Genomic DNA, 71,771 nt, shown 5'->3' with positions numbered 1-71,771 from the left:
GAGATTTCTCCAACTTCTTTATGTGGGCATTTAGTGCTATGAATTTCCCTCTTAGCACTGCTTTCATAGTGTCCCATAAGTTTGGGTATGTGGTGTCTTCATTCTCATTTATCTCTAGGAAGTCTTTAATTTCTTTCATTATTTCTTCCTTAACCCATTGGTGATTCAGTTGAGCATTATTCAATTTCCACGAGATTGTAGGTTTTTTTAGTTTTTTTGTTGAAATCTAACTTGGGTTTTTTTTTTTTTTGGTTTTTTGAGACAGGGTTTCTCTGTGTAGCTTTGTGCCTTTCCTGGAACTCACTTGTTAGCCCAGGTTGGCCTCGAACTCACAGAGTTCACCTGGCTCTGCCTCCCGAGTGCTAGGATTAAAGGCGTGCACCATCACTGCTCAGCTGAAATCTAACTTTAAGCCATTGTGGTCTGAAAGAACACAGGAGGTTATTCCAATTGTTTTGTATCTGTTGAGATTTGCTTTGTGGCCAAGTATGTGGTCAATTTTCGAGAAAGTTCCATGGGGTGCTGAGAAGATATATTCTTTTTTGTTAGGATGGAATGTTCTGTAGATATCTATTAGGTCCATTTGGGTCATGACATCAGTTAATTCCTTTATTTCTCTGTTAAGTTTTGATTTGGGAGATCTGTCCAGTGGTGAAAGTGGGGTGTTGAGATCTCCCACTATTAATGTGTGGGGTTTTAGATGTGGTTTAAGCTTTAGTAATGTTTCTTTTACATATGTGGGTGCCCTTGTGTTTGGGGCATAAATGTTCAGAATTGAAACTTCATCTTGGTGGATCTTTCCTGTGGTGAGTATGTAATGCCCTTCTTGATCTCTTTTGATTGATTTTAGTTTGATGTCTATTTTGCTGGATATCAGAATGGCTACACCCGCTTGATTCTTAAGACCGTTTGATTGGAAAGTCTTTTCCCAGGCTTTTACTCTTAGGTAGTGTCTGTCTTTGAATTTGAGATGTGTTTCTTGTATGCAGCAGAAAGATGGGTCCATTCTGTAAGCCTACATCTTTTTATAGGTGAATTAATTCCATTGATATTAAGGGATATTAATGACCAGTGATTGTTCATCCCTGTTATTTTTGGTAGTAGTGTGTGTGTACTTCTCTTCTTTGGGGTTTACTGCTGTGGCTTTATCTATTGCCTGTGTTTTTGAGGGTGTATCTGACTTCCTTAGGTTGGAATTTTCCTTCTACTGCTTTCTGTAGGGCTGGGTTTGTGGATAAGTATTGTTTAAAGCCTCAGATTTCATCGTGCATGGTTCCTGTGGCCCCCTGAGGTGACATGGGCCACAGACAGCAGCAGAGACCCCAGCTGCAGTAGGAACACAGACCTAGAAATAATCTTTGACTGCAGCTTATTCAAGAATTTTTAATGTTCAATTAGCGTGTAAGGATGTCCAACTTGCTGATTATTAGGTAAATTAAATATGTTTTCATTTTTATTCTTATTTATTTTGTTTTTAATGAAAAAGACACAAAAAGGAAAGTACATGACTGTTCCCAGGTTTCAGCAGCAGTAGAATGGAAAAAAAAGAAATAAAAAAGTAAGGACATGACTGCTCCTAGGTATGGTAGGGGAGGAAGTTTATTGTAGGTAAATTATAGCAGAGACATGGGCAGGGACATCTCAGAGAGTCCAGAGTGGACATGAGCCTGAGCCATGTGAGGAGAGGGAGGGAGGGGTGAGGAGAGAGAAGCTTCCTGGGCCAAGAGAAGGGCCAAGAGAATAGACAAAATAAAGACCAGATGAACAAATGAGTTTTTATAAAGGGAAGGGCAGCTGGGATCAGAGCAGCCCAGGCTCTGGGCCAGAGAAGGTTAGGGTAGGAGAGCGGTATGCCAGTCAGAGGGCCCAGTCAGAGAGACTGAGAGATGCAGGGAGAACCTGGAAGCCATTCTCCACTTTCACATGTTGCTACCTCATCCTTTTGTCCCCTGTTTGAGACCTAACAATCTATATTATGTATATGTGTACATAATATCCATATATATATATATATATATATATATATATATATATATATATATGGTGTGCACATGTGGATGGCAGAGGATAGCTTATATCATTGGTTCTTTCCTTCCACTGTGTGAATATTGGCAGTCATATGGGCCATCAGTCTTGGTGGCAAGGGACGTCTTCTACTGTGTGTCTCTCCATCCCAGGAAATGAGATATAAAACCACACCAGGCACAAAGTAAAGGTGCTTATTTTTTAATGTGACAATGCTGGCTGTACAGTCCTGAATTCCTACCATGAGGTAGGCTGAGTCAAAGACCTCTGTGCAAGTCCCACTGGCCTTGGCAGAAGGATTGAATACTGTATAAACAACTAGAAATCACAGTACAAAGGGGCTCATGAAGACAAGGCTGAACATGACTTTGGATTTCTGATCTACCTTCCTCCATTTCCCAAGGACTGTGATTTCAGATGTGCACCACTATAACCAGCTTGTTTTTACACATATTTTTAAATGCAAACAAAATACATTTACATTTATTGTGTTTGAATGTGTGCATGCAGAAAAATCAGTTCCATTAGGGACATTTTAAGTAACAATTGTCTATATTCTTATTAGTTTTCTTATTTTATGCATCTTAATTAACATATAATTGTATCACTTTCCCCCTTCCCTCCTCCCTAAATTTCTCCCCAGTCCCCTCCTTCCAACTCCTCCCATGTCTTCCCCACTACTCTCACATTAATTGCCTCTTTTCAATTATTCTTCTACATATGGACATATATGTATAAATAAATGTGTGAATACGGCCTGCTGAGTCTGCTTCTGTGCAACTGGGAGCTGTTGTTGGATATTACTGTTAATTGCTTCCCTCCCTTGGCAGCTTGCATAGCAATTTCTTGTAGCATGGAAAACAGAAACACAGGAAGGTAGCTTTCAGGCTACATCCCTCTGCTGTACAGTGTCTTAGCCAACAGAGGCTCACATCTATCTGCTGAGAGGCATCCTAGGGCAGCAGCAATTGTCTGCATTTTGGGAGTTACTTGGACTTCTTGGACGACTGGGCCTGTACAGGAATCATTGTTAATTCCTAGATAATTTTGGACAATGTATTTTGATCATGTTCACTCCCCTCCATCATCTACCAACACTTCTGAGAACCGCTCACAGCTCTCTACCCACCCTACTTGTAGAAGAATTTCAAAATGGTCTTATTAAATAAAAACATGGAGCCAAATGTAGGGGTGAAAGCCTTAGAGAGTTCAGGGAAATAGGGAAAGTCTCCAGGTAACCTTGCCTCAACTTCCAAATGCAAGCTACTTCCTGTCTTACCCATGCCTTTATTGCCTTGCTGTTTTGCCCTCTCATTGGCTATCTTAGCCCAGCTAACCCACTTCCTTGTCACTGTCTGTTTCTACAGATCTCCATGCTTTATGTTTGTTTCTGGGATTGCTCCTGAAGAATGACACCAAAAGCTACCCTTATTCTCCACATCGATTAAGCATACCCATAAATGAAATCACACCAACAACCTACACCCACACACATGAACATGCACCTACATATAAAAATGACATTTCACATCCAATAGTGTATTCATTTTTCCAAGTTCAGTTTACCTTAGATGCCTGCCAACTTTCCATCATTTTCTTTGTAGTATATTGGTATCAGCTTCTCTAATGTACAATTTGCCTGAGTGATTTTCTGCCTTCTTTGGCAAGAATGAAAATTCATGGAGAGTTCAGAGACTGAACAGAGGAGACAAGCCTCCTCAGCAAAGGCCTCCCAGGATTTTCTGAGTATCCTTTCTTCCACACTTCCCCAATCTCCATGATGGACACTCTCCTGGAAGAAGATTTGCTGCTGGGCCCTCTTCTTGCCCTGAAGCTTCCATGGAGATTTACAAGATCAGATTTATTTCTATTCATCAACAGCAAAGAAGCAGGGACAGACAGATGACAAGGAAACTTTGGGAACAATAGGATACAGGAGGAAAAGAGAACAAGATTCCCTAAAATCATATCCTAGGCCACCTCAAAACCTGCAAAAGTCACAGTGAGGGGCAGAGGACACTGGCAATTCAGGTGACCCGGGCAGTGTGATATGCTGCCCAGAAAGCCCAATGCCACGTGACACACACAAGGCAAAAGGAAGCTTAGGCGATGACCATGACCCCTAACTGAGGCTGTAGTGAGGACCTGTAAATCAGTACTCCCAGTCCCCTCTATCACCTCCAGGCTCTTTCTTCTTATAAAATAGGGGTTCACTTACTGGGGTACAGCACTAGTGCACAAAGCTCCTGATGTAGATGTAACCAACTGTCTTATTAAATAAGAAACACAGAACCAATATAAAAGAAAAGCCAAGAGGTCAGAGCTCAGAGCTAAAACCTTACCCTTCCTCCTGCAGTAGTCCTACCTCTCCAAAAGAGAGCTACTTCCTGTGTGTTTGCTTTGATATAGTCTTTCTGATCTGCCTTCTCATTGGTTGTAAACCCAAACACGTGACTGCCTCGTCACTGTCTGAATGTACAGCCCCCCAGGTCTTAAAGACATATGTCTCCAATGCTGGCTGTATCCCTGAACATACAGAGATCTATGGGATTAAAGGCATGTGCCACCACCACCACGCTCTTTCTATGGCTCTAATAGCTCAGACCCCCGGGCAACTTTATTTATTAACATACAATTAAAATCACATTTCAGTACAAATAAAATACCACCATATCCTGTCCCACCTATGATGACAGGGTAGGCCCATCATATTTGCTGCAGTTCTGGTTCAGCTATCTCAAGCCCTCTGCCTTGTCTTCTATTTCTGTCTGAAGCCCTGGAACTTGGGGGAACCTTTTCTAAAAGTGAGATGAGAAAGGACGTGAACACTTAAGACCATTCCCATCTTCTTCCTGGCCCTCAGTGCCCTTTTACTTCTGCCCAGAGGAGATGTTAAAGGACACTGAGAGAAGAGGTACAGGTGGGAAAGGATGAGGCCACACCCTCCCATTGGCATACCCCAGAAAGGCAGCAGGAGGACAGGAAAGCTAGGCTTCCTAGTTCGGCAACACTAGCAGCTTCTCTTCCTGCTCAGGCTTCCCATCCATAGCGTCACAGTCACAAGAAGTGGGAAAAGACACGGGACACTCAGGACCCACCCCAGCCTTAGTAGAGCATCTCCATTTAGTCCATTGGTCTGTGAGTACACTCACCCTGGCGGGCTTCTATGGGGTCTGGAGAAGAAGAGAGACACCTGTTCTCTGAAGGTGGATGCCCAGCCTGAGGAGGTCACTGTTTGCAGTGTGGCTCAGGTAATGTGCCCTATGACTGGGGAGGAAGAGCCATAACTACAACAGGGAACCTCCTGAGGCTTGCTGTGTGTGTGCTCCAAGCAGCTCTTTTTTTGATTTGTCCCGTTCAGCCTTGTTGTACCCCATCTCGTCCTCCAGAGGGAGACAAATGCTGCTGTTTTGGTCTCCTAGGCCTGCTTCTGAGGTTTCCATACAGTCAGCTGTCTGGCCCAGGTCTCTCTGCAGAATTTCTCCAGGCTTTGGCCCTTCATGGGACCCCTCGTGGAACTTCTGCATAGGTGCACTAGGGTGCATGGGCCCTAAAGAAGCAATCATCGGGAAGCAGGTAGCAGTTTAAGGTTCCCCGTTCTTCAGTGCCCACATTGGAGAGAGCTGCTGCAGGAGATGTTCTGGGGTTACCTTAGGGTGAAGAAACCAAGCAAACATGGAGGGTGGGTCTTGGAGGTGGCCAGAGGGAAGTGGTCTGGAGGAACTTCCTCAGACAGGAGAGGATCGGCTGGTTAATTGATCTCTCTAACAAGGGCCCCTGGCAGGACAGGTTGCCCCAAGAGCTGGTGGTACCTGAAAGCTCTGCTTCTAGATATTTCACTGAAGTTATTTTTCCAAGACCACATTTCATGGACTCACATACATAAATGAGAGAGATTGAATTTCCTATTTGTTTGAGTTGTGTGCTGCCTTGAGAGGTGGTTTCCAGTCTGAGTTAGGATGTGATTTTGAACTTCCAGAAAACTTTATTACTCCGCTCCTCTCAGAGGAGCTCTGAGAGGGAGGAACACTAATGACTGCTTCCTGACCCAGAACAACCTGCTCTAATGTTGGACATTATTACTCCTGCCACTTGTACAAACCTCATTTCATCACAGCATCACACAGATGGACTTTTATCATGTGAACATTAGAGGATAAAGTCAGTCGAGAGATGTTAGTGGGATAGACAGAGCCAGGCCCAGCTTACATTGTAAATGCTTATAAAATGGTAGAGAGTGAAAAGCATTCAAGAGGGAAATTAATCTTTAAATCACACAATCCGGGCCCTTTCTAAAGCTGCCTTGTGCTTCAGAGCCCATTTATACTCTTGGAGTCTGTTTCCTAAATATCAATGTAGTGAACAGGATGGGACTTCCAACATCCAATACCCAGAAGGAACCAAAATACCACTCTAGCAATTGAGCAATTGGGTGCAGGATCAAGTTGCTGTGCAGGCAACTAGTTTACACAGGCTTCTAGATTTCCAAGTCCAAAGCATTTTTGTGTTTCTATGTCTGAGGGGGCTACTGAGGTGTTCTTTCGGGAAAATGATAGAGGCTAATGGTTCTGAAGGGTCTGTTCTGTGTGACTCTGTGCCCCAGACATCACTCCACACCCTCTTTAGCCTTCTCTACCCTTGGATGGACAATACTCAGGAGGATTCCATATGCAACCTCTAGCTTCTGAAGAAGAACATTTTCCTATGACTTCCATTTAATGCTGTGGAATGTTCTGGTTTCTGTGCCTAAGAGCAAGACCTCTTTCCAAGGCTGCTGAGCCCAATACAAGAGTCTTTCCTGAGGTGGAAAAAACGGAAGCTCTGTCCAGTCTGAGAAAGTAACTTTTCTGTTCACTCCAGAACTTGCCATTTGTGACTGTCCAAAGCAGAAGAACCTATGTAAACAAAACCTTGCAGATCCAGCAGGTTTTTCCCAGGGCTTGTGGCTTGGAGTCAGACTCTAGGTATGTGTGTAATCAAGCTGTGGAAAACCTGTCTCCAAGTTCCGTCCTTTACCCGTGCATCTCCTGAAGTCCCTGCCGAAGAATAGATCACATCATCCTCAGCACAGCACCTGATACACCTGAAATGGAAAAGGACATAGGGCAGAAAAAGCTGTGTAATAATACAAGTGTTTGCAACTGTGTTTGAGGTGCTACCTGGTTGCGTGCACATATGTAGAGGAAGTGCTCGGGTCGTATTTTTCTCCTGGAACCCTCTTGAATCTCAGGTAGATATATATATCCATGGACTAATTCCAAAAGGGACAATTGTTCAAGCTCGTTGTAAATCAAAAAATGACACATTAATTTTACAATTGTAGTTCTACTAGAGATCCATTAAGGTATATTTAAATAGAGGTAAACACTACATGCATGGTGTTAAAACTGAGCCTCAGTGAATACCCAGGCTGATCTTGTATGCTAGACTATCTGCCTCAGGCTCCCAAATGCTGGCACCACAGGCCTGTGCCACCACAGATACAGGTTCCTGTTTGATGTGTATTCTCCATACATTATTTATGCTAAAAAGAATTATGTGAGGGGTTGGAGAGATGGCTCAGGGTAAAGAGTACTGGCTGTTCAAGAAGAGCTGGGTTCATCATTCACATGGTGGCTCACATGTATCTGTAACCAAACTTCCAGAAGGATACACTACCCCCTTCTGACTTCCATAGGTACCAGGCACACACATGGTATGCACATATGCATACAGGCAAAAAACTGATACACATAAAATAAAATAAATGTGAAAGTAAAATTCAAAAGAATTTCTTATTTGTAGCTAAAATTTACCTTACTATCTAGCACATCTTGCAATGACTTGATCCTTCCCACACTCCAACATTATAGAAATGGAAAAATGCATTTTTCCTGTCCACTAGAATTTTTTTCAATCACTCTGGAGTTGTACGCACACAAAATATGGCCTATCAATGTTAAAGCCAAAGAAAGGTGCTCACTAAAATCAAGGAGGAAAGAACAAATGCATCGCCATCATACTGGGAAGAAATGACCAGGGTGGAGGTGACATACGTCCCCACAGCCATCTCTGTGAAATCTGCAGCCAGAGGGGAAGCAGGATGCATGCCTGCAGAGAGAGCACTGGGTGATATAGATTTGCCCCACATCTTTGAAACTTCTGGTCGGATTTTAACTGAAGAAGATTTGATAAAGGGATACAGGAGGGAGCTCACAATTGGACAAACAAGTATTTAATCACAAGAGACATCGCTGCCATGAGATGCTGATGGTTGCTCTGGGCAGCCCTGACTTCACCAGCCAGTTACCTTATGAGATGGATTTCTTGAGGTGCCCTCAGGCTACCTGCATGTGTTGTGTGACAAGATTTTTCCAGAGGAGACAAAACACACTCATCTACTCACCCCAGATAGGGAGCCCATGATAGACCAAAGTGCAGATACCACCAAAGTCCAACTCGGCGCATGAATGGGTTTTACTGGGGTTACTTAGAGGATATGGGTGGGCGGTTACAGGACCAGAAATCACTCAGACAGGTGCATCACCAAAACTGACCCCAGCATGGGTGACAGCTCAGAAAACCTGGGAAACTGCAGTACACTGCACAACTCAACAGGTTGGAAAGTGTCCTTTCCAGGTGCCTCAGCTGGTTAAAACCTCTTCTAGGCTGCTTAGCTAGCTTCTGCTTCTTCTAGGCAGCTGTGGTCTTGTCGTAGTCTTGTCTGCTTCTTTTGACCTCTAAGAGTGTTCCTAGCAGCTCAGCTTTTCTTCCTCTGAGAGGGACTCTCAGCTTTCATTGTTGACTCTGGCAGGAAGGGACCTAGTGAACCTGGTCAGTTTCAGGGCTTTCTTAGGATTATTTGGAGTTATCTCTCTGGTTAAGGAGGTCCCAACCCTGCATGGTGCAATGTTTACATCTCGGAGGAAACTGTTACACAACAGTGGGCCATCAGCATGGGCCAGAAAGAAAGTTCAGGCCAGCAGTGCCCTGTCCACAGTGTCACTGTAAGACCTCCTGTCTTGGATCCCTGTGTTAGTGGTGTTCAATGGTCAGGGTTTAGAGATCACAACTGGGTGAACAGAGGAAAGACTTCATCTCAGCAGATCTATGAGAGTCACAGCCATGAGGTCCAGCATGTAGGGGAGGATAATGAGGCACTACCTGAAGCTGCTGTGAGTTACAGAGATCCAACTGGAAGGAACAGAACTTGCTGGAAATCTGATCTCTCTAATCCAGCCCTCCTAGTCATTGGCTGCTGTATGGATCTTGACAAAGCTGGGGAAGGAAGGCAGATGCTTTCCCCTGGGATTCAGAAAAATAGATACTCTTAGTTGACACCTTCTTTTAATGTCCGAAACATGTGCTTGTCCAATGACAATATTTCAACTTTCTCCATGGGATTAGACATTAAATGCAAACTAGGGAAACTTTGTCATACAGCACATAAATTACAGTATGTAGTGGAACTATTACTCATTACTATTATTATTATTATTATTACAATTAATATATTGGGGTGACCCTTCTCAGTGTGGAGATGAGAGGATGACTCGCAGGATCTGATTCTTTCCTTCCACCATGTAAATCCTGGGGATGAACTTCAGGTCACCTGTCTTGGTGACAAGCACTTTACCTTCTTTGATGTTTTGCTTTAGTTGTCAACTTGACACGACCTACAATCACTTGAGAAGAGAGTCCCAGTGATAAATTATCTGCTTTGGGTGACCTGTGGGAGATTGTCTCAAGTGAGTTGTTATAGGAAGATCTAGTCCACTTTTGGGGGCCACCATTCCCTAGCCAAGGGATCTTGAACTGCATACAAATAGATACATTTCCATGAGTGAAAACAAGCAAGTAAGCAGGAATGAATTCACTTCTGTCTACTGAGGACTGTGAAAGTAATGTGTGCAGCTATTTTAAGTCCCTTACTCTAATGGTCTATAACGTGGAATTGTGAGCTAAAATAACCCCTTTCTCCCATGAGCTACTGAAAGGGAAAAATCAGTAGCCCTCTTAAGAGACGCTCCCTCCCTGCCTCCTCTAAAGGTATTTGCTGGCCAGAGTTTTATAGCTGACCAGAAATTAAACTCATTGGAAAATAGGGCTAAAATAATAAATAAGAAATGTATATATCCTGGGCTCAGCAAACACAGGATATAGGGAGTACAAAATGTATGTCTCTGTAGATACCCTACATACTATTAGCCATTAGTAACCTCACGCTTATATTTCAGCCAGTAACTTCAAAGAACTACCTCACCCTGAGCCCCCTTGTGAAATCCCGAGATATGCAACCCTCTGCACATAAACTTTTCCTATATAAACCCCTTGAAGTGAGTGCTCAGGACTCTCCTCCTTCACCTACTGTGTTGAGTGTTGGACATGGCTCAAGCCTGGGCATGTTTTGCTGTTAACAAATGCCTGTGTGCTTGCATTGGATATTGGCTCTGCGGTGGTCTTGCTTGGGGTTCTTGTGACACGGGTACAACGTTACTTTTTTTCAGGGTATTTTGTCACAGCAACAGAAATGAAACACCTGCTGAACTTTCTCACCAGCCATGTTCCTATTCAGATACATACATCAAAAACGCCTTGCACCAGGCGGTGGTGGCACACGCCTTTAATCCCAGCACTCGGGAGGCAGAGACAGGCAGATCTCTGTGAGTTCGAGGCCAGCCTGGGTTACCAAGTGAGTCCCAGGAAAGGCGCAAAGCTACACAGAGAAACCCTGTCTAGAAAAAACAAAAAACAAAAAACAAAACAAAACAAACAAACAAACAAACAAAAACGCCTTGCACTAGGCATATGCTGATGGTGGCAGGAGCATGAAGGATCCTGGGACACAAAGATTCATGGCTGAAGATCTGTTGTCTGGAACTCTCAATCTCGACTTTCTTTTTGAAATCTTATTTTTAATTATGTGCACGAATCTGTGCATGTATGCATACAGGTGCATGTATAGGCCAGAGGAGGGTGTCATATCCCCTGAAGTTGGAGTTACAGGAGGATATGAGCCAACACAGGTGCTGAAAATGAACCATAAAGAGTATGACTGGGTCCATGATTGCTGTGCCAGCTCTCTATGCCCTTATTCTGGACTTTGCCCCAAGAGATGTGTGTCAGTTTCGAATGTTTTGTCATGGGGTCACGGGAATGGCAGTCGCTGGATAAGGACCATAGATCACAATGAGGTCAGCTTCCCATTTGTATATTGACTACATATACATTCCCCTCTCCTGGTATGTGGAGCTGTGGGTGCTCACTCTGGTCCCACACCAGAACCTGTTTTTAGCAATGGGCCCCTTCCTCATTGTTCATTGATCTCTATGGAGAGAAGCTTCCTCTGCATTTGTTGGGCCCTGATCCACCAGGCTCACTTTGTGTTGCCAGTCATTCTCCAATTCTCAGGACTGTACTAAGAACCTGTTTGCATTCTGTGGTAGTAGACCCCGGGGAGACTTTTTGACTGTCTCCACCTCATACACCCCACCTCTGCCTCCATAGGCATCTCTCTACTGTTCCCCTTCATTCTATGTCCTGCTCATGTCCCTAAATCCAGCATCCACCCTGGTGCTTACAACTCCAGCATCATTGCTTCCAGTCCTGCTTTGAGTAGAAGGATGTTGTCTTGGTCAGGGTTTCTGTTGCTGTGACAAACACCACGAGCAAAATGCAAACTGGGAAAGAACGGGATCATTTGGCTTACTATTCAACATTGCTGTTCATCACTGAAGGAAGTTTGGACAAGAACTCAAACTGGGCAGGATCCTGGAGACAGGAACTGATGTAGAGGCCATGGATGGGTGCTGATTACTGCCTTACTCCCCATGGCTTGCTTAGCCTGTTTTCTTTGTTTGTTTGTTTTTTGTTGTTTTTCAAGACAGGGTTTCTCTGTGTATTTTTGGTGCCTGTCCTGGATCTCGTTCTCTAGATCAGGCTGGCCTCAAACACACAGAGATCTACCAGGCTCTGCCTCCCAAGTGCTAGCCTTAAAGGAGGGCGCCACTACTGCCTGGCCTGCTTTCTTATTGAACCCAACAACACCATCTCAGGGATGGTACCACTCACCATGGGCTGGGCCCTTGCTCACTGATCACTAATTGAGAAAACGCCTTTCAGTTGGATCTCAACTGGGGCTCACTCTCTCTGGTGACTCTAGCTTGTGGCAAGTTGACACAGAAAACCAGCCAGTAAACATGTTATCTGGCCTCTAGACACCCGGCTGTGTGGATCCGTGTCTTTCATCTTTCCCCAATGCCTCTACCATCCACAAACTTCCCTAAATACAAGGATGTACCATTCTATCTGCCCCTCCACTGTCACACCAGACTTCTAGATGTGTGTTCACTGAGTACACAGCCCTGTTTACCCATCTTCTCTATTCCATATTCCAGATTCCCCCTTACCTGTACTCAGTTTCCAAAGAGGCTTTTGACACATGCTGCTGCACCCCTCTTTTTTAGAGTCTGCCACAGCTCACAAGTGGTCACAGCATCAAAATCAGCTCATGTCGTGGCCCCATTCTTACAGGACCCGAAGCTCTACGCCCATGCCATCAACCACCATACTAATGCCCTACACCACCATACTAATGCCCCTTTGATGTGTCTTCCCTGCTGGAACTCAGGCATAAGCCTCTCTATACATTTCCCACACTGCCTCTCCTTCAATTACCCTTGGGCTAACACAGACTTTTTTCCCTGCATGTCCCAAACTCTGTATCCAATGTCTCCCCCTAACCTGGGCTGGTGCATCTACTGAGAAACCTTTGCCTCTCTGGTCTGACCTGAGAGGAATGGGTCAATGTGCATCTTGTGCATAGAGATGGGAGAAGAGAGGAAACTTCCTTCTAGTCAGCATGGGATGGGTTCTTCTGATTCCTTTGAAACAGTAGGACCTGAGGCAGAAGGACTCCTAGTACCATGACTGAGCCATTGAAAGGACGAATAGTGAACAGACCTGGGGGCAGCCTGGGTCATTGCTCACAACCCTCCTCCCATGAATGCTCAGAATGTCCTCTTTGTATATTTGGTGCAGATAAGATTGGACTCCAAAGTACTGGTGGAACTCAGCTCTCTTTGTGAACAGTCTTCTCACTGGCAACTTGCCCTATTCTTGTTTTTATGTATTTGCTCATATATACAGGGTCAATGATTAAGGTGAGGATAGCACAATGTGACAACAGAGAAGACTATGTGTCTGAGTGAGGATCTCTGTGGCTCCTGAGAAACTTGTGATTTGTGGAGTAATAAAGATGACTCAGGGTTTGTCACCTCTCTTTGTCCTTCAAACATGATATTTTCTCAATAATTGACACCCACAACTTAATGCTACCCCAAAAAAGACATGAAATATATTGAATACACATCTCTTTGTTGATGAAAGAATAATGTTTCACAGCCATTATGAACACTGGTCAGTGACACCAGAATATCTTCATTGAGTGCCGGGACAAGATGATGCTTCAGGATTCCTCCAAAAGCTTTACTGCAAGGTATTCTGCCTGTCAGCAGATTCACACTTCAGCATTTGAGACTGCTGAGTTTTCCTGTACTTGGCTCTTCTTCTCTTAAACCACCTCTGCAATAACATGGTAAAAGAGATAGCTTTAGTATATTCAACAGTCAATATCACAACTGGAAAAAAACTCTGTGTAACTGTACATGGCAGTGAGGCTTTAGACTTACCAGAACAATCTCATACATATGGGTTTTTTCTTTAAAATTATTTTGTAGAATATATTTGATCGTTTCCCCTCCTGAACACGTCTCACATTCTCCATACCTCCTAACCCACCCAACTTCATTCTCTCTCTCTCTCTCTCTCTCTCTCTCTCTCTCTCTCTCTCTCTCTCTCTCTCTCTCTCTCTCTCTCCAAAAATAAGATAATGACAAAAAATCAAAACAAACTAAAAGATGACAGAAAAACCAAACAAAAGAAGCAGAAATCCTGCAGAAAACATGGAGTCAACCAGAACTATTCCTGGGTATGGGGCCTGCCCCAGAGTATGGTTGCTATACCCAGTGACACTCCATGCAGAAAACTCATGTTCCCTCTTCAATCAGGTATCAACTGCAAGGAGCTTCTTGGTGAGGGGTGGAACTTTGTGTCCACTTCCCCTTCTCAGTGCTAGAATTTTGTCTGGTTTGAACACTTGCAGGTCTTTTGTCTGAAAGTGAGAGACTTTGTGCCAGGGCAAGACAACAAAAAGCTTCTTCCATTTTGTATTCTTGCTGAGGCCATCTCAGATTTACCAGGAATTTGATCTCCTTGTTGGAAAAACCAGGAAAATTATCCAAATATATTATTCTGTGGACCAGAGGTCAATATGTCCTAGCTACATAATCTTAGGTTCTGATAAACTACCTGCTTGTACAGAACACTCTCTCCAGCTAACCATTTAATTTGGCTTCTACTAAAACTGCTTGTTTCAAAGTACTTTCTCTGCAAAGCCCCCCTGATGCTGCTGAGTGTGATGCCAGGACATTTTCTGTCTTTAAAAACACCATGCTCTGTACTCTCGAGGCTACACCTAGGTCCCTGAATAGTGTGGATGTGATCCCATCCAGCTGGAATAAATACTTTTAATTGGCTATAAATTGTTTGAGTGTCCAACTTTGGTGGGCTATGGGTAAAATTTTGAAGGTATCTCTGAGATCCCAGAGATTGGACCCAGATACTTAGGCTCTTGGGATCCCCAGGAACAGTGAAGAGTGCAGCAGCTGGAGAGGAATCTTAGGGATGTGCTCGGCCTGAGACGGTCCAGGATCCCAAGAAAATCATCACTGTGCCATTGCTGCTGAGCACTATGGAGGCACCCAGTATTGGTCACCACCCAAAAGAGAAACAAACAAAATGGTAAAACAAAAGTCATCCGGTCTGAACACCTCCAGATGTAAGTTTGGTCTGTAAGGGGTACCATCTAGTTAGGACACAAGAGGAGACGTCACACTTGACTATCGATCATGTGTCTAGGATCTGTGAGATGTCACTGGATTGTTGGTCTGCAGGTGTATGAACGTGTGGTGGCCACCCCTATTTGTCATTTGTCTTTTGTATGTGTCTCTCAGTGTGACTGTGTCTCCCTGTGTGTTTCTGTCAGTTCTGTTGACTGAAGAAACAGATCTAAAAGAAAGGGAAAATAAGTCATCTAAGACCACAGCTAGAGCTGCCCCTAGGCAGTGCACAATTTCCTGCAAGCTCATGGGCAATGCTAGGCAGCACTGTGGTGCCCCTGTTTCTGGCAGCAGTTGTGGCTGTGCCTCGTGGCAGCTGGCTCCACTACTGCAATGACTACCTGGGTGCTTCAAAGCCTCATCTGTAATCACCAGTTCCCATGTAATAACCAATGGCTTCCTCTGGTGCAAGACCCCTACCCTTGGCTTAAGACCTGTGTCTTCTCCTTGGAAACCAGAATCCTTTGGACCTAACTGAGTAACTCAGAGAAACCCCAAACTTCTGGCTGTTCCCTCAGTTGGGAGATGGGAATAATTCCCAGAGCCAGGTGCTGGTTGCTCAGAGGAAGGAGAAAATTGAAGGGACTCTAGACTGCTTGAGCATGGCAAACATGGCTCTGGCAGGCCTTATCCATCTCCCCATTCCCTATGCCTTGCTAAAAACTGTTAGCTTACATTCCTAAAGCTAGCCACAAAGGTCTATTCCCTTATTTGTCCATTTCCTTCTCCTGACGCTCACTACCAAGTTTTGCATCAAAGTATTGACGTACAGCAATCAAAATCCTCTTGTGGCTTCCCTAATTAACATGTCCAATCAAAATTAAACACCTTATCCTAATGGGAAGTTTCCCCTTTTACCTTTATAACCTGCCATTTTCCTATGGCCCATGTCTGTCTCATCTCTATCCAGAGACAATCTTTTGTCATCATCCCCCACAAATACCCCCCTCTCCCCTTTTTCCTTCCCCTTCTCCCTCATCCTCTATCTCCTGTCTTTGTCTCTTATTCCCTGCCCTTTGTGTCTCTGGGGCAAATAAATCTCCTTTGTGCTGAGAAGTTGGTCTTGGGGGTCTGGAACCAATACTGGCCCCTTCAGAAGTAATTTCCCAGTCTCCTGTGTGGGGTGTGGTGGCTCAAAGTTAATAGGTTTCAACTTAAGGAAATCACTCAGAAAGTTTACAGTCGCTGACATTGAAGCCAAAGACAAAGAGGGAAAAAAACTTTCCCATGAGGTGATGACTGCCCTTAGGGAACAGACAAGAGAGAAAATGGGAGAAACAGACCAGGAAAAGGGGTTCAGGATTTCACCAGCATCATTTGATGGGGCCCTGAGTGCAGATCCATTGGAGTTTAAGGGGGGAAAATATCCATAAATCCCCCTGCTCCGGTGGGTAGATGGCCTCCTTATAGCTCTGACCACTGATGAGGGATGTGGACAGCTAACAGAAGGCCATTTTGGAGGTCCTTCAAGCCCAGAGGTAGAGAGTCTAAGCCAAGAAGTCTCAAATACCATGTTTTGATGTGCCACCTGTGCTCAGGTAAACTCCAAAGCGATCTGGGCTTAAGGAAGTGGGCCTAGAGAACATTGGGGGTTGGACTTTACTGAAATTTAGCCTACAAATTTGGCTATGATAATTTGTAGACACCTTCCAAGGATGGATGGAAGCATACCTCCTGATTGCAGAGGACTGAGATCAGAGTCAACATCTTCCTAGCTTGTTCCCTAAACCTAAGCTCAGCAACTAAGCTAGTCTCAATCACCCTCAGGACCCACAGTCTCTGTCTCCTGAGCCCAAGCTTATGATGCAGGTGAGCGAACATACCTGCTAAGCTTTTATGTGGGTGCTGAGGATCCAACTCATGTGGGAAGTGCGTTATCCACTGAGCTCTCTCCTCAGCCCCAACCTGAATTTTGACTTCACTATTTTCCCCAGATCATGTCCTCCTTATTAGATTAACTGAAATTAATTCAGTCCGACTCTTTTTTGTTTAATTTTTGTTTGTTTGTTTTTTTCGAGCAGGGTTTCTCTGTGTAGTTTTGGTGCCAGTCCTGGATCTCGCTCTGTAGACCAGGCTGGCCTTGAACTCACAGAGATCCACCTGGCTCTGTCTCCCAAGTGCTGCAATTAACGGCCTGGGCCACCACCTCTTGGCTGTCATATGTGTTTAATTTTAACACAGATTTCCAAAGCTGTCATCCCTAGACCTCTCCAAACACTAATGAGACTATGGCTGGTGGATACAAACAATAATGAGACTTTTACTTTAAAGGACATAACCTAAACACAGCACGGGGGAACATGAAAATTCAGCCTTGCTGTTGTCAACCTCACCTTTCCACAAACTTACAAAGGTGCAGGGCCAACCACGTGGACTTTTAAAGTGTCTTCCCACGTGACTCTTTGCTAAACTAAACACAGGTGAGTTATTGAAAACCTGTGTTTCTTGAAAGAATTCCTCCCTTGTCTCAATTAACTCATGCTTTCAAGTAAATGTATATTTGTTGCAACTGAACCCCTTTTTATCCCTGCTGCTTGCTACAATTAGAGGTCCCCAAGGTCATTTAGAGCCCTACTATGATACTAGATGTAAGTGCCCTGAAAAGACCAGGGTGTCAGGACTTCAGTATTAATCACTGCAGACATACCAGTAAACATTTATGTCGTCCAACATGCATGGCATTATAATATTCAATGCTGTCTATATATCTGATGTCCACACACTGATTATAAGTAGTCTGCCTTTTCAGTTTTTTTTTTTTCAATTAAGAAATCATGTTGCCTCCAGCAATGGGAAAGGACCATAAGCTGTTGGGTGTTCATTCCCTTTTTACCTGTGGAAAACTGTAAGACTCAAAGCTTGGTTGCCATTATAAAACAGACAAGGACACCTCCCACCCATGATCACTTTTCATAATGGCTACAAGAAAATCGACCACAGCCTGAAGCAGGGTGCCCTGCACAAAGACTTTTGAAATGTACTGACCCGCACTCTAGATTCTCCCAGGAACAAGCGCTTTGCAAGGGCCCTCCTGTGGAAATAAGATGAAAAAGAGGAGCTGTTAGAGGAATACAGCATTTCAGCTTGGCAAGATGAAGAGACTTCTGGAGATGGGTCACATACCAACACAAAAATATGTAAAGTTGTTGATCTCTAAAGTATAAAGGCTTTTTATTTATCTCTACTTTACTACAATAAATAAATTAATTAATAAAATAATTAATTAACACATGGGGATATGATATACTAGTAGTGGGATTGCCTAGAAACCACCAGGTCTTGGGTTCAATTCACATTACAAAAGGTGGGGGGGAGCATAAATAAGGAGAGGAGGAAAAGAAATATAAACAAAAAGAAAACTGGATGAGGAATTTAGAGGCACCAATCAGTTTTTAGAATCAATCCATATCAACATTGCATGGAAATATTGACTCTGAACATCACAAAACATCCTTCCCATACCCATCAATGAACCAGGCAAAGACCTCCGTGCCTTGGGGCTCAAAGCAGATAGGGGCCACAGTGTGGAGAACACACCTCCAAATGAGAAGCTGAAAGATGGGAGGTGGGATTGGCTACTGAAACAAGCCACATACCTTGTAGTCTCATCAGGGTACTTAGTTTGTTCAAAAACTTCTTCCAGTTCACTCAGCTGCCTGGGTGTGAGACCCAACTGGATCCGTGGCCTTGTGCGGCGGAACTGTGGAACCCTGGCAGCAGCCAAGTTCTCCTGCTTCTCCAACTGTGGGTGTCCAGACCCTTGGTGGCTCCCATGGCTCTCATCTTTGATGTCATCACCAATATAGTGGATCACATCATCCTTATGGTCTGGGATGCCCTGGTTCTTTAGTTTTTCCGGACCATTTAGAGGACCTTCAAAGTTGCCATTTTCTGCTGCTGGACCAGCCTCTTGTTCAGCCTCAAGGATCACCTCGATCTCGTTTTCATCCAGCTTGTAGAAATTGGGGTCTACATGTTGGAATTGAAGAGCCATGGTGGACCTAAAAGGGAATAAGTAGTGTCACCTCTACAACTGTTCTGTGGATTGAATGGTATTGCAGTGCCTGGGGTTTTTGCAAATTTCATATCTGCCCTTTCTATCCCACAATCCCTACAGGAGATATGTGGTCAATGGGAGTGGCTCTTGGGAGCATTAGCAGAATGTACCCAACTTGGAATCCAACCAAGCCCATCAAAACCTCGAGAAGAAGGGACTTTAGGATTAAGCAAGCTGTTGCAAGTGCACAAGCAAGGACAAGGACAAGAATTTGCATTGAGCACATGGTCCCTGAGTGAACCTCTAGAGAACTTCTAGCCTCTATATATCCCTGTGCACATTGCAGGAACTAGGAATTAAGTGCTCATGGTTATCTCAGTTTGTGTTCGTTCCAAATTTCTGTATGAACACTGAAAACACAGCCAATCACTGTCCTCCATCAGCAGCAATGGCATGTTTATGGAGCCAGGTATGTGCAGCATTCTGGTGGACAAGACACTGCAAGAAGATTGATGTCATCAGTGAAAAAAATTCACATACTCCAGATTGTTGATGAGGAATCTCCATCAGAGTTGTATAATGTCCTGTCCAGTGCTTCTTGTGTCTGCAAATGCTGACACTGCACGGTTAACTGCCCTTTTTTAGTGTCAATAAACCACTTAAGGTTGAGCATGCGTTGGAACAATACCTGGGTTGATTAAACACCATATGTGCATTAAGGAAATGAAAATGAAAGAACGTCAGGCCCAGTTCTTTTCAAGGAGTTAATAGTCTCAAAGAAGTGTTTTCAGTGTACGGAGATGTTGGAAAATATCAAGAGGATCTCATTAAGAAATGTAATCCTTCACCCAGCAACTGATAGAAACAGATGCAAACATTAGGTGGACCTCGGGGAATCCTGTGGAAGAGGTAGAGGAAGGTTTATGGAGTCAGAGGTGCCGAGGAAACCACAAGAAACCCCACAGAATCAACTAATCTGGGCTCATAGGTACTCATAGAGACTGAATCGCCAGGCAGGGAGCTTACATGGGAATGAACTAGGTCCTCTACACATACTTTACAGATGTATAGCTTGATCTTCTTGTGGGGCTTCTACCAGTGGAAGCAGGGGCTGTCTCTGACTCTGTGACCTGCTTTTGGGACCCTTTCCTCCTACTAGATTGCCTTGTCCGGCCTTAACAGGAGAGGAGGTGCCTCGTCTCACTGCAACTTGATAAACCATGGCTGGTGGATACATAAGGGAGGCCTGCCCTTTTCTGAAGAGAAAAGAGGAGGAGTGGATGGAGGGAAGAGGGAAGGTCAGTGGGAAGGTCTGGGAGGAGAGGAGGAAGGGAGGGGAAATGTGATTGGGCTGGGAAAATAACTAATTAATTAATTAATAAAAAAGAAAAACTAGGGTTCAATATTACTTTTAAAACTTAATACTGAATTTACTAAAGTTACAGATTAAGAAACTTAAAAACATAATTCCTTTTTCAAAAGATGATTATTTGTTTGTGTGCACATGCTTGCGGGTGCCTACAAGGAGCACTGGAGGCCCTAAAGCTCAACTTACAGATAGGTGGTTGTGAGGACCTGAGGTGGATGCTGGGAACTGGACTCTGGTCCTCTGAAAGAACAACAAATGTTCTTGACCATTTAGCCATCTTCCAGTCCCTCACACAAATGCAAACTTTTTCTTCCTTCATTTCAGTTGTAGAATGCCAGAGCTTTGTGACATTAGGGCAGCCAGTAAGATTCCTAAGAAAGTTGTAGTGCAAAAAGTTTGACTTGCAAATGTGAAAATCAATGTCCTTAAATGCAAAAGTCTTGTCAAATACCCATAGAGTTGGGAGCTAAGTAGATTTGGAATCCTTTTAATTCCTGAATTTATTTGTTATGTGTGTGTGGACCAGTAAGTACCATGGAGTACAAGCCACAGCACACATTAGGATGTGAGAAGACTACTTGGGAGAATCCATTCTCTCTTTCTACATGTGCATCCCAGGGACCAGGCTCAGGTCATCAGGCTTGACAGCAAAACCCTTAACCCACTGAAACATCACCGAAGACCTGCCTACCCCACACAAAGGTTCTTTTTTATGTACAAGGGGTGTCATCCAGGCAAAGTGCCATAAAAGTATGCCTGCTCAAAATTATCAAACAAAATTTAGAATGCCTTTGGATATTCAGCTTACTGGACTTTGAGTCCTACATACACTAAAAGGGCTCATAAGCCATAACAGTATCCCCCCCCCCCCCCCCGAGAACTCCTCACCCAAGTAAATCCCATCAAATTCCTCCTAAGCATCCTATCAGGAGGAAGAGTATAATATCCCTTCTGAAGAGAATACTGACTTTTCTGAAGTTGTATTACATCCCTTTCAGTGTATTGTGTGTTTTTATAAAGAGTAGTTCTTTGGTTGTTAGCAGGTTTGTGTAGTACAGAATAAGAAGCAGAGCCTCTGAGACTGCCACCTGCTAATGCTAAAAGCTGAGGTTTTCATGGTGATGCTGAACATAAAAAACCCTGATATTTCCATCATGTGAACATCAGCAGTACAGGACACTGTCACCTTCCCTTTCCACTCACTGCTAGGAAGTCCTTTGAGTCTAACCTTCGAGCAGGAAGAGAGGAGGAAAAGAAGTAAGAATGAGGGTAAAAGGAATGGAAAAGGCAGGCTGCTGTGAAGCAAGGTAATGATCAGCAGTGTAAGGTGGCACGTAGATGCCCAGTTCCAAAGCCTGAGCTTTGTGTCTTAGGACCCTCCATGACTGTGTCTAATCCTCAGTTATATTAGCCTCCTTTAGCTGCTTCACCTATTCCTTTTGCCTCCTGGGAACATTTTTCACTCAGCTGCTATTGTGAAACACACTTTTTCTAGAGAAACAACACATATTTACTCACTACAGAAAGGGATCCCCCCACAGACAGAAGTAACAATTGTACCAGTGTCCAACTAGGTTTGCAAATGGATTTTACCAGAGTTACAGGTATATGGGATAGGGGTTGCTTACAGAAGCAGAAATGACTCAAAGTCACCTTTGTCACCAAAGCCTACCTCAGCTTGAGTGATGGCTCTCCAGATCTGGAAACCCGAAGCACACGATAAAGCCTGAGGACAGAAAAACAGATTGTGGTCTTTCCAGCTGGCTCTTAGTCTGAGTCTCTTACATATGGTAGCTCAATTGGTCATTGCTCCTTCTGAGCAGTTCTGCTGGTCTCTTCCAGGCTGCTCCACTGGTCTGAGAAAGACTCTCAGCAGTCTTAACTATTTATACAGCCTTGGGGAGGGCGGAGCCCACTGAATGAAGTCAGTTTCAGAAATTTCCTGAAGGTATTTTGAGTTGTTTACTCCTTTTTCCCTCCTGCCCGGACCTGAGGACTGAACCCAGGGCCTTGTGCTTGCTAGGCAAGCACTCTACCACTGAGCTAAATCTGTGATCCCTGTTTACTCCTTCTTAAGGAGCTTTTCTGTGGAATTGAATGTTTCAATCCAGGAGGAAATTGATATAATAGCAGTAAAAATAATCAATGATAAAAATGTGCACTTGAGCCTGTCATGCTCCTTATTATACCCTCCCAGAGAAGGCACATAATACTTGGAAATTAATATGGCATCATAACTTTCAGCTACATAGTCATATAGTATAGTAGGCCACAAAAGAAACCCTACCATCTTTGTTAAACATATATGTTTCTGACACATTTTGGCTATAACACAGTTTGTTGTTATTCCTGGGCAATAGATCAGTTTATATTTACAAAACAAGACTGTTGAGGGGGCAGAAGAATGATACAGGCATAGGGCTACACCCAGCCAGGTTCATAGCAGGATCCCAGGCCACGGAACACTCAAGCTTGTGGAGAGGACATGCAACAGAGAGCATCAGGCTACACCACAGCTCAGAACACATGTGTCACCTGATACTTGAGAGTGCATGTGCTGGTACTTTGTTGAATACAGGAAATGCTGGCCAAGAATTCAGAATTGCCCAAATGGCTGTGTTTTAGGAATGTTGCTATCAGAACTGTGGTGTAGGGTGAGTGCAATGCCACTGAGTCCATCTGACTTGGCTCAGAGGGAGCAGCCTTCTATAAGATTCTAAACCAGGGCTGGAGAGATGGCTCAGCCGTTAAAGGCTAGGCTCACAACCAAAAAAATAAGATTCTAAACCAGTGGTTTTCAACATTCCTAATGCTTCAAACCTTTACCACAGCTCCTCATGTTGAGGTGCCCCCACACACCATAAAATTCTTTCATTGCTACTTTCTAACTGTAATTTTGCTATTGTTATGAGTGGTAATGGAAATATCTGACATGCAGGATATCTGTTATGCAACCTGAAGCAGGTCACAACCCACAGCTTGAGAACCACTGTTCTAAACAAAGGTGATTGTAGATAGCACAGGGTCTGATGTGGGAAAGAAGTAGTATGGCAGGGTAGGGCAGATGGAGAAGGGAAGGGTTTACAAGGCACACATTAAGTGGTTCAAGTCCAGAGAAAAAAGGATTGAAGATGGCTAGAGAGAGGAGGACAGAAACAGAGAACAGAACCTGGTATATCCAATGAGGTGACTTCCGTATCCCAAATTCGGCAATGAATGTTCAAGTAACCTTCATCAAAATTCTGCCAGAAAGTAGGGGTTCAAGAATAGGGTTCCATTCACATGAGATCTTCTTATGATGTCATATAGCAGAAAGACCCATTTGTTACCATGTAAAACCTTCCAAGCCCACGAAATCTGGGAATAATACCCACACAAGGTAAAGCTAAAAAAAAAGTCTTTGCACCTAGGAGGAGTCTTTTGAAAGGAGCTCAGGACCCTAACCATCATTAGAGTCAGCCTCAGAGTAGACTCAAACCTCGGGAGTTAAGTCTATTCTAACCAGCTTTCATACAAACTGCCTGAAGCAATGCTTCTGCAATATGATTCATAAGTAGATGTCAAGTATATAGGTCAGGAGTGAAGGCTCAACACTGAAGTATGAATACCTGGGGTCCCAGATGAGAGGTCCAGGAGCTCAGGGATGTCAATGTTACAGCTTCACAACTACGAAAGAAAAACATTTACTGAACTCTTCAAAGGGAGACTGTTCCAGGGGAGCTTCCAGACAGGTATAGGGAAAGGAGCTAAGCTCAGATTCAGGTGTGGGCCACAGTCAAGACAACTTGTAGTCAAGTCTCTTCTTGGGCCTAAATACTGACCTACCAGGTCTGTGGCCCTGACTGTGGAGGAGAAAGATAATTTTAGTTACTTCTTCGGGGAATTTAGGGCCAAAACTGAGGTCACTGTCACTAAAATGAAGCCTGGTTGGGACTAGAGAGATGGCTTAGTGGTTAAGAGCACTTGGTGCTCTTGCAAAGGACCTGGGTTCAGATATCATTACCCATATGGTGGCTCACAACTATCCATAACCCCATTTCCAGGGTATCTGATACCCCCTTATATACATACATACAAGCAGGTAAAAGAGTCATACACATAAACTTCAATAAATAAATCTAAGAAAATAAATAAATGGCAGCCTGGGAATGTGGCAATTCCCAGCTTCAGAGCAGAGGGTAGAGTAGTGGATGGAAATCTACTCACATAAATCCTTTGTAGGAAGGTGTAATTCTGGTTGAATAAAGGTAAGACTTTGTCTAAGTCAGGTCAGGGTGCCAAGACTTTTGTTGGGTGTGGGCAAGGATGAGGATGCAGAGCAGACATCTGGAGTGCTAGGCTATGCAGGACAGCTCAACTGACTGAGCAGGAGCTTTGCTAAACGCGGGCCAAGCACACACAAAGTCCTAAGTTCAGAGACTGGGCTCAGCTCAGGAGAGACTGGATGTCAGGCTCCTCCCCTCCATGACCTCAGGGTAGATAGCAGGGGAACAAAAGCATACTACACGGTGAAAAGATAGGGAAATTCCATGAGTCTGAGGTACCAGCCCTGTCTACTTGAGACAGGAGGCATGAGGGAAAGCCGAGGGACCACGACCCTTTGTGAAGGGAGAGGAGAAGCTGAGAATGTAAAGGAGTAAGTTAAAGAAAGGTCTGCACCCCGGAAGGTGTGAAGGAACGCACGGAAAGGGGCACAAGGCAGGCAGGGAGGCAAATGACAAGACTCAGAGCATGGTGTCTGAAGCATGAAATGAGCCAAGGAGTGGAGAATGAGGCCTGAGCACAGCCCTTGCTCAGGCCATTGAGCATGGTGCTTAACTCACAATCACATAGAGACTAGGAATACTTAGAGAAATATTCTCTCAGCTCTGGAATCACAAGGTGAAAGCATGGAAGTCCCAGGGCTTCTGGACTGACCCCGAGAATCAAAGACCCTTTGTCAACACACGCAGGAGTCCCCTAAAACACTAAACTGAATTCAGAGGATTGGTGTAGACCCATGCAGGCCCTGTGTTTGCTGCTACAGTCTCTGAGAGTTCAGAGGAGCTTTGTTCAGTTGATTTGGAGGGACTTGTTCTCTTGGTGTCTTCCATCCCCTCTGGCTATTACACTCTTTCTGCCTCCTCTTCTCTGGGGTTCCCTGAGCCCTGATGGGAGGGATTTGATGGGACATCCTGTTTAGAGCTGAGTATGAGATGCACTGGATTGTTACAGGCAGCTTGATTGGGCTATTTACAGTAATTCAGAAGTCAGAGGCGTCCATGCTGACATAGGCTCTGGAAGCACTGTCCTAGTGCTGAGATTATGCTTTTCAGGGGAAGTAAACTGGAGTTACTTGTACACTGGTTTTGTGAAGTTTAAGTAAAATGATGTCAAACTCTGCAAGTAACTCAATGAACCCTGATGGTTTCCCTGTCCTGTGCCATTGGTGTTATCCCCATTTCATGGTTAAGGAAGCTGTGAACAAGGCATTTCATTCAGGGTCCCAAGATATATGGAGCTCAAGTTTTGGGATTTAGCTAAATAGAGCTGACACTGCCCATCCCATTTTCTTTTTTCTTAGCTGCTTCTTTCTTTGCCTTCTGTTCTCTTCCTCCTCTGAAGTTATAATGCAGAGATCTCCTAGAAATTGTGTGGCAGTCAGCGAGAGAAAAAACTGTCCTCTGAGGCCCAAGTACAAATGTCAAGTGCCAAGGTGGTGGTGCACACCTTTAATCCCAGCACTCGAGAGACAGAGTCAGGTGGGTCTCTGTGAGTTCGAGGCCAGCCTGGGCTACCAAGTGAGTCCCAGGAAAGGCACAAAGCTACACAGAGAAACCCTGTCTTGAAAATCCAAAAAAGAAAAAAATAAACAAACAAAAAACAAATGTCAAGTGCCTTCCATGTCTCCACATCCACCATAAAGACTCCAGCTTCCTGCATTAGCGTGCTGCAGACTCAGGGTCTCTGTCTCTTTATCTATACTGACAAACCCTTGGACACCCAAGTAGTCAACTTTTAGAAACACACAAAATACATTGTAAGGCATATGGGAATCTGTCAGGAAGAGAGTTACTGAGCCTTCCCCACTTTCGACGGTGGTTAACTCAGGCACCTATTATTTTTTCTGAAAAGGTGTCATATGCCTTATTATGTGTCTACACCCACACACATGTACAAATACAAACAAGTGAGCAATACATACACATAAAGAAAAAGAAAAATGAACCTTAAAAAAATTTGAAATGTATGTTTAATCCTGACCCTCCCCAAACTTCCAAGAGCAGGGAAATCCCTAGGGTTGTATTAAGTGTCTGGAGAGAAGAGTAGAAACAAACATTTAGGAAGACTTATGAAATTTTATATGTGATAAAACAATAGGCCAATTTACTCTTTTTCTTGAGACATTTTTTTTTTCTGGGTGATTTGTCCCTTTTCTTGAGATGTCTCATTTGTCCAGTATTCTTCAGATTCCTTAACTGTCATTCTCTTGAAAGACAAAAACAAAATCCCTTCTCTAAGCCTAACTTTGGGGAGGTCCCCTTTTGGCAAGTTACATCTGATTAAATGAAAAGCATTTGTTAGTGATATAAGTTAACTTTAATTGGATGATCATGCTGGTTGATGAACTATCACCTCTTCTAATTAAGAGGTCTCTCTTGTTTAAATCAAACCTTTATTAATTTTGATGGTATCCACTGCATACCTTCTCCTGTAGAAACAAAAGCAAAACCTCGACCTCAATGTAACACATATCCTGGTTCCCATTCTGAGGTCAGCACATCTTTAAAGTACATAGGCTGATTTAACTCAGTAGTTTTTTCTATTATCCAATGTCACTCCACAGCTATTGCTCTATTCTCATTAGCATTGAGAAAATTCAAAGTTAGTAGAGCATTATGCAGTCTATTTCTGGTTTTTTTGTTACCGCTTTCTGTTTATTTAGCATATCCTTTAGAGTTCTGTTTGATCTTTCTATGACTGCTTGGCCTGTAGGATTATGTGGTATGCCTGTAATATGCTTTATATTGTAATAAGCAAAAATCTATTTCATTGTACCAAAGACAGATGCTGGAGCATTGTTAATTTTAATTTGTGCAGGTATACCCATGATGACCATAACTTCCAGCAAATGTGTGATTACAGATTCAGCTTTTTCAGAACTCAAAGCAGTTGCCCATTGAAATTCTGAATAAGCATCAATAGTGTGGTGTATGTAGTTTAATTTTCCAAAATCTACAAAGTGAAACACATCCATCTGCCAGATTTCATTCCTCTGAGTACTCTCTGAGTTACATCCTGCTGGTAGTGGAGTCTGATTTTAAAAAGAATAAGTAGGACATTTCCTATAATTTCCTTGGCTTGTTGCCCAGTTATGGAAAAATCTTTTTTTAAACCTTTACTATTAAAATGATGTTTTTTTTATGAAATTCTGAGACCTTGAGCACATTTCCTATCAATAGGTTATCAAGCTCAACATTACCTTTTGCTAGGGGGCCTGGCAGACCCATATGGAATCAGATGTTAGTTATATGTAAGGGATGTTTCCTGTTCATGATTATATCATAAAACTGAATAAATAACAAAATTTATTCTGACTCATCAGGGGTAAATTCTGCAGTATCAATATGTAATACCACTCTTTCAGCATACTGAAAGTCAGTAACTATGTTGAGAGGTTCCAAAAAATCCATTAATACTATCAGAATAGCATACAATTCTGATTTTGAACCGAATTATAAGGACTTTGAACCACTTACTTAAATTTTCTGAATTGTGACCTGCCTTTCCTTGTTTGTTTGTATCTGTATAAAATGTATAAAACTCCAGATATGGGTATTTCCCATACAATATGAGGCAGAATCTAATCAGTTCTCTTTATAAGCTGAATTGTATCAATTTTGGGATATTTTCTGCTAATCTCTCCCCAAATTTACTGCAAGATTTTTGCCAAGGTTCACTTCCTACCCATAATTTTTCAATGTCATTCTTAGTTGAAGGTACTACAATTTCTGCTGGGTCTCTTCCTGCTAATTGACAAAGTCTCAATTTTCCTTTTAAAATCAAATCAGAGATCTTTTCCACATATGTTTTTCATTTTTTACTCTGTTTATTTGGTAGAAATATCCATCCCAATATAATAGCTTCCCTCTGCATTAAATTCCTGTAGGAGAATGCTTAGAGGGTAAAATAACCAAAATGCAATCAAGCTTTGGATCCACATGATCCACATGTACTTCCTGTACTTTCTTTTCCACCAAGGCCAATTCTCTCTCAGCTTCAGCAAATAATTCTTTTGAACTATTTAAATCTTTGTCACCTTCTAAGGTTTTGAACAAATTATTCAATTCATCCTTTTTTACCCCTCCAACAGTTCATAGATGGGAAATGTTTCCAAATTATTTTTGAAAGTCATTAAGAGTCTGTAATTAATCTTTCTTAATTTGTACCTTTTGGGGTCTAATTTTTGTAGACCTATTTTATATCCTAAAATAAATTAATAGTATCTCCTCTTTGTATGTTTTCTGGAGCAATTTGTAATCCTGAACAAGGCAAAATTTTCTTTACTTTTGGGAATCTGTCAGGAAGGGTGGTACTGACCCTCCCTACTTCCAACAGTGTCTAACTCAGGCACCTATTATTTTTCTGAACGGTATCATATGCCATATGTCACATGCCAAATATTGTTTTGAACACTGCCTGAATATTTATGTATTTAGCCTCAATCCAACAGAATGGACCGCATCAACATGCTCAGTCATAAGAACTGAGGCAACTATTACATATGGAATTTATCAGAGATTATAAAATTATTATAATCTGAGGTAATTATTCCTCAAACAGATCATTTTTCTTTTGAGAGGAGGGAGTGTCTTTTGTTTGGTTTTCGACAGTGTCATTAACTAGAATTATATTCAAACCCAGTCCCAAGATCTTGATGTTGAGCTCGAAGAGCAATGTTAACCAGCATTCAGTGTACTAACAGGGACTCTTGAACTAGCAGCCACTAAGCTGATCATGTCAGCTTAGTTCTAAGCCCATTCTCTGAGCAGCAGTAGTAGGTGGAGGGTGCGGTCCACAGAAATTTTCTACATGTTCACGCAAGGATCCTGTGGTCAGTGTGTGTTCCCACCTTTCTCCCATACTCTATTCCCCAATTATCTTGCAATGCTACACAATTCACCCTTCAGTGTCATCTCTACAACCTAGGAGGCACAGGCAGTGTGCATGCAGGCTAAAACTCATTCTACACGCATGCCCTGGAAGCAAGGTTTAATTTCACACGACCTTTCACAACCCTGTTCACAGTGGCTCCCTCAGTGCCTCATCTTTGGGCCACACCCACCATTTGTGCACCAAAGCAAATACCACCTACCTCAGCAGGAGTTCAGAAAGCCCAGAGCAGTCAGTCAGGGAGGGAAAAGCCTATGGCGCCCATCTGGAGAGGAGCATGTGGACGTCAACCATGAGGAACATGGAGAACTGTGGAGCATGCGCAGAAGGGCTCATTGACGTCATCACCCTTTCCTCAGCCCCTCTCTTGACGCCCCGTCAATAGTAGAGACTGACCGAACAATAGGCCTTGAGTGTGGGCATTCCTGGGGCCCCACTTCTCTCTGTGGCTTCGGCCCACTACTAGTCATGGCCAGCAAGAATGAGAATGGTGAGGAGATAGCTGAGGTCCCCACCTTAGAGGCTGCCTTGGCGATGGTGGGTGGCAACCCTAGTGGAGGTGACGCGGGCTGCGTAATTGACCTAAATAACGGGGGCTGCCAAGTCCGAGAGAGCCAAAACTACTCTGAGGAGAGCAGTAGGGACCCGAACTCCTCTTCCTCAGAGCCTCACCAGGAGGAGCCAAGGCCCTCAGCCGAGCCTGTGATTCCGATTCCGAGGCGCCGTTCCTCATGAAGGCAGCTGCAAACCACATTGCAGTTCACACTGTGGCAGGTGGAGGAAATGGAAAAAATGTTCAAAGAAACCCAGTATCCAGATGCGCTTGCCAAGAATGTGTCTGGCACCAGGAGCTATCCCCAACCTCCCTGTTGTCTCAGGTTGAGGTGTCCTTTTGTTCTTCCAGGCCCTGGTTTCCTATCATCCCTCCCTAAGCCACTGCTGTCTTCTCCCTCGGTGGTGGGTACAGGAGGGTGCCTTGTGTAGGGGTAAAAGTCAGTATTAGCTTGTAGTGTTGACCTGAAACAAGTGTACATAGTCAACACCACGAGTTTCCTGTCATATTTTAATTTCTGTAAAATATAGAAACATGAGTGTAGTGTGCCAAAATACTCACTAGTGTAAAGTTCACCAGTGTTAAGGATTTACACTTTGTTGGGTGACCTCCTCACCAGTAGCCTGGTCATCTTTTCAGGGACTGTGTCCCTATCCATCAACTCATTTCGGTTTCCCTTCCCCTTCCCCTGGTGCTGTTTTTTAATTTAGTACAATTTGCTCAGCATACACTTTGGCTTTTAATTTTAATTTTTAATAGTGTGTTAAAATTATTCATCTCTATTGTTTAGAAACTTTTTCAAGAGGTGAAACCATTGCAAAAGCAAGACTAGTTCTGAGAATGAAAGTTAAATGGGGTCTGAGGGAGCACAGCAATATTAAAAAAGCATAGATATCATTTGTGACTTTGCAGTTCATATGAAACACTGCTTGCTAAACATTTGTGGTTTTCTTTCCACAGGAATGAACTTGCACAAGCTTTGAATGTTGCTGAAGTCAAAGTGAAGGTCAGTAAATCCAAGCAAAGACATTGAACAGTCAATCTACAGCCTTCCTCAGGTCTTGGGAAGCCTTGTACTAGGCACTTTTTTTATTCAAGATTTTTTTTCATTTTACATACCAACCACAGTTCTCCCTCCCTCCCCATCTCCAGCTCTCATCTCTACCCCACCCCACTCCCACATCTACTCTTCATAGATGGTAAGGCCTCCATTGTGAGTCAACAAAGCCTGGTACATTCAGTTGGGGCAGGACCAAGCCCCTCACCCCTGCATCAAGGCTGACCAAAGCATCCCACCATAGGGAATGGGCTCTAAAAAGCCAGTTCATATAACCAGGATTAGTCCTGGTTTCACTGTCAGGGACCCCACAAACACATCAAGCCACACAGCTGTCAGTCACATTCAGAAGGCCTAGTTTCGTCCCATGCAAGCTCCCCAGTTGTCAGTCCAGAGTCTCTGAGCTCCCACTAACTCGGGTCAGCTGTCTCTGTGTTGTTTTCCCATCATGGTCTTGATGGCCCTGGCTCATATAATCCCTCCTCCCTCTCTTCAACTGAACTCCAGGAGCTCGGCCAAGTACTTGGCTGTAGATCTCTGCATCTGGTTCCATCAGTCACTGGAAGTAGGTTCTATGACAATTAAGGTAGACCCCATCTGACTACAGAAGAAGACCGATTAAGGCACCCTCTCCACCATTGCCAGGAATCTTAGCTGAGGTCATCCTTGTGGGTTCTTGGGGATTTCCCTAGCACCAATTTTCTCCCTAACCCCATAATGGCTCTCTGTCAAGATATCTCTTTCATTGCTCTGCCTTTCCATCCCTCCTCCAACCTGACCATCCAGATCCCTCATGCTCCCATTCCTCATCCCCAATCTTCTACCCCCTTCCCAGTTTACCCAGGAGCTCTTAACCATTTTCCCTTTCTGGGGTGATCCATGCATGTCTGTCTTAGGGTCTTCCTCTTTAACTGACTTCTCTTGAATTGTTTATAGTAGCCTGGTTATCCTTTGCCAGAGAGAGAGGTTGATGCACTGCAGCTCTAGAAACTGGTGCACTGTAGCTACAGAGAGAAGGTAGACACAAGACACAAGAGAAAACACCCATTGTCTCCTGTTTGCACACTCTTCAGTGTGACTTTCCAAAACACTCATTTCTGATTTCCCCTTTCCTCTTACAAACGTAATAGATAGGCTTTAGGGATCAAACACAGGGAACTCTGACTTAATGTGAGCCCACATGAGTCGGCCACTGGGGCTTTATTTAACTTCATGGAGGCATCAGGATGGTAGTAGGGCTTCTGGTCCTTTGGTTGGTCTTTAGATAATAAATTCACATAAAGACAGGGAGAGTAAGTACATGGAGTTTCAAATGTGCAGTTTGCGAACTTCCGAAAAAATGGACACTCATTCACTAGGAGCCTGAGAGGATGGTGAAATCTAACAGATAACTGTGACTGTATTTCCATAGCTAGACCATATTTAGGAAGAGCTGATTTATGACTACTTTCCCCACACTGTTGTGGACCATCTTACTCTTTGCCTTTTGAAGAATGATGGGCTTTAGATGTCCTAGTGAGCAGCATGGCCTAGTGTGCCCTCTGTGCTGGACAGGATTCTAGAAATATAGCTGAAGCAGAGATATTATTCTTCATCCTCATCATGGAGAATTTTGTATAACATGAAAGAATATACTGTTCAGATTTACTATGAACATATACTGTTCATGAAAGAACATATTCTGTTCAGATTAACCATGGGTGGAAGTTAACCTTTCAGTTGAACTCCTGGTGATGGCAAAGGTTTCAGTGTCCTGTATGTCATTTAGGTTAAATTTGTCAACTTTCTCAAACACTGGAGGCTGGTGATGTCAAACCATTGTCCAGGCCTTCTCTGCCTACCACCTGTTCGCTCTCCAGAAATTTCAAGCAGCAACAATCCCATTGGCACTCTTGTAGGATATTTTCTTTCTAAAAATCTCCCACACTTGTTTCTGTTGGTTAATTACTTCATAGTGAAGATTACTTTTACAAACAGAAAGCTGTTCCTCTCCATACACCTTTAAAATGTGCTAACATTTTGTGATCTACAATCTCTGCCCAAACAAGAGGAACATATAACTAGTGAAGAGGGTATTCTACAGCTGATGGTCAAATATCAGAATGAAGACTTTCCTTTACCCAGTTACCATATATTGAATTAACATCAAGGACCCAGAACAAGTTGTAATCTAAGCTTTCCATCCAATAAAGAAGAAACTACTGAAGTGTTTATACTGCTGGAAAAAGACAAAATCATGGCCTATTGCAGAAGTTGACACACAGCTGGTATTTCCTTTTGTGAGCTGAGTAGAAAGTCAGTGTTATGTGGCTTAAAGAGGTTTTTATCTCTTGGCTCTGGGATGGAAGCCAATGCTAACTCCAATCCTGTCTTCCTCTGATTTCAGACATGGTTCGTCCATCAGAGAGCAGAAGAGAGGAAGAGTGAGAGGTCTGTAGTATTACAGAGCGTACCTCCTCGTATTGAAAAGGTCCTTCTCCTTAGGGAAAGGGACGCCTATCTCTAGAGTGCAATCTTTGTTCATAAGCTAAAGGGAAATCTGGTGACACATGTACTCAATGTACAGCTTAACTAAAATTCAGCACTCATGTTAACAATAAAAACATGAATTTCCAAGTTAATTTCATATGCTTTCTGGGGTTATGTAGTATATAGATGTACACTCTTCAGGAAATGCCTTTTAAACAAAATGACAACTTCTTTATTTGGGGGGGTGACATTTCCAAGTCATGAGTATTGCTTGCATAGATGACTATTCCCTATACACGGTAATTGTGAAATAGTGTATCACTTAAGACTTCTTGATTCAGGCTCATTTGATCCTTTGAACAAGGGATTCAGTAGTAACCCTTCAAATGGAGAATTTAAGGAGAAGGTGGGCACAGAAAGTATTGGTGGTGATTTCTTTTTATTTGGGGGGGAGGGTTATACCAATTCTTTCTTTATTCTTTTAGTGAAAATAAATTTTTCCGTCACATAATATATCCTGATTATGGTTTCCCTTCCCCCTACTCCTCCCAGGTCCTCCCCACTTACCCTCCCATCTGGACATATCTACCTTTCTGTCTGTCACTAGTAAACAGCTCAGGTGGTTGGAAGCCACCCACAGGACAGCCTGGGTCCTCAAGGCCTGGGCTGGCTAAAGACATTGATGGGGGAGGGTGCCATTATGATGAGCAAATGTATGGTGGAGAAATGGGAGAAAAAGAGAGGCAGAATGCTTCATGTGCTGTGGAAAGAGGTGGAACAGAAGAATCAAAGGTGGTGAGGAGCTGGCTGAGGTGGGTGGCCTGCCTGTCACCCAGGGAAGTGATGACACTCGGGCCTGGACTGCTGCAAAGGGCCATGTTTAGGTCCATGGTCCTACTGTAGCCAGGGTCTGAGTTGATGTCCGTGGCATCTGTTGCCACCAAGGGCCATGAAGATGCCCAGGGTCCGGTTAGTCAATTCAGATAATTTTGTTGTCTGAGAGCCGTGCTGCTGCTGGCACCAAACTGATTTCAGTGATCTGAGCTGCCACAGGGGACATGGTAACATCTGGGCCCGAGATGCTCTAGAGGGCCAACTCTGGATCTGTGGTCCTGCTGTAACTGGAGTCTGTGTTGACATCTGTGGCCCATGTTACCATAGGGGTCCATGCATGATGAAATCCAAGGGCAGTGCTGAGCCAGCTCTTCCCTGTGTTAGCCCTAGCAAAGCTGGCCCTGCCCCTCACTAGACACTGCAACAAGAGGGCTAACCCTGACCCTCACAGGAGAGCTGGCCCCAATGACTCTGGCATGGAGAACCGGCCACTTGTACTCAGGAGAAATGGCCCCACCTCTCAACACAGGCATGAGAGAGCTGGCCCCAATGCCATGGGCATAGGAGAGCTGGTTCCACCCCTCATCTGAGTATCAGCTCAAGTATCCAGGACTGGCCAGCTCAACTACCACTCAGGCCCATATCCAGGGCCTTGGATTGGCCCACCCTAACATCTACCCCATCTAGGACCTGCTGGAGCATGTGAAGGGACTGGTTCTGCAGATCTCCATGACTAGGGACAGCCGAGGGATATAAGAGAGGAGTTTCAGTGAGGATCCAGTGATGATCGTGTACCAGAAACCAGGGGCCTTGAACCAGACCAATGACTCAATGCAATTTTCATTTTCGGGTGGGGCTGATTGAACAAAAGGGTACACTGCAGGACACACCAAGGATCCCAGTGCCACTCAAATGAATGAAGAGATTTTGAGAGACAGAGGAGTGAAGTGGGCTTTTTTGTTTGTTTGTTTGTTTGTTTGGTTGGTTGGTTGGTTTAGTTTGTTTTTTTGTTTAATTTTCTTTGGGGGGAGGGATTCTGCAAGGTTGAAGGGAAGATATGGAGGGACTGGGAAATGAGCAGAATTAGGTTACATGATGTGAAATTCCCAAAGAATAAATAAATTTTTTTTTTGTGTGTGTGTGTGTGTGTGAAAACATACAGGCTTCTAAGGGGTAATAATGAAACAAGCTATAGCCGAGCTGTTGTGGTACACACCTTTAAACCCAGCACTCGGGAGGCAGACCCAGGCGGATCTTTGTGAGTTTGAGGCCAGCCTGGTCTACAGTATGAATACCAGGACAGCCAAAGCTACAAAGAAACCCTGTCTTGAAAACCCCACAATAAATAAATAAATAAATTATAATGTAATAATTGAAACAAAAACCAACATGTTAGAATTGAACGGAAAGTCATGGGTCTAGGGTCACTCAGAGATTCCCTGTGACCATGAATAAATTTTAATAAGAAGAGCCTTTGTTAAATAAGTACTGGTGCCAGATGCTCATGACACCAAGACTGCAACTGAGATTGCTCCCAAGTTGCAGCCCCTGGTCATATTAATCCAAGGCTTATAAAAATCAAAACCTCAAGATTATATGTATTATGTCTACACGTAAGCATGTACTAATTTTAACATATATGTCTTGCAGATGTCCTGGTCATTGAGCAGAGTAAGCAAGTTGGATTACAAAAACAGAAATAGGAGTTAGTCCTATGAGCTATTGTCTTGCTAGAACAGCAGATTTTACAGGATCAGTCAATATAAGAACAGTCTTCAATGTCTTGGACAAAAAGGGGGAAGGATGAGCTGCTAGGGCACAGCTTGTACAAGCTAGGGGCTTGCATGTTTGAGGGTTTTTTTTTTGCTTATTGGTCTCTCAAGCATAGTAAGTCTAAAATTTAAATGTAATGATAATCCTTACATTCCCCCCACTGAGTTGTATAATGAGTCAAATATCTGTCTCTGTGATGGATGCCTGTTATTTCCATTTAGACAAATATTCCAGCCTTTGGTTGAGGATAAAGGGTGAGGAACTCTCTTCTGTAACTGCTTCTCAGCTGATATTAGGATGTTCTTGTCAGGACCCATGAAGGCTGGAATGCAAATCAAAGGCCAATGTTAGGCATTCAGGAAGTGGACAGCATTCATCAGAAGCATCTGGTTTGCTGTGGAGAAAGGGAGAAATCACATTGGCTGGACTGGTTCACATAAGTTTTCATCAAGTCCAGGGCTCATGGCCTTTGAAGCAGTTTGTTTTCTGCAGCTGATACCTGATCTCTGTCGGCTGAGTGGAAATCTGGTGGTACAGCTGTAGACTGGGGACAGAAGTTAAAGTTTAGGAACTGAAAGGAGAATCTTAGATTTAGAACTTTCCCAAAGGAAGAAACAGTAGGTAGGGAAGCTTAGGCTATTGATTGACAAGAGTACCTATCTGGAGTCCATTTGATGTGTGACATTTGGACCCAAGTTGTGTCTTTTTATAGCTTATTTGGATTTTTAAAATTTACAACAGATAAAATTTTAGATACATTACTATTAACGTTGTTTCTAATAGGTACAGAAATCCATAATGTAAAAAAGGCAATAGACTCAAAGGCCTTTGAGTCATAGTAGAAGCTTGATGACCCAAAAGATACAAAATCAAAAATATGAACATCTTTTCCCAGAGGGCTGAAATTTTATATATAAAAGACAGAGATTTTTTAACATAATAAAAAGCATCTTTAAGTCTATTGTTAGAAGACATCTTGACCAAGATGATGGTGAAATGACATGGTTGTTACTTTTTTAAATCCTTTTTTAAAACAAGAGCTGAATATATTGTAGTAAATTAAGGATACTCACACACATATTTTTAATTATTAAGACTTTTGTCATAAATTTTTAAGTTAAACTTTTGTTGTAGATTTTATAGATCTTTAACCACACTCTATAAACTTACAAATCTTAAAATACAGAAAATGAACTTAATAGTTTTACAAACTATTAAGGTGAAGGTATTATTAAGGTATTATTGAGATAAAGTTTATATTTTAGCAAAAGTCTTAGAGAGTTCAATGAAGTCATTAGTCTAATTTTTGTCTGTTTTGCTTTGCTCTCTTTCCCCGTCATAAAACCAGGTGTCTCATCTGACTCAGGACAGAGAGGAAAGGTTGTTTGGTTTTAGACACATGCTTGGGTCTAGAGAAAGGAGAGCCGTAACCTAACTCCAGAGCCAGCTTTTTAATAAAGCAGAAAAACATAAAACAATATTTCAGTATTATCCATATCTAAAAGATACTCAAATCCCTATAAAACAGAATCCAGTAACAGGGGGATTCCTGGTTATCAAAGCAGCCAGGGCAGGCAAGACAGTAGCCTCAATGATGGTCCTCCATTGCTGGATCGGCCTTCAACTGCCCCACCCCCAGGTAGGCCCTGGTTTTCCCCAAAGTGCCTCACTTCTGCAGGCGCCTAGCAGCCAATCTAGAAATGGTGTGGACCAGGGATTTCCTACTGTTTAACTAAAACAATGCATCCCAAAAGCTGGTGGCTGTGGTGGCAGGGTGATTGTGGCAGTGACTGGCCAGGAATTTGGGTGAGTGAGGCAGAAGTACACAAGGCCACCCAGAGTTTGGGGTCATAGTGCCTGCAGGAGCAGCATGCTCCCAGGAGGGTGCCTGTATCACCTCAGCCAGGTGGCACAAGGGCAGTGGATCTGTAGCCCTGGCTATAGACAAAGGATATTATTGCAGGAGGGAGCTAAGATAAGAATTAGCACAGAGTGTTCAGTTGTTCCTACATAGGGCATTGCAGCCTCATGGGTTCCCACATTCCCTCCCTTGCTTACTTGGTCTGGTTTCCTCATCTGCCTGTAATTGAGAAAGATTAACTGTAGCACAGAATCACATATAAGGGACTGAGACCACAAAAATGCAAAAACCCACATCAATTGGTCACGGTTTAGGGTGGGGGAGTTACTTCAAGATTTTTGTCCCATCATTTCAACAATTTCTAAAAATCAAGAGTAGCATAACAAACAATCCATACAACATAAAACAGACATACAATTTGGTGGCATCTCCCTACGTCCAGAACTGGGTCTGACAGACCCAATCAAGGGCCCCACAGACCCAAACAAGGGCCCCGGTGTCCCAGGGATCTCTCAGACTCAGGAATGTAATGCTGAGTCCAGCTTTTCCCATGAGTCTCACAGATGCAACCCACAATAGAATCCTTACCTACAAATCCAGAGGTTTTTTGATGCCTCTTTTTCAAAATTCTAATGTTGAAAACCTCCCCCTCCCCCTCAAGTGCTGGTCTTCTCCGATTCCTTGATTCCTAGCCTGGGAATACACCAGTGACTTTCCACAAACACTGGGCCTCTTGGATCTATGTTTTGCCTGGCAGCGGCCTGGAAGACCTCAGGAACTCAAGGCTCCTCTGTGAAGTCTAGGCGCTGGATACCTGCTGGTAGCTTCCCTAAGCATTGAGCCCTCTGATTTACCTCTAGGCTGTCAGGCTAGTAGCCTGCAGGAATCCAAAGCTGGTCAGGTAAAAACAGTTGACTCTGGGGAATGCAGATGGCCATTAGGCTGGGAGTCCCTGGAGACCAACAAAACAAATCTTGATGGAATCTCCAAATGTTGTGGGTATGGGGTTGCTTAGAGATTCACCATGACCATGTATAATATTTTTAATCTATTCTCTTATATTAAATATTACATCTTGACTGCAGTTTCCCCTCCTGCCTGTCCTCCTGCTTACTACTTCCCACATGCCCTCTCCTCCCAATCGACCCCTCTTCCATTTCCCTTCCAAAAAGGGCAGCCCTCCCAGGGTTGTCAATCAAACATGGTTGCAGTAAGACTCAGCACATCCCCTAATATTGAGGCTGGGTGAGACAACCAAGTAGGAGGAAAAGGGTCCCCAAATCCAGTAAGAGTCAGAGACAGCCCCTGCTCCCACTGTTTGGAATCCCACAAGAACACCAAACTACACCACCATAACATACATGCAGAGGACCTAGATCAGATCCATACAGGTTCCCTGGTTGTTGGCTCAGTCTCTGTGAGCTCCTATGTACCCAGGTTAGTTGATTCTGTAGGTCTTTTTAGACATCCCTGACCCCTCTAGTTCCTACAATGCTTCTTCCCTCTCTTCAACAGGATTCCCCATGTTCTGCCTAATGGTTGGCTGTGAGTCTCTGCATCTGTTTTCATCAGTTCCTAGATGATGCCTCTCTGATGACAGTTGCGTTAGGCACTAATCTATGAGTATTGTGGAATATCATTAGGAATCATTTTATTGACTTTTTTCCTAGTAATGTTTGATTCTATCCTATGTCTCTGGGCTATGCAGCCTCTGGGTCCTGGCCCTCCAGGCAGTGTCAGTGGTGGGATCCCTCTGTGGCATAGATCTCAAGCTGGACCAATCATTGATTATCCACTTCCACAATTTCTGCACCACTTTTACTCCAGCTTATCTTGTATGTGGTGATATTGTGTTCCCCAAAATATTGTGCACCCTAATAAACTTATCTGGGGTCAGAGAACAGAACAGCCACAATATTAAACATAGAGGTAAGACAGTGGTAATACACGCCTTTAATCCTAGCATTCCAGAGGAAGAGATCGTCTTTTTTGTTGAAGTTTTCTTTCTAGGGTTTTCTGTAAAAATGGATTTGTAATTATTGCCTAATTTTGGTTTTATCTTGCAATGTCTTTATCTTTTTTGATTAAAAGTTTTGATGGGTATAGTACTTTGGGCTGCCATCTGTGGTCCTTTAGTGGTTGTAGAACATCTGTCCATGCCCTTCTGGCTTTTAGATTCTCCATTGAGAAGTCAGGTGTAATTCTAATAGGACTGTTCTTGTCTGTTACTTGGTCTTTTTCACTTGCAGGTTTTTATATTCTACTTTTGTTTTGTACATTCAGTGTTCTAATTATAATGTGCTGAGGGGACTTTCTTTTCTGGTCCAGTCTATTTGATGTTCTGTATGATTCTTGTACCTCTATAGGCATCTCCTTCTTTAGATTAGGAAATATTTCTTCTATGAGTTTATTGAGAATAAAATTTTCTTTTATGGTTTTGTTGAGAATAATTTCTGTGCTTTTGACCTACGTTTCTTCTTCCTCTATTCCTAGATTTAGTCTTTTCATAGTATCTCAGATTTCCTGAATGTTTTGTGCCAGGATATTTTTAAATTTAATGTTGTATTTGACAGAAATATCTATTTCTTCTATCAATTCTATTCTCTCTGCCATATGTTGGTGAGGCTTGATGCTGAGGTTCCTGTTGGACTTCTTAAGTTTTTCATTTCCAAATTTCCCTCAGTTTAGGTTTTCTTTATTGATTCTCGTTCCACTTTTAGGTTTTGAACTGTTTTATTCATTTCCTTCCACTGTTTGTGTTTTCATAGATTTCTTTAAGAGATTTATTCATTTTCTCTTTAAGGACCTCTTTCATGTTCATAATGGCTATTTTAATGTCTTTATCTTGTGTTTCGGGTATGTTGCAATACTTAGGGGCTGCTCTGTTACTGTTTCTGGGCTTTAGGGGAGACATATTGTCCTGGCTGTTATTGTGTTTTTACACTGGTATCTAAGCACCTGGGTTTGCATAAGATTGTAATTCTAAGTGCTGGTATCTGATCTTGTCTTTCTTGGGTGGGTATTTTATGCCTTGGTTTCCATTACCCTCTCTGGTTCTTAGGAGAGTGAGGTGGCTCTGTGTTACCTTGTAGAAAATTCTTCTGAATTCCTGATACGTGTGGCCACTATGGGTTCCAGATAAAATGTCTTCTTAGGTACCGGGAGCTGACACTTAGTAATGAGGATGTGTTGGGATGTGGGGAGAGGGGTGCTGAGGGCACCCACAGTGGGGAGGAAAGGAGGATATTCCACCAGTATCCGCTTAGTGTCACTAAGAATGGAGGCAGAGAGTGAGAAGAGGTTGCAACAAGTGGTCTCCTACAGAACTGGGGATGAGGCTGGAGGAATGAACTTGGAGGAGGAGGAATAGCTTAAGATCTGCAATTATCCTACCCACTTCCCTGGCTCTAGTGCCCCATGGGTTCCCAGAGAATATGATAATGATTATGATTATTGCCACCTGCAACACAGCCATTTCTCTACAGCTTCATAAACATTGTATTTCATAATTCTACATAAAAAATCAATCTTGTCTAGGTAGATTTTAGTAGGATACATGAAGCTCGTCTTCCATAAGTGATCAAGGATTACAAATCAGTATTAAGGGAATAGTGTCCAGGAGGGAAATTAACTTTTCGAGTACATATTTTGAGCCCTTTCCTAAACACAATAGTGCTTAAAACTGTCTTTTCTCTTGTGGTCCATTTCTTAATTATCAGTGTAATTGATAAGAAAGAACAAAAAGTACCTAATGCACATGGAGTATAAAATTCCTCCTTAACAACTGCTATTGCCTTCAGTACCAAGTTTCTGTGAAACTAACTCATAAACTTAGCACTTTACCAAAGGCTTTTGGTGTATGTGTTTAAATTGAGACATTACTGCAATGTTCTTTGGACAAACTGGCAGGGGCTAAGGTGTGAGGTGGGTTCATGCTGCCTGGCTCTATTCTGTAGATGCAGACATTGCTCCCTTGTAGTGCCAATGCTGCTATCTATCCACCATGTTCGAGGGAGGGGCTGAGGATTAAAACTGAGACAAGACAGTAGGTCATTCCAATCAGTAGAATGCCCTTTATTGAAGGAGGGAAGCGGCCTTAAATACAGGCTTACAGCACAGTGAGAGAATCCCGGAGGCCAGAAGTTCACTACAGATGTTTTACATTCTTGCATTCTCGCTGTTTACACCAATATGCAGGATACACAAACAAGGAAACTCTGGTAAGCTGTTAAGGAGGAAGGAAACGAGCAGGAAATTATCATAGGGAGGACATCTGATCAAGGTCAGCAAGCAAGGCATCAGCCACCCAAGGGGGAACAGAATTCCCCCTTATTAAAAAGAAAAATGAGCTTTTGTCTTAGGTTACCTGGGACATCAGCACATCATCTTACCCTTTATGGAGACACCTGCCCAGACCATGCAGGATCTTTGTCTTAGGTCTGTGGATGCCCTCCAGGAATTTCCTGTCACTGAATACTCATTATCATACTGGCTCAACCATGTGTGAGCTGTAGGGTTAACTGCTGTCAAAGATCTCAAAGTAGCACAGGGCTTGCAATCTGTGAATTTGACACAGAAAATGCCAACAGAAGTTCCAACCCACCCAAGGCAATTGAGCCATTCCCTTCTTTAATGAGCCTTACTGCAAATTGGAGTCCTCATAAGACGGTATCCCAAAAGTAAGTGGAACTCAAGTTTTATTAATTTTATAACTTCCAAAGCCAATCAGAATGTATATTACTGCTGAATTATATTTATCATACCCAATAGAATGAAGGAGTAATTAATTGTGGTAGCTACTTTTGCTGCAAGGGTCTCCACTGTACTAGCTGTAGTAACCAACTGTGAAATAGCAATCCCAGAAACAGTAGCAGTGGTGGCTGCTACCGATGTAGTAGCAACAACAGTTGCAGCGAATTCAAATTCTGGAACATGTGAGCACCATCTGTGTCTTACTGCCATGGTCCACTGGCATGGACACAGAACACAAACCACCAAGGCCCATTTTTCTTGATCCCAGCGTGACTTAAGCCGGAAGCTCTGTAAAGAGCAATTAAGAACCACAAAGAAAAACAGAGACAGCATGCAAGAAGCAGAACTAATGGTCTCATAATGGCTACATATCAGGCTCACAAATTTTAAGGTATCTTCAAAGTGGGCTACATGAATTTCAGGAGGCCATAAATGTTGCACAGAGCCATTCCTAGAAAGTTAGATACTACACCAGCGTGAAGAGGATTGCAAAAATTAAAAGGCTTAGCTGGCATGGTACTGTAAACAAATGGAGGTCAGTGACCACACTACCAAATGTCAGGGTTACCCTCTAATCTCCAAGGTGCCTGGGTGACACTTTCTCAAACATTCCTGAAAAAGCAGTTACCATACATTACCTTCTGAAGAATCCAACCACATGGCTACAGTTCCAAGGCTTACGTTAATGCTTGCTAAAGCCGGCTGGCTGTATTGGGCTCTCAGTCCCCACTGGCATCAGAAGGGGAGAGTTTTTCACAAAGGCCCAATACATCTCTGTAGTGATTCAGCAGCAGCCACAGGGCTCACACAGCACTCAGGAACCCAAAGAGGAATCTCATTGTCCTGCAGAAAGACACAAAGAAACCCCTGGGCCCACACCAGCACCAGATTGGGTCTCTTCCAAGTGTCATTAGAAAGTTCTTTCCATTGCACCAGAGGATAATTTGCAACAGGAGCCCTCCAGTGCTTATCTGCAGCAGATATCCCAGCAGAATCCACTGATAAAAAATTTAAAAGATATAAAACAAGGGAAAGAATAGAATGTGGAAAGGAAAGATGAACCCCTAACTCCCTCCTTTTTATTTTAGCAAAATATGTTTTTAAGGTACGATGGCAGCATTTTACTATAGCCTGTCCTTGAGGATTATAGGGGATACCAGTCTTATTAACAATAGAAAAATCTTGGCAGAATTTTGAAAACCCCATATTGCTGTAGGCAGGACCATTATCAGTCTTTATGCATTTTGGCACTCCCATATAAGCAAAAGCATGAAGACAATGATTCTTTACATCCTTAACCTTCTCACCTGAATGGGCAGAGGCAAAAATTAAAGAGGAATATGTACTGATAGATACATGGGCATATTGGAATTTTCCAAAGGAAGACATGTTTGTGACATCCATTTGCCACACGTGATTAGGTACACGTCCTTGGGGATTAACTCCCAAATGAGGAACAGGTAAAAATTTAACACAAATAGGACATTATTTAACTATCTGGATAGCTTGTTCCCTGGTTATGCCCATATGATGACAAAGAGATCCACCATTAAGATGATAATGTTGATGCAACTGAGTAGCCTTTTCAAAGGCAGAACAAATTAATGTGACAGCCATAAAATTAATGGCATCAGTCCTCTGATTACCTTCACTTAGAGGTCCAGAGTAGGAGCTCTAATATGGCCCACATAAAGGTCATGTGAGCGGGACCAAATGAGTTCTTGCACTTGCAATCATGAATGGGAGAGATGGATGGTATGACTATTGTCTCCAAAGGCACAATGGCATGTGCCATATATTGGCTATCAGTATAAATGTTTACAAGCTCATCAGTGTGGTGGTAATCTAATTGTACTGAAATGTGATTTTTTTTTTCTTTTCGAGACAGGGTTTCTCTGTGTAGCTTTGTGCCTTTTCCTGGAACTCACTTGGTAGCCCAGGCTGGCCTCGAACTCACAGAGATCCGCCTGGCTCTGCCTCCCGAGTGCTGGGATTAAAGGCGTGCGCCACCACCGCCCGGCCTGAAATGTGATTTTGATTGTATGTTAAGAAATAAAGTTGCCCAGGGGTCAGAGCTATTAGAGCCATAGCAAGAGTGTGGCAGTGGTGGCACACGCCTTTAATCCCATAGATCTCTGTGTGTTCAGGGATACAGGCAGCATTGGAGACATATGCCTTTAAGACCTAGGGGGCTGTACATTCAGACAGTGACGAGGCAGTCATGTGTTTGCGTTTACAACCAATGAGAAGGCAGAACAAAATACTATAAATAGACGAACAGACAGGAAATAGGTCTCTTTCGGGAAGCTGGGACACCTCAGGTGGAAGGGTGAGATTTTAGCTCTGAGCTCTGACCTCTCGGCTTTCTCCTTTACATTGTTTCTGTGTTTCTTATTTAATAAGACTGTTGGATACATCTACATCTGGCACCCAATGTGACAAGAATCCATTAAAAACCGCTTGGCTTGGCGGCAGGTCCGCTTTCCCGCTAGGGCGGCAGACCAAGTGTGGCAGACCGGGCGGCCGGCGTCCTAGCACGAGCGAGCGCCGGCTTCCTAGTCCGAGCGGCGGACCCCTAGTCCTTAGCCTCAGGCCGGACTAACTGAGCTGCTTGCTTAAAGCCTGCTAGCTTAAAGCCGGTGCTACAAACAACTCAGACCTGCCCTGCCGAACGGGGCCCTGCCTGTAAAGCCAACGCACATGGTCGGAGCTTAAGGAAGCCAGACACAAGCCTTGACTCGGCACAAGAGGGAACACATGGCTGGATTTAAGCTTTAGCCGGCTATGCGTTCTTGTGCGTTCTCTCTCTCTCTCTCTCTCTCTGGATTTACACCTGGGACACCAGGTGGCTGTTTTGAAAATCCTCTCGGATTTCTACTGTTCTATGCAGATTTCGTAAGTCATAACATATCAGATATTTTAAAGGAAACTATCTAAAAGAGAATTTTTTCCACATTAAAAAAATGGGTTTTATGTGTACATTGGAAGAAAATTGGTTTTTGTTCGAATTTTAGGCAGTCTGACAATGGAACAACTATATAATATTGGTATTGGTGGAATTATGCACCTTATCACTATGCTAATCCACATTTTAATATTTAAAAAGATAGTCAATTTAAGTGCCAGAATGACAGCTTTAGAAAAACTTGTTAAACCTGTAAAAATTCAGACAGAAGAAATTAACAGTGAAGTTGTTTCAAGTCGGGATCATAAGGTTGCAGAAAGAAAGCCTGTTTTTACACAGTCACCCTTAATTTATCCTGTAACCGTACAGCAGATGTCTGATCAAATGACTACACAAAATATTTGGGCTCCAATTGAAATGTTGGATTTAAAAAGGTTTAAGGAGGCAATAGTATCTTATGGCATGCATTCCCCATATGTAAAGCAAATGTTAAACTCTTGGTCAACATATAATAGGATTGTACCACAGGACTGGCGGGACCTTGCACAAGGTGTTCTGGAACCCAGCCAGAGACTTCAATTTCTGACCTGGTTTAAGGAGGAGGCTAAAAACATAGAAAGACAATGGAGGGATAAAGGAATACAAGTTTGTGAGGATCAGCTTATTGGAGCAGGCCAATATGCTTCAGTACAAACACAATGTTTATATGATGTCCAAATCCTAATTTTATGTCGAATGGCAGCCTTGAATGCATGGGACAGAGTAGAGGAACCAGGAAAAAAATCTGAGTCATTTACAAAGGTGATACATGGCCCAAAAGAGTCTTTTACAGATTTTTTTACAAAGACTGGCTTCAGCAGTAAAGAGAATGGTCTCAGATTCAGAAGCTGGTAAGGCAATAATTGAATTTTTGGCCTTTGAGAATGTGAATGCAGCATGCAAAAGAATAATCAAGCCATTAAGGGCAAGATCTGCACCTATGGAAGATTGGATTAGAGAAGCAATTAATGTTGAGGTTGATGAGCATGATGATACGTGGGTAGGAGAAGTAATTTCAAAAGGTTTGAGGAGTGTTAGATATTTTGGATGTGGAAAGCAAGGACATTTGAAAAGGGACTGTAGACAGGTCAATCCGAGAAACAATGTTTCTTCAAGGAACAATAGCAACAGAATGCCCCTTCCTTCTGGAGTATGCAGAAGGTGTGGTAAGGGAAAACACTGGACCAACGAATGTAGATCAACAAAGGACAGACAGGGTAATCCTTTGCCTCAGTCTTTGGGAAACTCCCAGAGGGGCCTCGCGCAGGCCCCCAGTGCAAATCCAGTTCAAACCTTTCCTGCAGCCATAGAGGAAATCCCTGCTCTGAGCGATTAAATAACCAAATGCCTATTGGAATAAATCATGCTGGTCAGGATGATGAAACAGAGAGAATAGAAAATTCAGGAGAAAACATAAAGAAAATTTTTGGCAAACTTCTATTAATGAACAAAGACCAAAATTAATGATAAAAATAAATGGTGTTTTGTTGTCTGGTCTGGTAGACACAGGTGTGGATGTTACTATAATTGCACCAGAATTTTGGCATCCAACTTGGCTTCTTCGGGAGGTAAACGTTCAACTGTTAGGAATTGGGACATTATCTCAGGTGAAACAGAGTGCAAGATGGCTTGAATGTATAGGTCCAGAAGGACAGAGAGGAAAATTAAAACCACATGTGGCTAACATAACATAACCCCTGTGGGGTCGAGACTTGTTGCAACAATGGAATACTCAGATTAACATCCCTCCAATCTCAGAAACAAATCATAAACTAACACATGTTACTGAGAGAAATATTAGAAGATATTGTTCTAATGAGTGGTCACCAGCCATCCATATTATACAAGAACAGGGCACAATAACTGATGATCTTCCAAAGACACCAACAGCTCTAAATTTAAAATGGTTAACAGACAAGCCTGTATGGGTCCAACAATGGCCTTTAACAACAGAGAAACTCCAGGCTTTAGAAGAGCTGGTAGAAGAACAGTTAAATGCTCAGCATATTGAAGAATCAACCAGCCCTTGGAATTCTCCTGTATTTGTTATTAAAAAGAAATCTGGTAAATGGAGAATGGTAACAGACCTTAGAGCAATTAACAAAGTAATTCAGCGAATGCGCTCTCTACAATCTGGGATGCCTTTGCCTACTCTATTACCAAAAGGATGGCCTCTCATAGTTATTGATTTAAAAGACTGTTTCTTTTCAATACCCTTACAAGAAAAAGACAGAGAAAGATTTGCTTTTACAGTACCTACTTATAATAATTCTCAACCGGTTAAAAGATTTCAATGGAGGGTCCTCCCTCAGGGAATGTTGAATAGCCCAACTCTGTGCCAATACTTTGTACAACAGCCATTGGAAGTGATACGTAAAAAATTTCCTAAATCTATAATTTATCATTATATGGATGATATTTTACTAGCTGACTCAAATGCAGATACTTTAGAAAGAATGTTTGAAGAAGTAAAGAAAATTTTGCCTTGCCTGGGGATTACAAATTGCTCCTGAAAAGATACAAAGAGGAGATTCTATTAATTATTTAGGATATAAAATAGAGCTTCAAAAAATTAGACCCCAAAAGGTGCAAATTAGGAGAGATAGACTACAGACACTTAATGACTTTCAAAGATTATTTGGAGACATTTCTCATCTACGAACTATTGTTGGGGTAAAAAATGATGAACTGACTAATTTGTTCAAAACCTTAGAAGGTGACAAGGACTTAAATAGTCCAAGAGAATTATCACCTGAAGCTGAGAAAGAATTGGCCTTGGTAGAAAAGAAAGTGCATGAAGGACACGTGGATCGTATTGATCCAAAGCTGGATTGCATTTAGGTTATTTTATCTTCTAGGCATTCTCCTACTGGAATATTAATGCAGAGGGAAGATATTATATTGGAATGGATATTTTTACCAAATAAACCAAATAAAAAATTAAAAACTTATGTGGAAAAAAATCTCTGACTTGATTTACGAAGGAAAATTGAGACTTCATCAATTAGCAGGCATAGACCCAGCAGAAATTGTCGTACCATTAACTAAGGAGGACATTGAAAAATTATGGACAGAAAGTGAACCTTGGCAAAGAGCTTGCAGTAATTTTTTGGGAGAAATTAACAACAAATATCCCAAAAGCCATAGAATTGATCTTATAAAGAGAGCTGATTGGATCTTGCCTCGAATTGTACGGCAAAAACCCATATCTGGAGTTCGTACATTTTATACAGATGCCAACAAAGAAGGAAAGGCAGGTTACAAATCAGAAAATTTAAGTAAAGTGGTTCAAAGTCCGTATAATTCAGTTCAAAAATCAGCATTGTATGCTATTCTGTTGGTATTAATGGATTTTTCAGAAACTCTCAACATAGTAACTGACTCTCAGTATGCTGAAAGAGTGGTATTACATATTGAGACTGCAGAATTTATCCCTGATGCTTCAGAATTAACTTCACTATTTATTCAATTACAAGATACAATCAGGAAAAGGAGTCATCCTTTATATATAACTCACATTTGATCCCATACTGGTCTGCCAGGTCCTCTAGCACAAGGCAATGATGAGATTGATAAATTATTGATAGGAAATGTGCTGGAGGCCTCAGAATTTCATAAAAAACATCACGTCAATAGTAAAGGTTTAAAAAAGGATTTTTCCATAACCTGGCAACAAGCCAAAGAAATAGTAAAGAAATGTCCTACTTGTTCCTTCTACAATCAAACACAATTACCAGCAGGATATAACCCAAAGGGTACTCAGAGAAATGAAATCTGGCAGATGGACGTGTTTCACTTTGCAGAATTTGGAAAATTGAAATATGTACACCACACTATCGATACTTATTCAGGATTTCAATGGGCAACTGCTTTGTGTTCTGAAAAAGCTGATTCTGTAATCACTCATTTGCTAGAAGTTATGGCCATCATGGGTATACCTGCACAAAACAAAACTGACAATGCTCCATCATATTCTCTGTTAAAATGAAACAGTTTTTTGCTTATTACAATATAAAGCATATTACAGGCATACCACATAATCCTACAGGTCAAGCAGTTATAGAAAGATCAAACAGAACTATAAAGGATATGCTAAATAAACACAAATGGGTAACAAAAACCCCCAGAAATAGACTGCATAATGCTCTTCTAACTTTGAATTTTCTGAATGCCAATGAGAAAGGAACAACAGCTGCAGAGAGACATTGGATAATAGAAAAAACTACAGAATTAAATCAGCCTATATACTTTAAGGATGTGCTGACCTCAGAATGGAAACCAGGGTATGTATTACATTGGGGACAAGGTTTTGCTTTTGTTTCTACAGGAGAAGATAAGCTGTGGGTACCATCAAAATTGATAAAGGTTTGATTTGAACAAGACAGACGTCTTAATTAGAGGAGGTGATAGTTCATCAACCAGCATGAACATCCAATTTAAACTAACTTGTATCAATAACACATGCCTTTTCATTTAATCAGATAATAACTTGTCAAAAAGAAACATCCCCAAAATTAGTCTTGGGGAAAGGTTTTTGTTTTTGTCTTTTCGGAGAATGAAGGTTAAGGAATTTGAAGAACACTGGACAAATGAGACAACTGAAGAAAAGGGACAAATCATGTATCCCAAGAAAATGAATGAAACGATGTATGGGTATATATTATCTAAAAAAAATTTATGTCTTCCTAAATGTTTGTTTCTGCTTTTCTCTAAAGATTAACACAATTGGTTTTCTTTTTTCTTTTTTCTTTTTTTTTTTTGGTTTTTCGAGACAGGGTTTCTCTGTGTAGCTTTGTGCCTTTCCTGGGACTCACTTGGTAGCCCAGGTTGGCCTCGAACTCACAGAGATCCGCCTGGCTCTGCCTCCTGAGTGCTGGGATTAAAGGCGTGTGCCACCACCGCCCGGCACACAATTGGTTTTCTAATAGTCGCAGTTCAATTAAAATTTAAAGCTGACTTTGGAGTTGGAGAATGGCTCTCTCCTTCTTTAAACTCAAGCATGTTGTTAAAAGGAAAATGCAAACTCCCTGTATCATACCAGAATAAAAGAGCCATCTTCTGCTATGGTACAGGACAAAGGCAAAATTAATTAAGGGACTATTCTATTACTAATCTTAACTCTTTTGATTCTATTCTGATTCTTTAAACTTTTCTTAAAGTATAAATTTTACATCAAAATTTACAAGATTAATATATATATATATACATATATATACATTTTAAACTTTGTTAAGATATGAATGGTCATATAGGGTACTAACTAATTCTAGAAAAAAGGCTAGCTGCATATATATGTTTTTGTGTTCGAGTCTCTTATCAGTTTTCTGCAGGAAATCACGGCCAGGCCTAACATCAACTGAAGTCTCCAGAAAGAAGATGGGGCCCCACAACAACAACAATTCCACGTGGACAATAATAATATCATTAAGCTGACAAACATCATCCACAGATCAGCTTTGAACTACAAGGTGCTCAGAGAAATTTTGAGATGACTAGCTGAGATGATCCAGTCTCAAAGACTACTTGAATAAGGACTTGAGATAAACCCTGAACTTTGGCATTATACACAGGCTGGATAATGAAGGATATAGTTACCTTTCCTAGAATTTGACAATTAACCTAAAACTTTTCTTTCAGGATAAAGAAAACTTCGCCCATACCCAGCAGGAAGCAATTTTAAGAATACAACGCCCACATTCCCAAAGAGGTGGTGTGGGGCGGGTGGTTTTTTTGACTTTTTAATGGGTTTTGGGTCTGGGATAATTTTCAGTATTTAGGGGGGTTGGTTACAAGTTATTGTCAAGGGTTAGGAAAAAGGCTAAGCAAAGGAGATTAGATTTAAGGTTCTTGTTTAAAAAAAGAGAAAAAGAAAGAAATGAAAAAGATAATTACTAGTTTTAAATACTTTACATTGGATTGTATTGTTTTATATTGTAAACAAATTTGAAATTGATATTGTTAGAAAATGCTATAATATATATTTCTAGTTGTATTTATACCATTCATTTAACAATGTAATGCAAATTTCTGATCCTTGAATGGTATTATTACCAACTATTAGGATATAAAGAAATGAAAGTTAGTAGTTAGACATTACAATAGAACTTGTAGTCATATTAGATATGTTTTAAAAATTGAGCAGAGATGTTTTAGACAGGTCATCTTCAAACCCTTCAGAGATCTACAGAATATGGCATTTAAAATGTTTTAATAACTTAGAAAATTTTTCTTTTTTGAGACATGTCGGCTCCTGGCAGTACATATCTACTTCAGAGAAAATATGGGCATTTAACAAACTGCATATGGAGTCAACTTTCATTGTGGCAAAACTTAGCCACTGGACAACAAAGTATCCTCAAATCAACATGACAAAATGGACAGACAGAACACGAAACAAGGGACTACTGATTCTTGCCAAAATAAGTGTGGTTATGGCTTTATCAAAAGGCATCTTCTGAGGCCAGGACAATATGGCCCCATCCCTGAAGTGGCCTTCACATCCGGAAAAGGTATGGTGCCCTTTTCTTCGAAGGCAGCTTAACAGGCAGAGGGCCGATGGCTTCTGTTGTACAATGGAACAGCAGCTGAAAGCTCATGCCTCTCGACAGTAGACTGGCATTTAATAGAGGGATGTGGAGAAGAAGGGGATGCTGAGATGAAACCATATATACACAGCCAAGAAGAATGAATAGCTGAATTAAAAAATTGTCAACAATTTCCAGAATTTAAAATCCTGAATCATGACAGGACACTAGTGGAATTCAGGTGTTTCTGGTACATGGACTGCTCTCACCCAATGTGAGGTTGAACTGTTGACCTTGTATACATCCTACATCACAAATGAGCCTGTCAGATACACTAAGCCTATAGGCTGAAGATGATGCCCCAACACTGCAGAGAAACCTCAGGTGACTGCCCAGGCAGCTGGCTGTTTCTGTCAACTCACAAATTTTTTGGAAGTTGCTTGCATGCACTTCCTGTTTTTATTTTTGTTAGCTAATATTATTTCCTTCTTGGGTCTCTGAGAGATTTGAAGATTAGTTAGTTATGGTTGAAGATTAGTTAGTTATAGTTGAAAATTAATTAGGATAGAAAGTGCATTAGATACATCTTGGATTTACTAAAATAGGATAGATGATGGAATTATTTTCTCTGATTTGTCAAATACCTGTTTAGGTATTTGTTATTGTATATATTGTATATAGTTATTGTACTTTTGTATATAGTTTTTCTTTTGTTAGTTATAACCTTTTGCTTTTTTTCTTTTTATTAAAATAGAAAAGGGGAAATGTGGTGGTAATCTAATTGTACTGAAATGTGATTTTGATTGTATGTTAATAAATAAAGTTGTCCAGGGGTCAGAGCTATTATAGCCATAGCAAGAGTGTGGCAGTGGTGGCACACGCCTTTATTCCCATAGATCTCTGTGTGTTCAGGGATACAGCCAGCATTGGAGACATATGCCTTTAAGACCTAGGGGCCTGTACATTCAGACAGTGACGAGGCAGTCATGTGTTTGCATTTACAACCAATGAGAAGGCAGAACAAAATGCTATAAATAGACGAACAGACAGGAAATAGGTCTCTTTCGGGAAGCTGGGACACCACAGGTGGAAGGGTGAGATTTTAGCTCTGAGCTCTGACCTCTCGGCTTTCTCCTTTACATTGTTTCTGTGTTTCTTATTTAATAAGACTGTTGGATACATCTACACATCAGAAAACATCTGCAAAGCAAGCAACAGTGCCTGTACCTCGGCCATCTGAGCAGAAGTGCCCTGGATTTTAATTCTCTTTACTATGTTACCAGAAACCACCACAACAAATCCACGTGAAGTGCCATCAGTAAATACCACATAGGCCCGAGGAATAGGAGTCATCTGTACTATTTTGGGAAATATAACAGGATGCATTTTTAAAAACTGACACACATCATTGGAGGGGAAGTGAGTATCAAACTGACCCTGCATGGAGCATGTCAATATGGCCCAATCATTATCATTAGCTTGCAACCATGCTACTTGAGACTGGTTATATGGGGTCACCACAATATCTATCTCCTTACCAAAAGTTTGAACACTAATCTTGATTCCCTTAAATATGATCTGAGCAACAACCCAAGGATAAAGAGTAATGGTTTTCACTGGAGAAGCTGGGGAATGTACCCATAGAATAGGACCTGTTTGCCAAAACAATCCCGTAGGTGAATGAGAAAAACAAAATATCAAATACAATAAGGGGAAGAAAGATCTATTTATTGCACATAAGCCTGCTCCAGGGCCTCTTGCACGTGTTGTAGGGCTGTATGCCCTTCAGCTATTAATTTATATGGAGAAAAAGGATCAGGGTCACCCTTTAAGACATCATACAAAGATGAAGTTGATCTGTTGAAATCTTTAAAGTGGGCTGAAGTCTTTGAATATCTCCCAGGAAGGCTTGGAAATCATTAAGCGTGCATAGCTGATACATAAGCAGAATAATCTTTTGTGGATGTATGCCTGTGCATAACATTTTATGACCTAAATAATGATAGGGAAAGGATACCTGAACCTTTTGTGGGGCTATTTGTAAATTAGCCAGGCTAAGAACCTCTTGTAATTTAGAAAAAGCATCAAAAACAAGGTTGTTTTTTTTTTTTTTTGCCTTCAGCAGCCAATAAAATATCGTCCATATAGTGAATTATATAAACATCTGGGAAAGATTTTTGAACTGGATCTGTGGACAAAGACACATAAATTTGACATATAGTTGGGCGATTGTCCTTTCCTTGGGGGCAAACTGTCTACAGATATCTCTGATAAGGTTCTTTGAGATTTTCCTATGGAACACTAAAAGCAAATCGAAGACTGTCCTTGGGATGTAAAGGAATGGTGAAGAAACAATCCCTCAAGTCAATCATAATTAAATGCCAATGTTTAGGAATTGCCAGAGAGGCAGGTAAACCAGGCTGTGTTGCTCCCATGAGAAGCATGGTTTTATTTACAGCTCTAAGATCTTATAATAGCCTCCACTTTCCTGTCTTCTTTTTAATAACATATATAGGTGTGTTTCAGGGTGAGGTGGAAGGAATGATATGTCCAGCATCTAATTATTCCTTAACTAATGCATTCACAGCCTCCATTTTTTCTTTATTAAGGAGCCGCTGCTTCACCCATACAGGGTCATCACTTTTCCAAATGATTTTATCGGTTGTGTTATCACAGGCTGCTGTACAGTGACCCCTTGGAAAAAACCCTAATCCTCTAGTATCCCCAGGACATCTAGTAACACAGCTTTTGTCTGCCATAGGTAGTGGATCTCCTGGCAGCATTTTCCCTAAGTCTTTGCCTGGGCAGTAGCCCTGACTCTTCAGCATCTGTTGCACAGCCTGTGTAGTAAGCACTGTTCTCATCCCCTCTATCACATCCCGTCCCCATAAGTTCACTTGAAAGTTAGGTAGCACAAAGTGTTGAAAAGTTCCTGCATCACCTTCCTTATCCTTCCAATTTAAGAGTAGCCTGCGCTATAATGGCATCTGAGCTGTGCTGATACCCTGTAGGTTAGAGGTGGAATCTTTAAGGGGCCATGCTTTGGGCCAATGTTTTATAGAGATAACTGAAGTGTCAGCACCAGTATCTAAAAGACCCTGAAAATTGCGTTCATTAATTTTTAAATTTAGCATGGGTCTTTGTTCTAAGGTGGACACCCAGCAGGCTAGAGGGCCCATAGAGCCCAATCACCCTCACCTCTATGTGATTTAAGAAAAGGATTATTAGGTTTTAGAGTTTTGTAGAGTAGAGGTTTTTGAAATATGACCTGATAATTCTCTGGATTTCCTCAATGTCTGTTGTTATGTTACCCTTTTCATTTCTGACTTTGTTGATTTGGATACTCTCTCTCTCTCTGTCTTTTGGTTAGTTTGGATAAGGGCTTGTCTATCTTGTTGATTTTCTCAAAGAACCAACTCTTTGTTTCATTAATTTTTTTGTATTGTTCTCTTAGTTTCTATTTTATTAATTTCACCTCTCACTTTGATAATTTCCTGGCGTCTATTCTTCCTGGGAGACTTTGCTTCTTCTTGTTCTAGAGCTTTCAGATGTGCTGTTAAGTCACTAGTGTGAGATTTCTCCAACTTCTTTATGCAGGCATTTAGTGCTATGGATTTTGTCAAATGTCTTTTCTGCATCTAGTGAGATGATCATGTGGTTTTTTTTCTTTGAGTTTGTTTATATGGTGTATTACATTGATGGCACAGGCTGTACATGGGGCACAGGAACAGGCACAGGCTGTACTTGGGGCACAGGAAGAGGCACAGGCTGTACCTGGGGCACAGTAACAGGCACAGGCTGTACCTGGGGCACAGGAACAGGCACAGGCTGTACACCAGGCACTGTTACTGACACACACTGTACGCGGGACACCAGATGTGACATATGCTGTACACAGGTCACAAAGCTGCACAGCCTCGGTGCCCCCTTTGCTCTCAGGAACTGACTTCTGAGATGGACGCTCGTTCTCCTGGCTATTGGGACTGGTACCCTGTAGGTCATCCATGAGGCCTGAAGGTACAGCAGCAGAGGGACCTTCTCCACTCTGCCCTGTTTTTCTGTTCTCCTCCTCTCCATTCTGCTGTTGGGGCTCCCGACCCAGGGTGGTCCCTTCCACTGTCTTCCTCGTTTTTCCCTCTTCATATGGTGAGAGCATGGGTGTCTCAGCACCTGAAAGTGGGAAACAGAAAGAAGAGACGACAGGGCCCGGCGTGGTGCAAAGTCGCTATGAGATCACAGCAGGTGAAGCCCTCCGTGCCCCACGCCTCTCCAGTCACCTCTGAGGAACAGCATCCCCTCATGGACATGGCCAACCCACCACTCCTAGCATGGGCTAACCTTTCCATTTTTCCTGGTCAGGTCCCTCAAGAGGCAGGTGGTTGATGTTTTTTATGCTCCATGACAGGAATGCTGTCAAAGTCGCTTGAGGTTTGCCTTCTTCTGAGTCTCTTCACATTCTGAGGGGGAGCCCCCTATAGTTCTGGCAGGAGAACTACTCCACCAGGAAGGCTTCTTTCTCTTCTGGACCTAAGGACCTGACATCTAGGTTCTCAACCAATCAGAAGCCTTCCTTCCTGGCTTCCTGGGATGATTGACAGTTGCTATGGACTGAGCCCCTGAGGTCCAAAACCAAAAACTGTTTGGAGCTTCAGTGTGCAGGATGTGTTTAAAGGGAAGGTGTTGCCCTTTGGCAATTAGAGTGTAGAAGGAACCATCCAAGTGGCGTCTCAACTAAGTCCCCTGGCCTTGGTGAATTATCTTCCTAGGAAATGAGTGGAGATCAACTATGGGAACAAATCTGCAGTGAGTAAGAAAAAACAATAATTCTGAGGCCTTGTGGGAATGTGTAGACCATATCTCTTGGTCTAGTACTCCAAGCTGGATTCTTGGTACTTGGCATAGAATGGTTATTAAGCTAATGTGTTTATCTGGGAGTGTGGTGGTATTGTGTTCCCCAAAATATTGTGTACTCTAATAAATTTATCTGGGGTCAGAGAACAGACAGCCACTAGATACAAAGGCTAGAAAATGGTGGCACTCACACCTTTAATCCTAGCATTCCAGAGATAGAAATCCCTCTGGATCTCTGTGAGTTCAAGGCCACATTGGAAATAGCCAAGCATGGTGACACACGCCTTTAATCCCAGAAAGCCAGCCTTTAATCCCAGGGAGTGGTGGTAGAAAGCAGAAAGATATATAAGGCATGAGGACCAGAAACTAGAAGGTTTTGGCTGGTTAAGCTTCAGGCTTTTGAGCAGTAAATCAGCTGAGAGCCATTGGGATGAGGACACAGAGGCCTCCAGTCTGAGGAGACAAGACCAGCTGAGGAACTGTCGAGGTGAGATAGCTGTGGCTTGTTCTGTCTCTCTGATCTACCAGCATTGACCCCAATAACTGGCCTCGGGTTTGATTTTATTAATAAGAACTTTTAAGATTCCTGCTACATGGGAAGTTCTTTTTTAGGATTTCACTCAAAGTGAAGTTAGAGCCTGTCATGCTTCCATGCTCTGCCTTTCCAGGAGCTTGGGCAGGGTGGCAGGGCCTGCTGGTCCTTCAGCAGGCAGATCAGAGGGCTCATCTTCACCAGGGCTACTGGGGAGGAGTTTAGTAGTACTGTTCAGCCTTCATGAGTGCTGGCAAAAGCTGTGAGAATTGTCATACCTGTGCTCAGGTTCCTAAACTATCTCTTGTTACACCCCCCCCCCCACACACACACACACTTCTGGTGTCTTCTCTGAATGGTCAAAGTGTCAAGAGCAGGCCTTTACACCCTGGTCTCCATCCCAGAACTGTCAGTCAAGCAGCCCCTTCGCTGGCATGTGGTCAGACTGGTTCCAAGGCAGCCAACTATTCCCAACATGTTCTGGTCACTCTTAGAATAGAAGGGGCCCTGGAGTACTAGCATGTGTGTCCAGGAAGTTCCTGTTTTGTAATGGGAATATTCTGGAGTCCTGGTGCTGGATTTCTTCTCTCAAGAAAGACTTACTTCACAGTTCTAATAGCCACCTCACCACTGTCTTTACGTGCATGTTTCCTGTTCTTTATCTTTGCTGTATATAATCTGAATCTGCTGTTGGTGAAGTGTCCAGGGCCCTTAGAATTATTTTTTCTGTTTCTGGGTGTGAGTATAAAGACACTAATTTCTGGGATGAGGTTGTACTCATTGTGCCAAGTCTTTGTGCAACATGCATAAAAACCTGGATTAGAGTCCCCCAAATTCCATAAAGTGGCAGGGTGTCCCAGTCTGAAATACTTGTGACACAGAAAGCTCATAACTTCAAAGTCATTCTTGGTTTCAGAGTGAGTTTTAGCTCTGTCTAGGGCATTTTGTCTCAAAAAATAAATATATAGAAGAAAGAAAGAAAGGAAGAAAGGAAGGAAAGATAATATATATATATATATATATATATATATATATATATATATATATCCATTTCATATTTCATGTTATCAGTTTCATCTCTCACTCCTCATTTTCCTATGGAGCAGTGAGCAATGGGCCCGAATTTGGTTTTTAAAATTTACTCATGTTTGTTTAAAAAACCTGTGTGAATGTACAGTTTTGTCCTAAAAGCCTCCTTGGGATCCAGGTGTTTGCATCCCATCTCTAATTGCCTTGTGTTTTAGGTCCTTAGGGATGAACTCCACTCCAGCTCCCGCTCTGCTCCCCTGAGCTGCTGGTGCCCCTCTTGCATGTCTCCTGTTCCATGTGAGGGGTCAGAACATAGCAGTAGTTCAGAGGGCTTGGGGAGCCCTTCCAATCAGTAACCTCCTGAGGAATTCCAGCCCTATGGAGGAGAACATGACCACTTCTATATCTATAGAAAGCACGGGGGTCTAAGACCTTTGGAAGTATTGAAATCCAGCTTCTATTCAGTGTCCCTCTGTACCATGTGTGATCCTGGAAGATCCCAGGCAGTCTCATGAATGCCACAAAGAGCTAAAAGGGTAGATACAATACTGGAAAACACCGAGTGTTTCTTGAACTTTTAATGTCATCTCTAGTTTTTTTATTACTATTGTGTTTTATTTTTTAACATTTTTCTTGATTCTTTGTGAATTTCACATCATGCATCCTAATCTCACTCATCTGCCTGTGTCCTCAATTCTGCCCTGTGCCCTTGCAACATGCCCCCCAAAACAAAATTTAAAAGTAAAACTAAAAAACCCAAACCAAAAACACACACATAAAAAAAATCAAACAACCCCAGCTCCCCAAATCTCCATGTGGAAGCTACAGTGTATCACAATATACCCTTTAGTCCATCCATCTTTACTTGCAAGTGTTTATTGCAAGTAGTCATTGGTCTGGTTGAGTCCCTTGGCTTCTGCTGCACTCTCGATGCTGGGCCCTCACTGGAGCTCCTCTTGGATATCCTGATGTTGCCTTGTGTCATGGAGGTCCTGCAGCTTTGGGTCTGCAGGACCGGCCCCCTCACATGCTCCAGCAGTTCATAGATGAGGTAGATGTGGCGGTGGACTATCTTGTTATTCTGGGACTGGGTGGTATCTGGGTTGGTTCAGTCTGCCAGCTTTCCCTGAATTTCACAATCCAGGCAAAGCTCTCCATGTCTGTGTCTGTGGCCCTACTGCATCCTGAGTGTGGGCTGATATCCATGGCCCATGTTGTCACCAAACATCACACTGATGCCCAGGGTCTGGGCTTCCACCGGTGGCCTTCTTGGTGCCTGAGGTCTGTGCTGCTGCCAGGCCCATACAGACCTGAGTGACATGTGCTGCTACCCAGGGTCAGGGCATCATACAGGCCAAGCTGCAGGAGAGGCCATGTCTGGGTTAGTGGCCTTGCCACAGCCAGGGTCTGCACTGATGTCTGAGACTCCTGTGTGGATGCCCCGGATCTGGGCTTACACCTCAGCCCGTGTGGGTATTCAAAGGCCATGCTGCCAATGGCTCCATGCTAATCAGAGGGACCTGCATTGCCAACTAGGGCCATGGTGACATCAGGCATAAGCTTCTGCGAAGGACCGTGCCTGGGTCCATGGTCCAACCACAGCTAGGGTAGGTATTGATATCCGTGGCCCATATTGCCACTAAAGGCCACTCAGATGTCAGGGGTCTGGGCCACCACTTAGGGCCATATTAGTGTCCAAGGGTTGAACTTCTGTCGGGGCCATGCAGATCTGAGTAGCCTGTGCCTCCACCAAGGGCAAGGGTTTCATTGGAACCTGGGCTGTTGCCAGGGGCCATGTCTGGGTCTGTGACCCTGCTGCAGCTGTAGTCTGTGATGATGTCCCTGGTTCCTGTTACCCCTGAAAACAGTGAGGATAGGCCTGCACAGAGTTGGTCGTGCCCCTCACTGTCTGCAGCACTAGGGACAACTGGCCCTGCCCCCCACCAACTGCAGCACTCAGAAGAGAGGGCCCTACACTTTGGGCAGCACAGTAGAGTTTTCCCTGCTGGTGGAGGTGGGAAGAGCCGGCCCTGAAGAGTGAGAGTGGGAGAGCTAGCCCCATGGTCTGTCACATGGTAGCATGAGCAAGGGAGAGATGCCCCCTTTCCCCTCAACACTCGTCCCTTGCCCACAGCCCTCCTGTACCTACTTCAGGCAAGAAAAGCAGGTCCCAGCTTTACAAGAGTGGAAGACCTGATCCTGCCCCTCACAGACTGCAGCACTCAGGAGTGTGGGCCCTCCCAGGCAGCACTGTAGAGCTGACCCCCGTGATGGGGATGCAAGTGATCAGGACATGTGAATGCAGGGGGAGATTAGGCCCCACCCCTCATCTGCCATGTGGTGGAGTGGGCAAGACAGAGATGACTTCCTCCTGCTCTCACCCCTTGTCATCCCTGGTGGGTGAGTGAGCTAGCCCTGAGGCCAAGGCAGTTGGAGAACAGGCACTGCCCCCAACTGGCTGGGAATCAAACCAGAGTCACCTGGAAGATCAACCAGTGGTCTTAACCCCTGAGCTATTTCTCTGGCTTTCTGCTTTCACCTCTTAAAAAAATCCTTTACACTTTAAAAATGAGATGGGATACCTTCTTTTTAAAAATATTTCAAAAGATAATAAAAATTTATATCATAGATAATAAAAATACTTCTCTGAATTGTGTACGAAGTATGGCTTGGACCTCTGATAGACATGGTGTATGGCTAATCCCACTTGATTTCCTTTCTAACAAAATTCTTGCAATTTTATTTTAAATTCACAATTACTTATTTCATATACTTGAGCCAATAAAAATCATATATATATATATATATATATATATATATATATATATGAACACAAAGATTAATAGAGTAATCTAGGTGCTGCATACAATGAAAGATCCTGTAACAGTATATATTTTCAAGGCAAATTTATTTTTCACAACACAGGGAAAAATGTAACTCCATGTCAACATACAAAGGAAAATATATAGTATTAAGGACTTCAATTTTCTCTTTATGTGTTCACTTAACGTTAAAAATCCAGATCCAATGCAGCAAACATATTTCATTTATAAATCCCACCATTTACAGAAGTTCTGTGTAGGATCTTCATGGTACTGGCGGATCGCACTCGGGAGGCAGAGATAGGCAGAACTCTGTGAGTGTGAGGGCAGCTTGGTCTAAAGAGCTAGTTTCAGGACAGCCAAGGCTGTGATACAGAGAAACCCTGTGTTGGAAACAAAAGAAAACAACAAAACAAACAAACAACAACAACAAAAAGGCAGCTGGTTGTGGTACACACCTTTAATCCCAGCACTCTGGAGTCATAGGCAGATGGATCCCTGTGAGTTCAAGGCCAGGCTGCTCTCCAGAACGATATCCAGGACAGCAGGGGGTACACAGAGTAACTCTGTCTCAACACCCCCAACCCCCCCAAAAAAAGTCACCTGGAAAGAGGAATTGCCTCCTTCAGATTGGCCCGTGGGCATGTCAATGGGGCATTTTCTCATCAATGATTGCTGTGGGAGGGCCCAGGCCAATTGTATGTCACTGGGGGTGCCCAGCCAAATGTTCCCAGAGAAACCGTGTCTTGAAAGAAAAGTAGACTGAGAAAACCATGGGGAACAAGGAAGTAAGCAGCACTCACCCACGGCCTCTGCATCAACTCCTGCCTCCAGCTTTCTGCCTTAGATTCCCCAGTGGACGGATGGACTGTAACCCGTAAGCCAAGTAAGTCAACCCTTTCCTTCTCCAAGTTGCTTTTGATTTGTGTTTTATCACAGCATCAGAAAGCAGACCGGGTTGATCACTTAAGACATTTTCCATGTTAGAATCACTACAAAATTTGAATATTTGGTTAAAGACATGGGAAGGCCAGGCAGTATACAGTGAGTATATATGCATACTCCACAAGGTGGCACCCTTTGTATTAAGAGAAAGGTAGCTAAGCTCCACCATAAGGCAGAGCCATACTCTGGCTTGCTGTGGGCCCTGGTTTTCTGCAGTTGGAAGACACAAGCCCAGTAGGGTTGGGTCTCTTACAAGATTCCCTTCCCAATTTATTAGCAGTTTCATTGTCTTCTTTAACTTCTATTTGAAGCCTTGATTCAGCAGTTTGCCTGGGCGATCAGGAGGTGTGCCGCTTCTTTCACATAAGACTTCAGTGTGGGCAGGAAAATATTTACAAACTCTACACATTGCTTTTCTTTCTTTGGCATTGTATCCATGAACAGATTTTTTTCCAGTCAGGGTTTCTCAGTAACAGCCTTGGCTATACTGCAACTCACTTTGTAGACTTTGCTGGCCTTGAACTCACAGAGATCCACCTGCCTGGTATTAAAGGCATGCACTACCATTGCCCAGCTACCAGGGATGGATTCTTATGAAGGGAGAGACTGGCCAGGAGTGTATCTGAAGCAATTGATTGTTCCCACTGCAGTTCTTATCTTTTAAAAAATTAAGAAAAGTTTGTCTCTCCCCCTTTCTGAGGTGGGAGTCTAACATTTCTTTGGGACCAGCAGTCAGCACACATTTCTGAGGAGGTTTAGGTATGGTTAAATGCACCAGCAGCAACTCCCACCTCTTATTGAGTACAAGTTATTCAATTTTATTCTCACTTTCATACTTCAGCATTACATAGTTTTGTTCCACATTTTAATTTGTGAGTGTGTGTGTGTGTGTGTGTGTGTGTGTGTGTGTGCATGTGAGCTCACTCATGTGGAGGGCAACTTGCAGAAGGTTCTGTCCTTTTACCATATGGTTCCTGGGGATGAAACTCAGATCCTCAGCTTTGGCACAAGTACCTTCTCACACTGACTGAGGCATGGTGCCTGCCCTGGGGTGCTTTCATTTTTTTTGTTTGAGTTGAATTCATGAAACATCAGCACAAATAAATCTGTATAATAGCTGTTATCTTCGAAACACAAGAGAGAGTTGGATGGAGTGGAAGCTTAAATTTCACACTATCAGGGCCTGAGAGATGGCTCAGTGCTTAAGAGAACTGGCTGCTCTTCCAGAAGACGGGGGCTTGATTCCCAAAATCCACATGGTGACTGACAGTGGTCTATAACTCCCATTCCAGAGGATCTGATCTCCTCTTCTGCCTTCCATGGGCAATGCATGCACATGGTACACAGACATACATGTAGGCAAAACACACATGCACATAAAATAAAGATAATAAATAAATCTTTAAAAAAATCTTCCATGTTTTTCATCAAAAATCTTAAAATTTCCTAGATCACTAACATTTTGCTGGGATGATGTTTTATGTCACCATTCTTCTGTTCAAACACACAAACCATTTCTGCTGCTCAAATTCAGTTGGAGATCTTTTCATCCTTAGCAATGTAACTTCATAACTTCTCCCCATGCCTTCACTGTTATATGCATTTTGCTTCTTTAGTACCTGGTACTCTACCTTTCTACTGTTAAATTGTTGTTGTGTCATTGCCCTTCCACCTTCTACCTCTTTCTACTATTCACTCTTTCCAGATGCTGTTGCTGAGGGCCCATCCAGGAAACACAGCATGTCCAGAACCAATACACTATACATACCCTGCCAGAGAACCACCTCACTATTCCTTCTGCTAGACTGCCAGTAAACAACAGATCTCTTTGAATGAAGCTCCTGTTAAGACACATACTCCAGATGTGTGGCTCTCTCTTTTCTCCATCATCAGAGGCCAGACCGTCCTCATTTTCGACACTTTTAGGGTCCTGATCAATTTGAAGAAATTATTTATGAGGCTACAAAAGTTAATTAAATAAAATACCTACATCTGTTTCTGAAGCTACTAGAAACATATACTTAAAGAAAAATCTAAAGTGAGCTTCTGAGCCTGGGAAGGTGGGCAATATCTTGCATGCTCTGGGCTGGGTGGCAGGAGAGAAGCCTACACCTCCCTCCAACCTGGAATGTTTGGAGTCTCCTGTTTCTTTTGAAGCAGCAGGACCTCTGTCTACTGTGGCTCCTAGGGCCATGCTTGCTGCACAGAAGACAGGTCAGGTGAGCAGAGACCTGTATTCCAACAGTGAAGACGAGTGCTGCCTGATCCAGTGAGTCCTGTGACTGGCCTTTGGAAGATTCAGGCGTGTACTGAACTCATGAGTGTGGGCAGGAGGCTGTGCTGTCTGAAAACGCACTGACCACCTACTGGGGACAGTGAGGATCCTTGGACATGCTTCTGCTCCTATGCATTCAGACTGGGGGTCAGGAGTGAGAGACAGAGAACAAGCCACTTTCTGTGCAAATCCAGAGAGACCAGAGAAACAACTGTGAAGCTCAGGGGCTACTGAAGGTGACACAGGCATGTCACCTCATGAAAGAAGACCTCTTTGCCAATCTGTTTGAATCTTGTGTACAGAGAACATTTTGCATTTACATTCTACAAAGCAGAAGAAAATGTTGTGAAAATCTGTCTTTATTGGTACTGTTATTCCAATGCCAACGATATAGAGACACATAATTTTCAACAGCCCATCTCCATGTGGCTCCTGGACAAGGATGGCATCCTAGGGCTCCTCCACGTCCTTCATGGAAATGTGGTCCTGGATCCCAGGTGGTGGGCTCCTGAGCATCGCTTTCTTCTCACTGGCCCTCTGTTTGGCTCTCCTGTTGTTAAACCAAGTCTGAAAGCAGAGGAGAACAGGAAATGTCTCAGCATGCTGGGCACTTTGATGCAAAGAGGCACATCATCGGGACACTGGCATTCTGAACTGCCCTTCAGCAGCTGTTTTCCAAATGCTCAGCCACCCAGGGCAGAAGCGGGCAGGGTGTGTTCAGTGTTGGAGGCCATGGCTAGACTCCAGTTAACCCTGCCTTCTTCACAGAAATCTGAAAACAGTACCAGCAATCACTATTTCTGAAAAGTCATAGTATGCCTGCTCCTTCAGATCACACAGGGAGAGCAACAGCCCTGTGCTAAGTTCTGGAAGAGACACGGTGCAAGACAAGTGCACATTTAATGTGATTTCCAAGGTGCACTTTTATGGGTGTCTTATTCACAGATGTTGGGTCATCTCTAATGAATTAACTGGTTTTGACTGTTTCATCCCTTAGACAATGTTTCAAGAGCATTAATCCCCCCCACGCCCAGCTTCCTCCGCCCTTGGGACAGTTTGGAAATTGTGTTAGAGTGGAGGCAACATCTGAATTGAAAACAATCCCCCAGATTAAAATTTAGTGCTGCTATCTTATGCAAATTCATAGAGGAGGAGGAGCAACAACTTGGACTATGAAGCTCTCTTCCCACATCAGTCTCATCATACTATTCATGAGTTGGTCCATGTGGATTCCATGGGCAGATTGGTAACTTGCCCCGATAGCTACTAGATTATCCTTTAGCTAAGTGTGCACAACTAATTTTGAGTAATTTAATGCAACTGAATCCTTTGATAGCCCTGTTTGATCCTGCATCAACATGAGTCTCTACAGCAGCATCCTCAGCCCCGAATGACTACACATTAGTTTCCTGCAAAGGACAATGGTGGTGAAGGAATTAAACATGAGTACTGGGTAAATAACCATGCACTAACAGGTATGTGTTCTACATGTATATAATTATAGAGCCCTTGCTGTGTAAAGACCTTGGCTTTGCACACAGAACATGGGCAGCAAGTGGCTGCTTTGGGTTTCTGTTTCCACCAGGAAGTCACTTTCCTTCCAGGAATAGGCAAGAAGCACTAGCTGAAGTATAGTTCTTCCACATTCCAATGAAGAAGCCAGTGACTGCCATCATAGGAAAACAGGAATCATACACCTACTGAAAAAGACTCAGGACAACTGGTCCAAGACCTGAAGTGCTCCAGATGGCCTGCCCCGCCCCATGCTTTCTCAGATTTACTGACATGCACTTTGGCTTCGGGCACATTCATGCTTCTGGCAAGCACCCGTCTATGTAGAGAAAGGCACAGAGATCAGTAGTCAAGGTTATGAGAAGCATCACAGGCTGGAAACAGTGTGTACTTGTGAAAATCTTTGTCTTCCTGCTAAACTCCTCAAGGACTTGTCATTGATAAAGCGACATGTTTTTCAAAGGTTTCATATCATCACAACATTTAAAGTGTTATGTTGTAGATTGATGGTCAAGATGACTCTAATTAGCTTACACAAATAATTTCAATGCAGTATTTTATAAATGAATACAAAGGCAGAAGTCTATGATAGAGATATTTTGTAAAATTTAAGCATAGGAATAGGTAGGAAACATGTGAAAGGCTGCATGATGACAGGATCTTATTCTCCTGATTCAATTTCCTGTAAATTTTGTTTAGTATCTAATGCGAAGACCAGGAAGGAGTCAGGTGGGGGGTAGAGGGGTGGGTGGGGAGAAAATGAGATAAAATAGAGCACATCAAAAATATAATCTTCCATGTATCATAGGACACAACCAATAGTGTGTAGCCAGAACTGATAGTGGAGACCTGTAAGTCCAGCTACTTGGGAATCTAAGGCAGAAGGGTCACAATATAAGGCCTGAGTGGGCTCTAGTTTAAGTTCAAGGTCACCCTAAGCAAGGTAAAGACCCTATCTCAATCAGTAAGAGGAGGCTCGTAGCCCAGGCAGGTAGTCTCAGATTTGTATTCCCAGTACTTGAACACCAGAGAGAGGATAGCCTCAAGAACAAGATTAGCTTGGTTTTACACTGGGAGATCCATTTCAGCAAGGACTCCAAAGGAAGTCCATTTTTAAAGAAAGCAAACACCCCTTTAGTATCAACCAAGAAATGGTGGCTATGGCCATAGATTTAGTGGACTGCCTGTGGAGTGTACACATTCCCTGCCTTCAACCCTCACCACAGACACACAAAAGTGACAAAGACAACCACAGCATAGGAAAATGTTTGGAAAGAACACAGTCACAATCTCTTCCCAGTGCGGTAGCTAACACAATCAAGAGGTGAGGATGCAGAGAAAACAGGAGTTTCTAGACTGTGGATGGAAGTATCTACTCATGCACTATGTGAGGAAAAGGATTGCTTAGGAAAAGACTCAATCCAGTAACTCCATTTCAGAGTTTACATAGACAAGACCAGAAGCCTGGAGCTGAAGAGAGTTTTGTCATCCCAGGTAACATCAACCCCACCCTCATAGCCACAAGGCAAAAACAACCCTGAACTCCTCAGAGGAGGGATTCTGAACAAAGAGAGGGTATGTTGATACAGTAGTGTGAGATTCAGACCCAAAAAGATCTGAACAGCAGCAGAAACTACAGCTGAGGAGCCCCAGAATTATGACAAACCACTCAAAAAATGACTTTGACCTCTATCAGAGGCGGCCTGTAGAGCACTACTGTTTACACCAGGAAGGAAGAAGACATCAGGTTCTGGGGTAGAAGAAGAAGGGAATTTTGATAACAGTGGGTCAAGAGGAATGGACTTCTAGAGCTCTGTCAGACAAATCATAACATTGCAGAATTCTAAAGCATCAGAATAGTTTGAGTTCCTACACGATTTTCATTCACCCATGTTGTACCACGGTTGAGAACCGAGATAAAGAAGGACATGAGCAGTAAGCACACCTGTCTCATGCCACCACTGCATGAAAACACTAACCTTGATTCAAACATGAGCTCGATGCCACAAAGCAAATCCCCACACACATCATGGGGTAGAAGCTACCTGTGGTTTGGAAATGAATGGGGAGGATGGGCCTCCCCAGAAGGGGTAAAGGCCAGGTCAATATGAACACTAGTCTCTGGAGGCCAGGGTGCCTCCTAATGCCAGCCACATACCTTGTGAGCACATCCGGGTACTGGGTTTCTTGGAAAATGGTCTCCATTTCCTGTACCTGCCACTGTGTGAAGTGGAACTGGATTTGGTGCCTGCTGGGCTGGCGCCTTGGAACCTCAGCTAGGAAGATGGCTGGCTCCTCTGGGTCTGCCTCCATGGCAACCTGGTTGCTGTGGTCACCTTCAGGACCCAGGCTCATGTGGCCTCCCTGGTTGAGGTTACCCTGTTGGTTCTCACTGTTGTCCAGGCTTAGAGCTCCTTCATAGACCCTGCCACCTGATTCAGGTGCTCCCTCATGTTCAGGGTGGGGCCCAATGTCGTCCTCATAGTCCTCCAGATGATGGCAGAAGTTGTCGTTGTAATTGTGGAGGTTCTCCATGGCTGATGATCCTCAGACACCTAGTCACCAGCACCCTCCATGAGGTGTTTGGAAGGAGCCTTACCCTGGGGGCTTTCAGTAGGTTGCTGTCACAAAGGTTCAGGCCCTCCTCTTTCAAGATTGCTATTGGCTTTCTGAGTGCTTCCTACATTAGTGGGTGGGTCTCTGAAGTGAGAATTGGCTGGGGCGTGGCCCAAGCATGGGATGGGGGAAGGACAGTGAATCTTACTTTTAGAAGACCTGCTCAGACCTGGCTGCCTGCCCTGGCCCATGCTCTTGGACCACACAGAACACCTTAGGAATGGTTCTATGGGAGATTGCAGGCTGATTTTAGCATGGAGAGTGGGAAAGGGGGGGTACTCACAATGAGCACATGAGGCTTAGGTGAAGACTGGATAATTTCTCAACATCCCAGACCCCACATTTCCTAGTCTCTATGACACATGAGATGAACATTGAGTGGACAGGGTCAGCTCTGTGCGTGTCTGTTCAAGAGTCTTCAAGGACTCTGAAAGCACAGGCCAGTCTCTGACCTCCACCTTCAGCAGTGACATTTTGGTCCTATGTTTACAGTGTGTTGTGCAGCACTGCAAAAAAGCCAGTGCAACCCTTGGAAAAGTTACAAGGGAAGTCATAGAAACTGAGCCTCATGATTTCAGGAAGAAGCTGTGTATGGATTTGGGATTTCTGAGGGAAGGGATGTTTACAAAATGCCCTCAATTAACAGTAGAAACTCTTCACTTCTAAAGTGTCGATGAAAGCTCTTTCTCTTAGACAGCTCCCAGCCAGTCACATGTAGTCGGCTGTCAGAAACACAGATCCCTTTTCACACATATTTACCTGGTCTCCCCACAGTCTCTGTCCATGTTTTATGAAGGTGCCCTCTCACAGACACACAACTGGTCCCTTGCACAGCGATGTAAGCCTCAGAAAAGTGGAGCCTCATCTAATTGATAGGAAGGGCAGTCAAAACCTGAGCCAGACATGTGGTCACCTAGAGGATGCCTCAAAAGGGTCTGGCCCTGCAGATGGATACACATTTTGTGTAGCAGTTTCCTCCAAGATAAGACATTCCATTTGGAGGAAAGCTCCTGAAGACACAAGACATTCCAAATGGAGGTGAAACATTTCATAATAAGGGAGAGATGGTTAAGACACAGAAAGTAAAAGGCTGAATAGCTCCAACTGGGCTTAGTAGATGTTTGTTCCCAGTTTCTCCTGTCTCCCCAGGAAGAGTGTCAACAGTACAACTCAGTTTTTGGAGCATCAGCCCCAGTGAGAAGACTGTAGCCACTGGATGTGGCAGCCAGGTACTGGAGCAGGTCAGCAGATAATACTCTGTACCTTGAAGATTGGTGGCAAGGGCCCGAATGGAACTGAAAGTCATCTCTTGCTGAAACATCCAATGTGGAGCCTCAGGACCCTTCCTCCTGATGCCTCCAGGGCCCCAGTGAACCCATCTCTCTCTCTCTCTCTCTCTCTCTCTCTCTCTCTCTCTCTCTCTCTCTCTCCCTCCCTCCCTCCTCCCCCTCTCTCTGCTTCTCCAAGTTTTGTCCCCACCATGAGCCCTTTGCGATTATCCTTAGATAAAGCTGACTGCAAAATATCATCCAGGAGTCAATTAGGAGCAGAGGCCGTGGTGGTATTGGCAGCTGCAGCCGTGTGTACATGTGAAGGACTGTGGGCGTATTAGGGAGGAGGAGAGGGCCTCACTGGTGTCAGAACTCTTCTTCCTACAGAGAAACAGTGGAAGCCAGAAGCAACCAGGGACTCAGGCTCCCTGGAGACAATCTGAGACTCCTGGAATCCACTGCTTTCACTCCACCTTTACAAGACCGAGAACAGTTTTCAGACTATTCCAAAACCCATGGGACTGTAGAATAAGCACTGAGCTCAATGCAGCCTACACAGCCTGGGGCTAGGGGCTGTGCTCAGACTTTATTCCTCCTTCTAGAGTCCCTTCCTGCTCTTCCTGACCAAAGAAAAACAGGAGATCCAAGGCTGCTGGGCCCATCAGCTTGTACATCACCATGTACATCATATCTCCTGGAGAGCTCAGGGTGGATTTTCTTTGCAGTAGGTGATGGTTAGTACAGAGACCCACAGATGGTCCATGTGCAGCAGCACACAAGAGAAGGTGGAGCTCTCATGTGTAATGGGACATCTCTGTCAGACCCCTTGCTCACAGGCATAGGGGCTATGAGGATGACTGGGAAAGATTCTTAAAGCCAGGGGAACTGGTTATCTGTCCTGAAATATTATTTGCTAGACCTGAAAAGGGGAGACCTCAGGTTCAGGGCCATAGACGCAGCACTAGTCAAATTCTGATACCTGTTACAACAGCAAGGGCTCTCAAATCAGCATGCTGGTAGACATCATAAAGACTCAAATGCAAACTAGCATGTACCTGCAGCAGGCAAGGTCCCTGGATCACTCACATTCCCAGAGACTGAATATAGACTAAGGATTGCAAGGGCAGGAGAGCATGGTATTTGGACAACACCATGCAGTAAGTTTGGGTCTGTACACCTAGGCCATAGCTCTCCATATCACTAAGATGGACTTTTTTATTTGGACCTGCAGCTTCACATATGCAAAGAAGAAGTACAACTTTGCTATGCACTGACTGACTGTTCCAGAACATTGCTAGAGGCTCAACCTTGTATACAAATTAGAGCTGCTATGAAGCAAAGGTCTCTGGAATCTTGATTACTGAGGGTTCTCCAAGGCAGGTGACAAAATGCAGGGAGAAGACATATTAGTCAAGATCTCTGAGCAGGAGAGGGTGAGACCATATGCTCCCTGACCTGGAATGGAAGAAATGAGTCAGAAACCTCCATGTGATCTGGATGGATGGATTCTCCTCTCCCTCTCAAGCATCAGGACTCTGGCCAGTGTGGCTCTTAGTGCCCTGGATGTCCACACATCATGTACCCCTTCCTCCCACTGTCAAACCTGGGACAAGTCTCTGGGAAATTTCCACCTCGGTCTAAGGTGGGACTTACTAGAGTGTGGATGTGA

At 43.1% G+C, this 71,771-nt stretch overlaps 2 protein-coding genes and 1 long non-coding RNA gene across 3 annotated transcripts; 1 reads left to right on the top strand and 2 right to left on the bottom strand.

Annotated features, from left to right (window-relative positions):
* Window positions 1-13,361: 13,361 nt before the first annotated feature.
* On the bottom strand, window positions 13,362-29,798 carry LOC143266810 (uncharacterized). Its single transcript, XM_076562085.1, has 5 exons — window positions 29,685-29,798; window positions 22,002-22,055; window positions 18,560-18,964; window positions 17,949-17,994; window positions 13,362-13,587 (listed from the first exon to the last, which is right to left on the bottom strand). The coding sequence occupies exons 3-5, from the start codon at window positions 18,955-18,957 to the stop codon at window positions 13,492-13,494; spliced, it is 540 nt and encodes a 179-aa protein (XP_076418200.1). The 5' UTR covers window positions 18,958-18,964; window positions 22,002-22,055; window positions 29,685-29,798; the 3' UTR covers window positions 13,362-13,491.
* Window positions 29,799-30,994: 1,196 nt separating this feature from the next.
* LOC143270937 (uncharacterized) lies at window positions 30,995-64,282 on the top strand. The gene is made up of 2 exons (XR_013048135.1): window positions 30,995-31,041; window positions 64,134-64,282. It is a non-coding gene; the product is annotated as an uncharacterized LOC143270937 (long non-coding RNA).
* An 871-nt stretch (window positions 64,283-65,153) lies between these two features.
* Window positions 65,154-68,818, bottom strand: LOC102917438 (rhox homeobox family member 1-like). Its single transcript, XM_076562920.1, has 3 exons — window positions 68,374-68,818; window positions 66,405-66,534; window positions 65,154-65,270 (listed from the first exon to the last, which is right to left on the bottom strand). The coding sequence occupies exons 1-3, from the start codon at window positions 68,748-68,750 to the stop codon at window positions 65,154-65,156; spliced, it is 624 nt and encodes a 207-aa protein (XP_076419035.1). The 5' UTR covers window positions 68,751-68,818.
* Window positions 68,819-71,771: the final 2,953 nt, after the last annotated feature.

This window comes from Peromyscus maniculatus, chromosome X, assembly GCF_049852395.1.
Source record: "Peromyscus maniculatus bairdii isolate BWxNUB_F1_BW_parent chromosome X, HU_Pman_BW_mat_3.1, whole genome shotgun sequence".
Taxonomy (NCBI): Eukaryota; Metazoa; Chordata; class Mammalia; order Rodentia; family Cricetidae; genus Peromyscus; species Peromyscus maniculatus.
This window is presented reverse-complemented; position numbering and strand designations above follow the sequence as displayed.

What these genes read in the sequence shown, in the direction of transcription:
- LOC143266810 (XM_076562085.1), bottom strand. Translation starts at nt 18,957, where the DNA reads ATGGCTCTTCAATTCCAACATGTAGACCCCAATTTCTACAAGCTGGAT. An exon ending in TACCCTGATGAGACTACAAG is followed by an intron (nt 17,995 to 18,559) that starts GTATGTGGCTTG and finishes TTATTTCCACAG; the next exon opens with GAGGGCCCTTGCAAAGCGCT. An exon ending in TGGGAGAATCTAGAGTGCGG is followed by an intron (nt 13,588 to 17,948) that starts GTCAGTACATTT and finishes ATGTTATTGCAG; the next exon opens with AGGTGGTTTAAGAGAAGAAG.
- LOC102917438 (XM_076562920.1), bottom strand. Translation starts at nt 68,750, where the DNA reads ATGGAGAACCTCCACAATTACAACGACAACTTCTGCCATCATCTGGAG. An exon ending in TACCCGGATGTGCTCACAAG is followed by an intron (nt 66,535 to 68,373) that starts GTATGTGGCTGG and finishes TTCTCTACATAG; the next exon opens with ACGGGTGCTTGCCAGAAGCA. An exon ending in GTTGTCCTGAGTCTTTTTCA is followed by an intron (nt 65,271 to 66,404) that starts GTAGGTGTATGA and finishes CTCTGCTTTCAG; the next exon opens with ACTTGGTTTAACAACAGGAG.